Source organism: Peromyscus maniculatus, chromosome 23 (genome assembly GCF_049852395.1).
Source record: "Peromyscus maniculatus bairdii isolate BWxNUB_F1_BW_parent chromosome 23, HU_Pman_BW_mat_3.1, whole genome shotgun sequence".
Classification (NCBI taxonomy): domain Eukaryota; kingdom Metazoa; phylum Chordata; class Mammalia; order Rodentia; family Cricetidae; genus Peromyscus; species Peromyscus maniculatus.
In genome coordinates this window covers 6,455,325-6,517,606 of record NC_134874.1, presented here as the reverse complement: position 1 = coordinate 6,517,606, position 62,282 = coordinate 6,455,325, and the positions used below count along the sequence as shown (strand labels likewise).

The window sequence follows — 62,282 nt, the reverse complement described above, 5'->3', positions numbered from 1 at the left end:
TTCCTGCTGCTCCTACTCAAGAGTACCCTGTGAAAAAGTCGGGGTGAGATGGCCCCCACACTGTGACATCTCCCCAGCCACACAACAAATGATTTTCTTTATTATAAATGTGTTCCAACTATTTGGGCACCCAATGCACTTTTGTGTCTTTGACTCTCAACCCTAAGTCTGCCCAAATGGCAGTTCCACCGGTTTCTTTTGGTTACAAATTGTAAGGAGCAGGAACATGGGCTCCGATCAACTTTCTTTTTTATTTCTCTGCAAACAAGAACAACCCCTGTGAGGCCTTCATCTCTGACTGTGACCACCAGGCTGCTACCTGCTTCTACAACAGTCCATACACCAAGGATTACAAAAGCATTCACTATTAGAATTGTCACCTCAGTGACTGGCACACCTTCCCTGCCTGCCTACTTCTGTTCACTACACACTGTGCCCTCTATAATGCAACTATAGAAAGAACTCTGCTTTGGTGGTTGTATTATCTGTCAACCAAACATTTCTAGATCCTCAGAAACATCATTGCATCTAGGCCTGGAAACTGAAGATTAATGGAAAAGACATTGCCATTAGGGGAGCACCTTGAAGAGTGGGTGATGAACCTGGCCAATTCTTTTATCCCAGCACACTGTGGTGGAGAGGAAGAGGCAGAAGCAGAGTCAGGAAAATCTCTTGAGTTCAAAGCCAACGAGGTTTGAAAATTGAGGTCCAGGCCAACCAGGACTATTACACCAAGAAATCCTCTCTGGAAAAATAAAGAAAAAAGGAAGAGAAGGATCAGGAGGAGGAGAAGAGGTGGAGGAGAATGGGAGAGAAGAAGAAGGGTTGGGACAGATGAGGCAGGAAAGAGGACAGGAGGGGAGAGGAGGGGTAGGAAGGGAAGGGAACTCAGAGGGGAAAAGGAGAAAGAAAGAAGAGGTGTCACAGTGGCACTAAAGAAACTTCTTATCCCCCAAAATACTGGACTCAAAGGGATTCTGCTGAGTGCTCACCACAGGATGTTGGATATAGGAAACCAAACTGGACTGACATTAAATGTCCTGAAGGCAGGATTACAGCCTGGTGACTTTCCAGTCTTCACTGTGCCTAAACACACACCACAGGACAGTTGTCCCTCTAAAGTACACAGCAGCCTAACTTTTTAAATAAACAAAACAGAACACATTGTCTTCTCTAACTTTCTCTATCACAGGATCCCATAGGTAAAGTTAGGTTAATCTCTGGTTTTCTGGTCAACCAGATTCAGGAAAAAGATTTCTCATTGGTTAATGGCTATGTGGTTCTCATTCTCTCTTTTCCTTTAGTGAACAGCTGCCCATTCCTCTGTCTTTGCACCACTAACCTCATTTCTACTCCTCCCCAAAAGTCAGGCCTCACCCCTGGCAAGGTCAGTTCTGGTGAGCAACAGGTGCAGCTAGAGCCACCTGGGCAGGCGCAGTGACCTGTAGTGGCTGGTTGTGACTGTCCAGAGTCCTGCTGGAAGGATCAGAGATATTGAGTGCGGAGACAAGCAACTCAAATCATCACCTAGTGGTTGTTATCCAGGTAAGAGTTCAGAAGTGGGGAGAAGGAGGTGCTGGGGTGCTAAGTTAGAGGCTACATGACAGATGGCCATTCACAGAAGGGAGAAAGCAATGGGCCAGGAGACACTGTTCTCCAGCTACCATGTAGTTGCTGAGAATAGAACCCATTCTTCAGGCAGAGCAGAAAGTGCTCTTAGGTCTGAGCCATCTCTCCAGCCCCTGCAGTGGTTGATTGTCAGCTTCACACACTGGGTAGGGAGAGCCTCAGCTGAAGGATTGCCTGCACAATATTGGCCTGTGGGCACATGTTGAGCATTTACATTTTTTCTTTCTTTTTCATTTTTTAGGTGTTGGTTTCTTTTTTATAAATTAAGAAATTTTTTCATTCATTTTACACACCACAGATCGCCCTCTTCCCTCCTCCTACCCCTGATCATTTCCCGCAACCCACCCCACACAAAAAGGCAAGACCTCCCATGGGAAGGCACATCCAGTAGAGGAAAGTCCAATCCCTTCCATGCCGCCTCAAGGCTGAACTGGGTTTCCCATCATAGGTAGTGGGTTCCAAAAAGCCTGCTCAAGCACAAGGGGCCCCACCAAGAAGATCAAGCTACACAATTGTCTTAATCATGCAGAAGGCCTAGTCCAGTCCCATGCAGGCTCCACAGCTATTGATCCAACTTTCATGAGTTCCCACTAGTTTGGTTTGGTCATTTCTGCAGGATCTGCTTCATAATCCTAATGCATTTGCTCATAAAATCCCTCCTCTCTCTCTCCTACTGGACTCCTGGAGCTCTGCCTGATGTTCGGCTGTGGATCTCTGCATCTGCCTCCATCAGTCAATGGAGAAAAGTTCTGTGATGACAGTCACGGTATTCACCGATCTGATCACTGAAACAAGCCAGTTAAGTTCAGGCACCCTCTCCACTGTTTCTAGTAGTCCAAGCTGATATGAATCCTTGGGGATTCTGGGCAACTTCTCTAGTTTTTTGGGCTAGGGTTTCTTGGTGTATCTCTGGATGTCCTGGAACTCACTTTGTAGACCTGGCTGGCCTCAAACTCAGGTATTCACCTGCCTCTGCTTTTGATTTCTGACATTAGAGGTGTGCATCACCACCACCTGCTACATTCCTGGTTCTTAAATGGAGTTTGAAGGCTGGTAAGATGCAGCCTATGATGCAAGCCTGTAGACCTGAGTTTGATTCCTTAAAGGTAGAAGGAGAGACCTGACTCCTCAGAGTTGTCCTCTGCCCTCCACATGTGATCACAAGGGCTATCTCTCTGTCTCTATCTCTATCTCTGTCTCTGTCTCTGTCTGTCTGTCTGTCTGTCTCTCTTTGTCTGTCCTTCTGTCTCTCTCACTCTCTCTAACCTACCCAACTATCCACACACAAAAACATACATACATTAATTAGTTAATTAATTAAAGGTTAAATTTGTGACTGGATCTACCTCAAAGGCTGTCTCAGGTTCTTGGGGACACACTTTCCACTTCATTTATACAGTTAACAGGGAGAATTGTAGGGGACAGCTACTCCTTCTTGGAACCACACATCACTATGAGCATCCCTCAGACCCAATTCCAGGAGCAATGTCTATAACTTCTAGGACCTCAAAGCATTCATGTGGGAGGGACCTGGCACTTTGCCAGTCACTGACTTGAGCTGGTAGGGGTGTTGAGCTAGCCCTCTCTCTGTGCCTCTGGGACAGCACTGATTCAGCCTCTGTCACCATCTATAGCAGCTCTGCAGGTCGGGACTGTGTGTGAGGGTGCACATATTCTACTTCTGTGCTACACACACAGTAGTCACAGGCCCCGTGTGCTGACTGGACACTGTCAGAGCACAGCTACAGGACTCTAAAGAGAAGCCACTGAGTCCTCCTCTCACTCAGGATGAAACTCCTCCTGCTGTTTGCTCTGCTCACAGGTAGGACCCTTGTCCCCTCTGGGTGCCCCCATCTCTCTTGTCTTAAATGCACAGCACCACTGGTACACCTGAATTTCTGGTTTGGGATTCCTGTTGGGGACTAGTAGCCTGTGGGTTGGGTTTCTATGTCCCCCCCATGCCCATGACAGTTGGCACCTTTACTCTCTATGTCTGAACTCAGACGATCCCTTAGAAACGTCCACTACACTCACCGACCAGGCAGAGAAAGCCCCTTCTGCCTCTGCCATATTGCACTGGCACCAATTTCCTTGGCCCTCAGGTGCCCTGGATATTTGAATGTTCTTGTCTTTTAAAAATATTTATTTTTATTTTATGTGTATGAGTGTTTTGCCTGCATGTGTGTCTGTGAACTGTGGTCAGATGTGCCTTCAGAGGCCAGAAGATGGGTTTGAATGTCCAGAACTGGGGTCATAGAGAGTTGTGAGCTGTTATGTGGATGTGGAAGTTCTTCAAGTGCTCATGACTGCAGTTCTTATTTTTTTTATGACATTGTCATGTGGCTCAGGATGTCCTCAACCTCAACATTATAGCCCAGATTTGCCTCAACTACCCAATTGTTAAGATTACATACACGTCTGACTTGCTTCTGCAATTCATTTTTTCCTTTATTTTATGGGACAGGGTTTCTCTGTGTAGCCATGGCTGTCCTGGAACTCACTCCATAGATAAGTCTGGTGTTGAACTGAGATATCCACCTGCCTCTGTGTCCATAGTGTTGGGATTAAAGTCCTGCAACACTATGCCCTGGCAACCTTGAACTTCTGATCCTCTTGCATCTCCCTGCAGAGTGCTGGGATTATGTAGTGTGTGTTCCACTGTACCTGGCTTTTCCTTAGTTTAATATTGACCAAGTATCCCACTGCAGACTGAGTCCTGGCTTTTTTTTAACCTACTCCTCGGGCGATGAACAGTTTGTTGTGTCAAATGCTGACATTACAATGATGATCTGACCATTAGCCTATGAATGGTCATACAAGAGATTCCTTCTAATTCTTCCAGTGTAGAACAATCAGCATGTGTTGGCTGCTACTCTGGCTCAAGGTCTCAGCTAGAACTGTGATGAATCCCAATGTTGGCTAAGGCTAGGATTTCACCCAGGCTTGAGTAGGGGTGGGGCAGCTTTCAAACTCAAGAGATGGTTGGATTGTGGGGTTATGGAACTAAGAGGTCAGTTTGTCCCTGGCTTCTGACTGGAGAGTGTTCTCAGCTCCTCAACACAGGGACCACAGGGCAGCTCACAGTGTGGTGTCTGTCTGTCCTGACAGTGAGAAATGAGCAGGCAAGCAAGGCAAAAGGCAATGTCTATAGAACTTAGTCCTGAGGAGTCAGTGTTGTTCATTTATAATCCTACCATTTGAGAGGCTGAGGCCAGAGTGTTGCTAGAGTCCGAGGCTTGGGTTACAGAATTATTCCCTGTCTCAAATAGGTAGACAACTTCATGCACAGGCCTTGTTGCCCTCTGATCTCCCCATGTGTAACATGACATTTATGAGTGCTCTCTAGGGCTTGTTTTCAACTTGTGTTGGGGCAAGCAAACACACCCCCCCCTCTATTCACTGTTCTCCTGATGCAGGTGCTGTTAGGAGTCTAGGAGGAAGTGTCAGGAGTGATGGTCATGCTCTATTGTGGGCCATGACACAGTTACAGTTGTAGTAATTGATAGTTCAGATGTTACCCTACCAGAGGACTGATTCTCAGATGGGGTACCCTGTCAGGCAAGTTCTTAAGGCCGCCATCTCTGAAACTGTTGCTTTCATCTGTGATTTCACTTGTGCAAGAACAGCTCTGACATCTCCCCATTTACCATGCATTTTCATGTAATGTGCTCTTGTAATCTTCATGATTCCATCTCAGTCTTATGGGCACACATATATCCCTTTCTTTCACTTGCTGTAGCAGTCTGATCTGAACCCTGAAGAGGACCTTGAGGCTGGACCTCAAATGCTTCTCGATAAGGAAGCTAGCAGGCAGGTTTCAGACTCCTGGTAAAGCCAAGTGGGATTGATGGAGTGTGCTGTGCATTTTTCCAGCAGGTGCTACTGCATCCCGAATCAGCCCTCAGGCTGGGGGGCGCTTTGGCAATCTGTTCCAGTGCACCATCCCTTTGCTTTTTCCCTCCCCTGATCCCATCTCCTATGGCTGCTACTGTGGCTTTTTCATGTGGAGCCAATGGGAGAAAGACTTAGACAGGTGAGTGATCTATCTGGGGGGAGACTGGAGGGTCTGGGCTGGGGTGGGGACAGGACACAAGCAGAGCATCTCATGAGGCATGAATAGAAGACATGCATTCATACATCTTTTATTTTTTATTACTTATTGTTTGTTTGTTTTGTTTCCAGACAAGGGTTCTCTGTGCATCCCTAGTTGTCCTAGAACTGTCTGTGGAGACCAGGCTGGCCTTGAACTCAGCGATCTTCCAGCCTCTGCCTCCTGAGTGCTGATACTTAAGGTGTGAATCAACACCTCAAGCATGTATTTTCTACTCTTGTCATGTAAAGAAATCAGTCCAAGAGAACCATGTATCTAGTGGTCCTTAAAATAGAATGTGTGAGATGTAAATATTGGACAATACTGGACTAAGGCACAAATCTATAGCATGGCCAACCATCACAGCCGCTATCAAAACATCAGCTTTGGCTGTAAAATGTCAGTGAAACTTTGGAATATATAATTTCACTATGTTCATGGAGTTTTGTTTAAAAAAATCACTTTTTGGCTACAGGGTCTCACTTATGTATCCGTGGCTGATCTCAAACTCAGAAATCCATCTGCCTCTGTTTCCCAAGTACTGAGAATAAAGGAAGACACCTCCACACTCCACAGAAAACACTTTCAATAAAAATGTGCTTAATAAATATCATAGTTTTTTGAGCTCAGGGAACATTACTTATGGAACATCACGTTTAAGTCTTCCTGACATGTTTGAGAAAGACTGCAGGTGAGAACTGACCTCCTGTGGGTCCATAGTCCTCCCTCAGCTGTTCCTTCCTCTCTCCAGGTGCTTCCAGACTTGTGACCACTGCTATGCTTAGGTCAAGAATCTGTAAAGTTGCAAGTTCATCACAGGCATCCCCTATGGAAGCTCCTACTTATACTCATGCTCTGGGAATGAGATCACCTGCAGTGGTAGGTCTACACTCCAGGACCTCTGGACTCTGCTTTCTCCTGGGCATCTTTGGAAGGGGCACAGAAGTGACAAGGACAGTCACCATGTAGTGGTCATTTCCTTCACCCCATTTGACATCACAACAGCCTTATCAGGTAGATACTAAAATACAGATGAGGTCTGAAGCTTTAATCTTATTAATCACTTTCAACAAAAAAGGAGGAGTTACATATTGGGGTAAGAGATCAGAGAACAGGGAGCAATCACCAGTTGCTTTCTACCACTTCTGTTCTCTCTTCCATATGGATCCTCTCTAAGCCCCATTCTACCACTTCCTGTCTCCTCTCTGTCTACAGTCCTCCAAATATCTATTGTCAGCTAATGGCTAGCTCTGCCCTCTGACTCCAAGCAAGCTTTATTTGTCAGAAGAACACAATCAAAATATCACACAACAGAGGTCCCTGATGGGGAAGATAAGGAAGCCTGGGCCAGATGCCCGAGGTCAACAGCTTAGAAGTGATGACATTTGGTTCAGGATCAATCACCTATATCATTCCAATGCCTTAAAAAACATTTCTGGGTTTTAAATATTTGTGGGGGAGTTATGCCTGTGGGACAGCACACCTGTGGAGTTCTGAGGACAACTTGCAGGAGATTGTTCTCTCATTAGACCATGTGAGTCCTGGGGAGGGAACTCAGGTTCAGAGCTGGCAGCAAGTGCCTTTATTCCCTGAGTCCATTGCCTGCCCAAAGCCTCTCTGCCCTATAAACTGCAACGTTTACTGATACATTATTTACTAAACACTTTTAAGCTACATTATTGGCTATAAGCCTAATACTGAATTAAACACCTATGCAGGCCAAGACTTATCATTCCCATTTAACAGGTGAGGATTCAGAGGGCTGGGAATACAGCTCAGTTGTTAGAGTGCTTGCCTAGCATTTGCAGAGTCCTGGGTTCCAACTCCAGAACCCATGAATTGAGTGTGGTGGTGCACACCTGTAATCCAGCCCTGGGCAGGTGGAGGCAGGAGGATTGTCTTAAATCATATAATTTTAGAAGTGGTAGTTGGCATTTGTAGGTTTCTGGGTTTTAAATTAAACACATGTCTATTGATTTTTATGTATAGGAATAAGTTGGCATCCTGTGTCTTCTTCAGTCACTCTCTTCTATATCTTTAGAGCCTGGGTCTCTCTCACTGAACTGGTCACTCACCTTTAGATAAGTCTGACTGATCAACAAGTTTTGGGGATCTGTGCTCCCTACTTCCCAATAGAGTTACAGATGCCCCAAGCACACCTTGCATTATGCATGGTCCCTGGGCATCCTAGGTCAGGCCCTCATGATTATATGTCAACCACTTTACCAACTGTACCATGTCCCCAGCCCGCAACAAATAATATTCTTATTATCAGTGTGTTCCAGCGATTTGGACACCCAATGTCCTATTGTGTGCTCTGTCTCTCAACCCTGAGTCTGCACCTATGGGAGCTGCACCACTGTCTTTTTGGTTACAAATTGTAGAGAGCAGTGTCATGGCCACACTCAACTTCCTTTCCTCTTTCCCTCCAGACAAAAACAACCCGTTTGATGCCTTAATCTGCAACTGTGACCGCCAGGCTGCTATCTGCTTCTCCAAGCAGAACAAAGGCGTTCAGTGTTAGACTTGTCACCCCAGTTACTACTACACCATCCCTGCCTGCCTGGTTGTCTTCACTACACACTGTGCCCTCTAATAAAGAACCAATTGAAAGAGCTTGACTTTGGTGATTGTAGTCTCTGTCTACCAATGTAAATAGATTCTCAGAGAACATCACTCTGTCTAGTCCTGGAAGCTGAAGTATAATGGGAAAGATGTTTCCAGGTAGCAAGCATCTTGAAGGGTCATTGATGAGCCCAGTCATGCCTTTCATCCCAGCATTCTGGGATGATAGGGAGAGGCAGAGGCAGAGGAAGGTAGATCTCTTGAGGTCAAGGCAAACCTGGTCTAAAAGCAAGTTCTAGGACAACCAGGACTATCACACAAAGAAACATTGTCTTGAAGAAGAAGAAGAAGAAGGAGGAGGAGGAGGAGGAAGAGGAGGAGGAGGAGAAGAAGAAGAGGATGATGATGATGGAGGAGGAGGAGGAGAAGAAGAAGAAAAGAAGAAGAAGAAGAAGAAGAAGAAGAAGAAGAAGAAGAAGAAGAAGAAGAAGAAGAAGAAGAAGAAGAAGAAGAAGCAGCTAGTCTGAGATTCATAGTGCGGTAAAGGAGACTGCTGTGGAATATTATTTTAAGATGTGTTACATTTGATTATGCTATGGAACGTTTGTGTTAATGGTGCAAAGATGTGTTGCATTTGTTTAACTCTGTGAAGCTGTGTTACTGTGCCTGTCCAAAACACCTGATGGTCTAATAAAGAGCTAAACAGCTAAAACCAATGAAGGAGAAAGGATAGGTGGGGCTGGCAGGCAGAGAGAAGCAATAGGAAGTGATATCTCAGAAGATGAAGAAGAAACAAGAAAAGGAGGAGAGAAGGACAAAAGGGGCCAGTCACCCAGCTACACAGCAAGCCATGGAGGTAGAAGGAAAGAAAGGTTTACAGAACTAGAGAAAGCTAAAATCCCAGAGGCAAAAGACAGAAGGGATAATGTAGTTAAGAAAATATTGCTGTAAGTAAGTCAAGCTAAGGTCGGGCATTCATAAGAAAGAATAAGCTTCCCTGTGTTTATTGGGGAGTTAGGAGGTGGGCCCCCCAAAGAGCCAAAAGAATAAAAGAGTTAAACAACCCACTACAGGGTACAGAAAAGGAAAGAGAGGGGAGAGATGAGGCAGGGATAGTGACAGGAAAGAGGGAGGGATGGGAAGGAAAGAAAAGACAGAGAGGTAGGAGGGGAGAGAAGAGAGGGAGAAGCTGTGTCACATGGGCACTAAAGGAACATCTTGTCCCTAAAAATACTGGAATTGAAGGGGTGGGGGATGTGGTGAAGGGCAGGATGATGGTTTTGGTGGCACACACCTTTAATCCCAGCACTTGGGACCAGAGATAGGCAGATCTCTGTGAGTTCGAGGCCAGCCTAGTCTACAGAGCGAGATCCAGGACAGGCTCCAAAGGCACCGAGTCCTGCTGGAAGGGTAGGGGGAGCTTGAGCATGGAGACAACCAACTCTACTCACCCCTACATGGTTGTTATCCAGGGAAGAGGTGAGAAGTGGGGAAAAGGAGGTGCTGGGGTGCTAAGTTAGAGGGCACATGAGAGATAACTAGATGCAGAGAGCCAGAGGGCATTGGGCCAGCAGACACTGTTTGCCAGCCATGCTGTGGGTGCATTGAATGGAACCCACTTCCTCTGGAAGAACAGAAAATGCTCTTAAGTACTGAGGCAAATCTCCAGCCCCTGCAATGCTTGATTGTCAGTTCCACACACTGGGTAGGGAGAGCCTCAGCTGAAGGATTGCCTGCATCATATTGGCCTGTGGGCACATCTGTTGGGTATTTATTGTCTTTCTTTTCTACTTTTCTTGTTTTTGGTTTTTTTGAAGCAGGGTTTCTTTGTGTATCTCTGCCTGTCCTGTAATTTATTCTGTAGATCAGGCTAACCTCAAACTCGGATATTCACCTGCCTCTGCCCTTCTGAGTCCTGACATTAAAAGGGTGCACCACCACCACAATCTGGCTACATTCCTACTTTTTAAATGGAGTTTGTAGGCTAATAAGATGCAGCCTCTGATGTAAGCCTGTAGACCTGAGTTCCATTCCTGAAACCCATTTAAAAGTAGGAGAGACTTGACTCCACAGAGTTGTCCTCTGACCTCCACATGTGCACACATTGGCGCTCTCTCTCTCTCTCTCTCTCTCTCTCTCTCTCTCTCTCTCTCTCTCTCTCACACACACACACACACACACATATTGTTAAGTAAAGATTAAATTGTAACTGGATATACCTCAAAGGCTGTGTGAGGTTCTTGGGATAGACTTAGTGTTTACTTTAATGGAGAATTGCTTCAGCCAGCTACTCCTGCCTGGGGCCACATGTCACAATCAGCATCCCTCAGACCCAAGCCCAGGAGCAATGTCTATATCTTCTTATGACCTCAAACCATCCAGGGGGAGAGACTTGGTACTTTGCCAGTCACTGACTTGAGCTGGTTGGGGTGTTGAGGTAGCCCTTTTTCTGTGTTTCTGGGACAGCACTGATTCAGGCTCTGTCGCCATCTACAGTAGCTCTGCAGGTCGGGACTGTGTGTGAGGGTGCACATATTCTACTTCTGTGCTACACACACAGTAGTCACAGGCCCCGTGTGCTGACTGAACACTGTCAGAGCACAGCTACAGTACTATAAAGAGAGAAGTCACTTGAGTCCTTCCCTCACTCAGGATGAAACTCCTTCTGCTGGTCACTCTGCTCACAGGAAGGACCCTTGTCCCCTCTGAGTGCCGCCCCTATCCCAAGTCTTCAATGCACAGCTTCTCAATGGTCACACCTGAAGTTCTGGTTTGGAGTTCCCATTGGGGAATAATAGCCTCTGGGTTGGGGTTCTCTGCTCACTCCCTTGTTCAAAACAGCTGGCATATTTAGCCTCTAGGTCTGAACTCAGATGATTCCTTAGAAACGTCCACTAAAGTCACCAACCCAAGCAAAGAAAGTCCCTCCTGTCTCTACCATATTGCCCTGGCACCCATTTCCTTGGGCTTACCGTGCCCTGGCAATTTGATCTTTTCTTTTCCTTTTAAAAGACATTGACTTTTATTTTATGTGTATGAGCCCTTTGCCTGCATGTGTGTCTGTGAACTGAATGTGAGCAGTGCCTACAGAGGCCAGAGGAGGGGTCTGATCTTCCAGAACTGGGGTCATAGACAGTTGTGAGCTATCTCATGACTGCTGGCCCTGAGCCTGGGTCCCACACAAGCTCAACAAGTGCTCCTGACTGCAGAGCCATCTCTCATCCCTGATAATTATTTTTACAGGGTTATATAATTTTGGCTCAGGCTGTCCTCCAACTCAACATTCTCTCCAAGACTTACCTCAGCCTCTCAAGTGTTAGGATTACACACAAAACTATAAAGAGAGAAGTCACTTGAGTCCTCCACACACTCAGGATGAAATCCTGCTGCTGGTCGCTCTGCTCATAGGTAGGACCCTTGTCCCCTGTGGGTGACCACCATCTCCCTGGTTTTCAATGCACAGTTCCCCAATGGTCACACCTGAAGTTGTGGTTTAGGTTTGCAATTCTTTGTTGTTGTTGTTCCCATTTTACATGAGATGGTTTCTCTGAGTAGTGATGGCTGCCTTGGAACTCACTCTATAAACCAGAATGGCTTCGAATTCAGATATCCACCTGCCTCTGCCTCCAGAGTGCTGGGATTACACAGTGTGTGTTCCACTGTATCTGGCTTCTCCTTCATTTTAATGCTGACCAAGTATCCCACTGCAGACTGAATCCTGGTCATTTATCTGCTTCTCAGCTGATCAACAGTTTGTTGTGTCAAATGCTGACATTACACTGATAATCTGACCATTATCCTTGTCTATGAGCTGTGCATGGCCATACAACAGATTCCTTCTAATTCTTCCAGTGTAAAACAATGAGCACGTGTTGGCTGTTGCTGTGGGTCAAGTTCACAGATAGAACTGTGATGAATCCCACTGCTGGCTAAGGCTAGGGTTTCACCTAGGCTTGAGTAGGGGTGGGGCAGCTTTCAAACTAAGAGATGGTTGGATTGTTGATCAGTTTGTACCCTGGCTATGGATGGAGAGTGTTCTCAGCTCCTCAACACAGGGACCACAGGGCAGCTCACAGTGTTGTGTCTGTCTGTCCTTACAGTGTGAAAGGAGCAGGCAAGCAAGGCAAAAGGCAATGTCTATAGAACTTAGTCCTGGGGAGTCAGCCCAGCCCAGTACAGTGGTGTTCATTTATAATCCTACCACTTGGGAGGCTGAGGCCAGAGGGTTGTTACAGAGTCAGAGGCTAGCCTGGGTTACAGAGTAATTTACTGTCTCATATAGGTAGACACCTTTCTGCTGAGGCCTGGTGACTTGAGTTTGGTCTCCAAGACCTACATAGTGGAGGGAGAAAACCAACTCCCTAAAGCTGTGATCTGACCTCCTTATGTGTAGCATGACATTTATGAGTGCTCCCAAGTGTGTGCTTGCGAACCCCTGTGTGAGTAAACACACACCCACCCACCCACATACCCACCCACCCACCCACACCCACACCGATATTCACTGCTCTCCCCATACAGCATCTGATAGGAATCAAGTAGGAAGCTAGTAGGCAGGCATCAGTCCCTTGGTAAAGCCAAGTGGGATTGATGGCATGTGCTGTGCATTCTTGCAGCAGGCGCTACTACAATCAGCATCAGCCCTCGGGCTGTATGGCATTTCGGCAATGCATTCCAGTGCATCATCCCTTGGATCGGTACCTTCCCGGAGTACATCTACTATGGTGCTACTGTGCCTTTGTCGACTGGGAATACCAGGAGGCAGATTTAGACAGGTAAATGATCCATTCCATTTGGCTGGAGACTGGAACGTCTCCATTGCTATGGGGACAGGACACAAGCAGAGCATCTCATGAGGCATGAGTAGGAGAAATAAATATTCACAAAACATCATTGTTTATTCATTATGTATTTTGTTTGTTTCTTTGTTTCCAGACAAGCATTCTCTATGTAGCCCTAGTTGTCCTTGAACTCTCTGTGGAGACCATGCTGGCCTTGATCTCAGAGATCTTTAAGCCTCTGCCGCCGGAGTACTGAGATTTAAGGTGGGCATCACCACACCCACCATGTATTTTCCCCTCTTGTCATGCAAAGAAGTCAGTCCAAGAGGACCCTGTATCTAGGGGTCCCAGAAAGCAGAATGTGTGAGATTTAAATAGTGGACAATGCTGACCTCAGGCACCAGACAGAGGCATGGCCAACCATTATAGCGCCCATCAGAGTGTCAGCCTTGGCTTTAAAACATCCTTACAACTTCAGAATATTTACTTTCACTATATTCCTGCAGCTTTGTTTTTAAAAAATCACTTTTTGTCAGAAAGGGATTTACTAATGTATCCCTGACAGACCTCAGACTTGAAGATCCATTTGCTTCTGCCTGCCAAATACTGCCAAGGCCTGTACTGACCACACTCCACAGAACTTGCTTTCAGTAAATAAATGCTAACAGAAATCACAGGTTCTCGAGCCTCAGGACCATTTCTTGTGGAACATCGTGTTTAAGTCATCCTGACGGAGAGGTGAGTATCCGGGCCCAACCCGGACCCCATCCCTGGGCACCAGCCACTCTGGGAAGACCTGCCCAACTTGGCCCCAGGTTCTGGCCACCGGGCAAGTCCCCTTGTAGCCCCACCAGGAGGGATCCCCTTTTCCAAGCCCCCGGCACCCCGTGCAATCTCCACGCCCTGCCCCCACGCCCAGCTACCCGAGACCCCAGCCACTTTTCGAGACTTAGAGACCAGCCCCCAGCTCCCATCCTGCCCCCGACTTCCCTTCTGGACCAGAGGTGAGTATCCAGGCCCAACCCGGACCTGGGCACCAGCCACTCTGGGAAGACCTGCCCAACTTGGCCCCAGGTTCTGGCCACCCGGCAGGTCCCCTTCTAGCCCCACCAGGAGGGATCCCCTTTTCCAAGCCCCCCTGGCAGCCCCTGCAATCTCCACGCCCTGCCCCCATGCCCAGCTGCCCGAGACCCCAGCCACTTCCTGAGACTTAGAGACCGGCCCCCAGCTCCCATCCTGCCACCGACTTCCCTTCTGGACCAGAGGTGAGTATCCAGACCCAACCCAGACCCCACCCCTGGGCACCAGCAACTCTGGGAAGACCTGCCCAACGTGGCCCCAGGTTCTGGCCACCGGGCAGGTCCCCTTCTAGCCCCACCGGGAGGGGTCCCCTTTTCCAACACCCCCCCCCGCAACCCCTGCAATCTCCACGCCCTGCCCCCACCCCCATCTGCCCGAGATCCCAGCCACCTCCTGAGACTTAGAGACCGGCCCCCAGCTCCCATCCTGCTCCCGACTTCCCTTCTGGACCAGACACTTCTGGTCCAGATAAAAGCTTCCATCCTGCCCCAGAGTTCCCATTTGGACAAGAGAACTCCCATCTGGACAAGAGAAAGAGACTTCCTGAATCTGTCAGCTCTTTCTGAACCAAGTAGGAACCACAAGGAGATGGGCAGACGTCAAGGCAGAAGTACATACAACAAAATGAGCAATACAGCATCACCAGAACCTAGCCCGCCTCCAACATCTAGACCTGAACATCAAAAATTGGAAGAAGCAGAAGAAAGTAGCCTTATGAGTAACATCATGAAGAAGGTAGAGGCTTGTGTAGAGCTTAAGACAAGAAAATTGGAAGAACACTGTAAACAACTAGAGGAAAGGGCAAAAAATTAGAAGAAAACAATAAAGTCCTGCAAGAAAACAATAAAGTCCTGCAAGAAAACAATAAAGTCCTGGAAGAAAACAATAAAGTACAGAAAGAAAACAATAAAGTACTAGAAAAAAACAATAAAGTACTGGAAGAAAACAATAAAGTACTGAAAGAAAATTATGAAAAAGCAATGAAACAAGTAAAGGAAACAGTCCAAGACCTGAAAAGGGAAATTGAAAAAATAAAGAAGACACAAACAGAGGGAATGCTGGAAATAGAAAACCTGAGTAAAAGATCGGGAACTTCAGATGCAAGTATAACCAACAGAATGCAAGAGATAGAAGAGAGGATCTCTGGCATTGAAGATACAGTAGAAGTAATAGTTTCATCAGTCGAAGGAAACACTAAAGCAACAAAGTCATGAACCAAAATGTCCAAGAAATTTGGAACACCATGAAAAGACCAAGCCTACGAATTATAGGGATAGAAGAAGGTGAAGAATACCAACTCAAAGGCACAGAAAATATATTCAACAAAATTATAGAAGAAAACTTTCCCAACTTAAAGAAGGAAATGCCTATGAAGATACAAGAAGCCTATAGAACACCAAACAGAATAGACCCCCAAAAAAGGCCCCTCAACACATAATAATTAAACAACTAAATGTACAGAATAAAGAAAGAATATTAAGAGCAGCAAAGGTAAAAGGCCAAGTGACCTATAAAGGTAAACCCATCAGAATAACACCCGATTTATCAATGGAGACTTTGAAAGCCAGAAGGACCTGGACAGATGTAATGCAGACACTAGGAGACAATGGATGTCAGCACAGACTAATAAACCCAGCAAAATTTTAATCATCATAGACAGAAGGAACAAGACATTCGAAGACAAAGCCAGATTTAAACAATACCTATCCACAAACCCAGCCCTACAGAAAGCACTAGAAGGAAAATACACAAGTCAGATACACACTTGAAAACACAGGCAATAGATAAAGCCACAACAGTAAACCCCAAAGAAGAGAAGTACACACACACTACCACCAAAAATAACAGGGATGAACAATCACTGGTCATTAATATCCCTTAATATCAACGGACTTAATTCACCTATAAAAAGACATAGGCTTACAGAATGGATTTGAAAGCAGGACCCATCTTTCTGCTGCATAGAAGAAACACATCTTAAATTCAAAGACAGACACTACTTAAGAATAAAAGGCTGGGAAAAGGCTTTCCAATCAAATGGACTTAAGAAATAAGCAGGGTTAGCCATCCTGATATCCAACAAAATAGACTTCAAACTAAAATCAATCAAAAGAGATCAAGAAGGACATTACACCTCATCACAGGAATGATCCACCAAGATGAAGTTTCAATTCTGAACATTTATGCCCCAAACACAAGGGCACCCACATATGTAAAAGAAACATTACTAAAGCCTAAACCACATATAAAACTCCACACATTAATAGTGGGAGATCTCAACACCCCACTTTCACCACTGGACAGATCTTTCAAATCGAAACTTAACAGAGAAATAAAGGACTTAACTGATGTCATGACCCAATTGGACCTAATAGATATCTACAGAACATTCCATCCTAACAAGAAAGAATATACCTTCTTCTCAGCACCCCATGGAACTTTCTCTAAAATTGACCACATACTTGGCCACAAAGCAAATCTCAACAGATACAAAACAATTGGAATAACCTCCTGTGTTCTATCAGACCACCATGGTTTAAAGTTAGATTTCAACAACAACAAAAACTACAGAAAACCTACAATCTCATGGAAACTGAATAATGCTCAACTGAATCACCAATGGGTTAAGGAAGAAATAAGGAAAGAAATTAAAGACTTCCTAGAGATCAATGAAAATGAAGACACCACATACCCAAACTTATGGGACACTATGAAAGCAGTGCTAAGAGGGAAATTCATAGCACTAAATGCCCACATAAAGAAGTTGGGGAAATCTCACACTAGTGACTTAACAGCACACCTGAAAGCTCTAGAACAAGAAGAAGCAAAGTCTCCCAGGAAGAATAGATGCCAGGAAATTATCAAAGTGAGAGGTGAAATTAATAAATCAGAAATTAAGAGAATAATACAAAAAATTAATGAAAGAGTTGGTTCTTTGAGAAAATCAACAAGATAGATAAGCCCTTATCCAAACTAACCAAAAGACACAGAGAGAGAATCCAAATCAACAAAATCAGAAATGAAAAGGGGGACATAACAACAGACATTGAGGAAATCCAGAGAATTATAAGGTCATGTTTCAAAAACCTCTACTCCACAAAACTGGAAAACCTAAAAGAAATAGACATTTTTCTGGATAGGTACCACATACCTAAGTTAAATCAAGACCAGATGAACTATTTAAATAGTCCAATAACCCCTAAGGAAATAGAAACAGTCATTAAAATCTCCCAACCAAAAAAAGCCCAGGACCAGATGGTTTCAGCACAGAATTCTACCAGATCTTCAAAGAAGAGTTAATACCAATACTCTCTAAATTGTTCCACATAATAGAAACAGAAGGAACATTACCAAACTCCTTCTGTGAGGCTACAATTACCCTGATTCCTAAACCAAACAAAGATGGAACGAAGAAAGAGAACTACAGACCGATCTCCCTCATGAACATTGATGCAAAAATACTCAATAAAATACTGGCAAACAGACTCCAAGAACACATCAGAACAATTATCCACCATGATACAGTAGGCTTCATCCCAGTGATGAAAGGGTGTTTCAACATACGAAAGTCCATCAATGTAATACACCATATAAAACTCAAAAAAAAAACCACATGATCATCTCACCAGATGCAGAAAAGGCATTTGACAAAATCCAACACCCCTTCATGATAAAAGTCTTGGAGAGATCAGGAATACAGGGAACATACCTAAACATCATAAAGGCAATTTACAGCAAGCCAACAGCCAACATCAAATTAAATGGAGAGAAACTCAAAGCAATTCCACTAAAATCAGGAACGAGACAAGGCTGTCCACTCTCCCCATACTTATTCAATATAGTACTTGAAGTTCTAGCCAGAGCAATAAGACAACATAAGGAGATTAAGGGGATACAAATTGGAAAGGAAGAAGTCAAGCGTTCCCTATTTCCAGATGACATGATAGTATACTTGAGTGACCCCAAAGATTCCACCCAGGAATTGATAAATCTTATAAACACCTTCAGCAACATAGCAGGATACAAGATCAACTCAAAAAATCAGTAGCCTTCCTATATACAATGGACAAAGAAGCTGAGAACGCAATTATAGATACATCACCCTTTACAATAGCCACAAATGACATAAAATACCTTGGGGTAACACTAACCAAGCAAGTGAAGGACCTATATGACAAGAACTTTAAGTTCCTGAAAAAAGAAATTGAAGAAGATGTCAGAAAATGGAAGGATCTCCCATGCTCATGGATAGGCAGGACCAACATAGTAAAAATGGCAATCTTACCAAAAGCAATCTACAGATTCAATGCAATCCCCATCAAAATACCAACACAATTCTTCACAGACCTGGAAAGAACAATACTCAACTTCATATGGAAAAACAAAAAACCCAGGATAGCCAAAAGAATCCTCTACAATAAAACAACCTCTGGAGGCATCACAATCCCTGACTTCAAGCTCTATTATAGAGCTACAGTAATAAAAAACAGCTTGGTATTGGCATAAAAGCTGACATGTGGACCAATGGAATCGAATTGGAGTCCCTGACATTAACACACACACCTATGAACATATAATTTTTGACAAAGAAGCCAAAAGTGTACAATGGAAAAAAGAAAGCATCTTCAACCAATGGTGCTGGTATAACTGGATATCAACATGTAGAAGGCTGCAAATAGATCCATATCTGTCACTGTGCACAAAACTTAAGTCCAAGTGGATCAAGGACCTCAACATAAATCCAGCTACTCTGAACCTGCTAGAAGAGAAAGTAGGAAGTAGTCTTGAACGCATTGGCATAGGAGATCACTTCCTAAATATAACACCAGTAGCACAGGCACTGAGAGAAACAATCAATCAATGGGACCTCTTGAAACTGAGAAGCTTTTGTAGAGCAAAGGATGTGGTCAACAAGGCAAAGTGACAGCCTACAGAATGGGAAAAGATCTTCACCAACCCCACATGTGACAGAGGACTGATATCCACAATATATAAGGAATTCAAGAAATTAGACTTCAAAACAACCAACAGTCCAATTGAGAAATGGGCTTTAGAACTAAACAGAGAATTCTCAACAGAGGAAACTCAAATGGCTGAAAGATATTTAAGGAATTGCTCAACATCCCTAATCATCAGGGAAATGCAAATAAAAGCAACTCTGAGATACCACCTTATGCCTGTCAGAATGGCTAAGATCAAAAACATTGAAGACACTTTATGCTGGAGAGGATGTGGAACTAGGGGAACTCTCCTCCACTGCTGGTGGGAATGCAAGCTTGTACAACCACTTTGGAAATCAATATGGCACTTTCTTAGAAAATTGGGAATCAATCTCCCCCAAGATCCAGCTATACCACTCCTGGGCATATACCCAAGAAATGCTCAATCATACCACAAGAGCACTTGCTCAGCTATGTTCATATCAGCATTGTTTGTAATAGCCAAAACCTGGAAACAACCTAGATGCCCTTCAACTGAAGAATGGATAAATAAATTGTGGCACATATACACAATGGAATACTACTCAGCAGAGAAAAACAATGACATCATGAGGTTTGCAGGCAAATGGATGGAACTAGAAAAAATCATCCTGAGTGAAGTAACCCAGACTCAGAAAGACAAATATGGTATGTACTCACTCATAGGAAGATGCTAGATGTGGAACAAGGATGACTGGACTGCTACTCATATCACCAGTGAGACTACCTGGAAAACGGGACCCCAAGAAAGACACGGAGAAATGGATGAGATCTACATGAACAGCCTGGACATGAGTGGGAGCAATGAAGGGCGAGGGTTGAGGGAAAGAGAGTGGGAGATCCTAGCTGGATCTAGAAAAGAGAGGGAGAACAAGGAATAGGAGACCATGATAAATGAAGACCACATGAGAAAAGGAAGAAACAAAGTGCTAAAGAGGCCCACAGAAATCCACAGATACCCCCACAAAAGACTGCTGGAAATGGTCGAGAGACAGCCAGGACTGACCTACTCTGGTGATGGGATGGCCAAACACCCTAATAGCTGTGCCATAAACCCCATCCAAGGACTGAGGAATCTGGATGCAGACATCCACAGCTAGGCCCCGGGTGGAGCACTGGGAGTCTAATTAGTGAGAAAGAGGAGTGTTTATATGAGCGAGAATTGTTGAAAGCAAGGTTGGAAAAAGCAAAGGGACAAATAACCAAATGAATGGAAACACATGAACTATGAACTAAATCCTGAGGGGCCCCCAACTGGATCAGGCCCTCTGAATAGGTGAGACAGTTGATTGGCTTGATCTGTTTGGGAGGCATCTAGGCAGTGGTACCAGGTCCTGGGCTCGTTGCATGAGTTAGCTATTTGAAACCTTGGTCTTATGCAGGGACGCTTGACTCAATTTGGGAGGAGGGGACTGGACCTGCCTGGACTGAGTCTATCAGGTCGATCCCAGTCCTCAGGGGAGACCTTGATCTGGTGGAGGTGAGAATGGGAGGTGTGCTGGGGGGAAGAGGAGGGGGGCTGGAAGGGAGAGAACAAGTGAATCTGTGGCTATTATGTAGAACCAAATATTATTGTAAAATTAATAATAATAATAATAATAATAATAATAATAATAAAAGTCATCCTGATGGGTTTGAAAACGTCTGCAGGTGAGAACTGACCTCCTGTGGGTCCATACTCCTCCCTCAGCTGTTCCTTCCTCTCTCCTGTGCTGCAGGACTCACGACCACTGCCATAATCAGGTCAAGAAGCTGGAAAACTGCAACTATATCACAAACAAACCCTATAGCAGCTACTACTCATACTCATGCTCTGGGAGGAAGATCACCTACAGGACCTCTGGACTCTGCTTGTCTCTCATGGGTTTGGAAGGGACAGGGAACTAACAAGGACAGTCACCATTTACCTGTCATATCCTTGGTCTCATTTACCTTACAACAACCTTATCTGTTAGATACTAAAATATAGATGAGGTCACTGATGAGGAAGATGAGGAAGGCTGGGTCACTTGCCCAAGGTCACTCACCTTAGAAGTGATGTCATTTGGTTCTGGAAACAGATCTATACCATTCCAATACTTTTTAAAAAAATTTCAAGATTTTATGTATTATTGGGGAAGGCATGCCTCTGCCACAACACAGGTGTACAGGTCTGAGGACAACTTGCAGGAGTCTGTTCTCTCCATTGATCATGTGAGTACTGGGGATGGAACTTGGGTCAGACTTGGCAGCAAGTGCCTTTATTTCCTGAGCCATCTTGCCTGCCCAAAGCATAGACAAAGCCTCTCCTGTTAGCTGCTGTGTTATACTGATTCTATACTGACTAGACAATTGAGAGCTGCATCATTGGCTGTAAGTCAGATACTGGAGTAAATACCTGTGCAGGGCAAGATTTATCATTTACATTTTACAGGTGACATTCAGAGGGCTGAGAACATTTCAATTGCTAGAGTGCTTGCCTAGCATGCACAGAGTCCTGGGTTCCACCTCCAGAACCCATAAGTTGAGCATGGTGGTGCATACCTGTAATCCAGCCCTTGTGGGGTGGAGGCAGGAGGATTGTCTTAAATCATGTTGTTTTAGGAGTGGTAGTTTATATTTGTAGTTTTCCTGGTTTTAGGGTTAAATACATGTGTTTAATTTTTTTATGTACAGGAATGAGTTTGCATCCCATGTCTTCTTCAGTCATTCTCTACCATCTCTTTAGAGCGTTTGTCTCAGTAAATATGACACTCACCTTCGGCTAGTCTGACTGACCAACAAACTTTGGAGATCCATGCTCCCTACTTCCTAATAGAGTTACAGATGTCCCAAGCATACCTTGATTTTTCCATGGTCTCTGGGCATCCTAGGTCAGGCCCTCAGGATTGTATGCCAACCACCTTACCAACTGTGCCATCTCCACAGCCCACAACAACTAATGTTCTCATTATCAGTGTGTTCCAGAAATTTGGACAACCCAATGGACTTCTGTGTGCTCTGTTTCTCAGCCCTGAGTCTGCACTGATACTAGGTGCACCACTGTCTTTTGGTTACAAATCATATGGAGCAGGGTCATGGGCTCCACTCAGCTTCTTTTCTTGTATCTCTGTGGACAAAAACAACCCTTGTGAGGCCTTCATCTGCAACTGTGACCACCGGGCCGCCATCTGCTTCTCCCAGGCTCTACACAACAAGCAGTACAAAGGTATTAAGTGTTAGACTTGTCACCTCAGTTACTGTATACCATCGCTGCCTGCCTGGTTGTCTTCACTACACAACACGCCCTCTAATAAAGCACCTATGGAAAGAGCTCGGCTGTGGTGATTGTTGTCTCTGTCTATGGAACATAACTAGATCCTCAGAGAACATCATTCCATCCAGATCTGGAAACTGAAGATTAATGGTAAAGAGATTACCATTTGGGAGCACCTTGAAGAGTGGGTGATGAGCCCGGCCATTCCTTTTTATCTCAGCACAGTGTGATGCAGATGCAGAGGAAAGCAAATCTCTGAAGTTCTAGGCCAACCTGGTCTAAAAATCCAGTTCCAGGATAGCCAGGAGTATTACACAAAGAAACCCTAAATGGGAAAAAAAAACAAAAAGTAGAAGAAAAACTCAGTCTTAGATACAAAGGGGGAGTTAAGGGAGACAGACAGGGGAGGAGAGGGGAGAGATAAGGCAGGGAAAGGGAAAGGATGGAAGAGAAGAGAGAAAGAAGCGGTGTCGCATGGGCACTAAAGGAACATCTTGGCCCTGAAAATGTTGGACTCAAAGCACTTCTGCTGTGTGCTCATCATAAGAAGTTGGATATAGGCTGGGTAGTGGTCATGCACGCCTTCAGTCCCAGCACTTGGGATGCAGAGGCAGGTGGATCTTTGTGAGTTCGAGGCCAGCCTGCTCTACAGAGCCAGATCCTGCACAGGCACCAAAGCTACACAGAGGAACCCTGTCTCACAACCAAACTGCACTGACAGTAAATGTCCTGAAGTCGGGATTACATCACGGTGACCTTCCAGTCTTCACTAAACACACACCACAGGATACTTGTCCTTCTAAAGTACACAGTAGCCTAACTTTTTACAACAAACAAAAGAGAAGTCTTCATTTTCTCTACCTTTCAATATCACCTGAACCCGTAGGCAAAGCCAGGTTAATCTCTGGTTTCCTCTTCAACACAATTTAGTAATAAGATGTCTCATTGCCTGGTTTATGGCAAACGTGGTTCTTGGTCTCTTTTCCTCTAGTGAACAGCTGCCCAGTCCTCTGCTTTTCTATCCTCACCACTATCAGCACTGGTGTCCCAGAGTGCAGGCCACGCCCCTCCCTAGGTCAGGCCTGGTGAGGAACAGGTGCAGCTAGAGCCAACTGCCCATGCACAGTGAATGGTAGTACCTGGTAGTGGCTGTCCAGAGTCCTGCTGGAAAGGTAGGGGCATCTTGAGTATGGAGACAACCAACTCAACTCATCCCTACATGCTTTTATTGAGGGAGAGGGTGAGATGTCAGATAAAGAAGGGACTGGGGTGAAAAGTTAGAGGGTACATGAGGAATGATAGACACAGAGGACAGAGGGCATTGGGCCAGCAGATACTGTTTGCCAGCCACCAATGTTGCTGAGAATTGAACTTAGGTCCACAGCAAGAGCAGAAAGTGCTCTTAAGTGCTGACCATCTCTCCAGTCCCTGAGAAGGTTGATTGTCAGCTTCACACACTGGGTAGGGAGAGCCTCAGCTGAAGGATTGCCTCATCATATTGGCCTGTGGAGGCTTATTATTCTTAATTATAAATGCTCAGTCTTAGCTTTGTTTATTTCTACCCAGCTTTTCTTAACTTAAAACTATATCTTTTGCCTCCTTTTCTATTCTGGTATATCCTTCTTTGTTTCTTACTCAGTGGCTGGCTGTGTAACTTGGGTGGATGGCCCCTGATATCCTCCTCCTTCTCAGGCTACTCCTTTTCTCCTCCCAGATTTCTTTTTCTATGTATTCTCTCTGACTGCCAGCCCCACCTATCCTTTCTCCTGCCTTGCTATTGGCCATTCAGTTCTTTATTAAACCATCAGGTGTTTTAGACAGGCACAGTAACACAGCTAAACAGAGTTAAACAAATGCAATGTAAACAAAAGTAACACACCTTAAAATAATATTGTGTAATATTTCCTCCTTTTGTCTAAATAAAAATAAAGTTTTTTACTTTAATAGAAAACTACATACAACAAAAACAATTATCAAGTAGGAATTACTTTACAATATTCTGTCCATTTGTAGTTAGCATATTCAAAGAAAATAATGCATTATCTATCCTATGGTAGTGAATCCAAAGTTTTACACCTAACTTACTTTCTATCATAACTAAGAAAACCTGCAACTGTAACTATCTAGTCTTCATCTCCATCAAGGACCCTGAAGGATGTTATTATTTGAATAAACAAAAAGTGCATTGCAAACAACTTCCAAAACTCTAGTGATGACAGAGAAATCTGACTGCCTGTACAGTCACCTAAAGTTCCTTCTGCAACATTGGGCCATCCATACTTAGCCTACAGGCTTAAAGTATCTGGCAGACTCTTCAGTGAAGCAGGGATTTTGAAGGCCTGTCCTTCCTTGTACTGGCAAAGTTCAACAGTTCTTTTTCCTCTGTGTCCTGCATGTCCAGTCTACACAGCACATTATCAGCAGTGAGAGGCAAGAACAGTTTCTCTGCCTACTGGCTAACCTTGCCACAATGAAATCAAACTCCATAAGGAGTTTCTTCAATGCCCATCAGCTTCTCTGAAGAAAATTGGTGCAGCCAGGAGCAGATGTGTCTCGTTGTCATGAAAAACTGTAAGTTAAAAAACTTTTTAAATGCCATATTCTATATGTCTTTGAAGTACTTGAAGATCATCTATCTAAAATATATCTACTCAACCCAGAAAACATACCTAACATATCTATAAATTTGATTGTTATAAATGACTAACTACTGACCCAAGGCGTGGCTCTAACTGCTAACATACCTAATATTCCTCCATTTTTTATTATTATAAAAGCATGAGTTATAGATAGAAAGTGTTAGGGGGAGGAGGGGGCCAAACTATTGAGACTGCTTCATGCTCTTTTGGGGGCAAAATGGGGGAGGGGGACTTTGGGAGATGGGTCACACAAAGTGGGAGGTGTGAGTGAAGAAGCATTCAGTTAGCTGTCATCCTGGATACCCCTTGAGGGAAGTAAGAAGGCAGGTTGCTAGGAAAAAATAGATTATTATTGGCCTCATGAGCAGGGTAGCCAAGGGAAGAGAGTTAATTGCCAGAAAGAATAGGATGGAGAAGTGCTCTTGTTGTACAGAAGAGGCAAAGGTGGGTGAGCCAGATGAAAGAGCAGATATGCCCTTGAGTCTGGAGTGGTGGTACCAGCAGTGAAGTTCCTGGAGCCTGGGGGAACATGGCATGCCAAATCAGGAGTACAGGAGCCATCACATCTGCTGTTTCCCTGGAGGCAGAAAATGCCTCTATGCAACCATTATTCTCCTAGTTGGTATCCTCAGTTGGTGCAGTGGATGGTGGCATATCGGGCAGGCCTTTGAGAGTCTGGCCTTGGAGGGAATCTGGTAGGATGGGTGGTCTGTGTAGGAACCTGCAGTGGTTTTTAAAACAAGTAGAAGAGATTAACCTCTTGGTGTCATTACAAAACCTATGGCTTTGCATTAAAAGGTATGATCATTTTCTAGGGCCTGTTTTAGCCCAATGAAACACATCTTTAAATATATAACCAGAAGAAATTTGCTGAATGGAAGTGGTTGAGTGAGTGAAGAAGGAGGAGCAGGAAGGGAAGGATTCCCTTTCCTCTCTAATGCTAACCTGTCTCTAAAATCTAGGACTAGTAAAGTTCACAGAATTTTAAGGACTCTCAAGACTGTCTGTAGTTAGGGCTCTATCAGTTTATCAAAACTGCATTTATCAATGTTAAAACTCTGAACCTCTGAAGTTGCATCTGAAACCAGTTTATCCTGTACCATAAAGTCTATGACTGAATCACATCTGCCTGTACTTTTAACAGGAAGCTTACTAATGAGCTACCAAGGTGCTTGTAGCCTTAGAGTTGGGGGAGAGAGCTGTTAATTGGCAAACATCTTCAGCTCTGAGAAGGATAAATAAGTGAACAGAAGTGAGACATATTTCCTATCTTCACATAAACCAATGTTAAAGCATATTCTTTTCATCTAATTCACCAGGAGATACTGAGAGCAGTCCGTGCAAAGTGAGTTTATCCCTTGTTTGAATCTGGTAGCAAGGTGACCTGTGTCTAGACTCAGTGTTAGCTCTAAGAGAATGAGGCCTTTGAATTTCACATAGAGAACTAAAAAGGCAGCTAAAGCCTTGGTTGCAGCTGTTGCATTGACAAAGCCTGCTTGTCAAATGACATCAGAGATCTGAGAAGGATACATTCTCCCTGAATTAGTGATTGAAAGTGACAGAGACTTCCCTGTTGGCTACCTAGACAGCCTCCTGTAGGCGGAAGTTTTCCTTTTTCCCACAGTTGCTTGGTCCAAAGTAAACACACAGAGGCTTATATTAATGACACACTGTTTGGCCTGTACTCAGGCTTATCATTAACTAGTTCTTACAACTTAATTCAACCTATGATCTATGATCTATTGATCTATGTTTTGCTATGTAGCTTTGTGGCATTACCTGTGTTGTATCACATCTTGCTTCCCTGGGCAGTACTCAGCATCTCTCTGAATCTGCCTTCTTCTCTTTGTATCTCTGTGGATGTCCTGCCTGACTCTATTCTGCCTTGTGGTAAGCCATAGAATTTTCCTTATTAACCAATGGTAGCAACACAGATTCATAGCTTACAGAAAGACCATCCCAGAGCAGCCTCCCCAAGATCCTCCATGGTCATAGAGGGCAGAGGTCTCAGGGCAACATCAGTCTTTGGCTGCCAGCCCTAGGCCTGCCAGACCTCAGAAAATCTGACAGTTGTGGGGTAGGGACTTCTGGGGAGGACCAGCCTACCTTGTCTAGGCAAAAGTGAGGCAATGGGCTCCAGAGTCCTGTTGTCCATTGTTTGAAGACAGCCCTGGCAGCCGTTGAGGTGAAAGGCTGGTTTTGCTCAGCAACTGGTGCTGCCACTCTGGAGCAAGTTCCAAGTGGAGGTTCTGTGACAATCCATCTTCTTTGGAGGAAATAAAGGTGCTGTCAGTATCCAGCATGTCTCTCTATCATGAAGAGCTTTTTAATTAAACATTTTAAATGCCATATTCTGCAGTATTTGAGGACTGTCTGTCTATTAGCTATGAATGGCTATCAGCTTATGTTCCCTAACAGTCTCCAATATGTAGCAGCTTTCATAGGACTGGACTTATTGTCTCCTGAGAAGGCAAAGAAGAGTGTCAGGGGAATGATCCAGTGCCAAATGGGAACACAAGAAAAGGGGCTGTGAGTTGGGATATAGCCCAACTCTGAGAAAAGGACCCTCTTGGGGGACCAGAAACTCTAGTATAGAATATATATCTTTTTTAAAAATCAAATTCCTTATTTATTAAACACATGCCACATTATATTTAAATTCTCTAGAAGCTTGGTATTGAACATTTGGCAAAGAGATAGGTGTAAATCTCTGAGTTAGCTTTTGTTAATCTGAATACATCTTTTATAACTTTCACTTTCCATTATCATATAGAGTATATTATAAACCAGAGTGAGATCAAATGTAGCTTTACATTTCTATTATCATATAAAAAGTCCATACCAATCCAAAATATCTGAGGCTTGTTGGTATTTAATAATGACATTTTGTCATTATTGTGAATCTCAGTGCAAACATCTGACATGCAGGTGGTCCTAGGCTACCCTTGTAAAAAGTTCAAAAAAAGCAAGATCATTAAGGTCCTAGCTAAGACAGACATCAGGGAGGTTTTCTTGTTGCATCTACCTTTGTCATGGATCTACGTTTTCCACAAGGCCATGGAGTTTCTAATAATCCCTGAGTGGTTATCATAAAAACAACATTGCTCTCCTATGGCCTTGCTTAGGCCCCCTTCTTGAAGGAATGATAACCAGGGACACCAATTGAATAAGTTTTAGGTCAAGGCCCCTTCTTTCCTGGAGAACTGTTTCAGCTAGAGAAGAGAGTAATTTCTGTAAGTATGTAACAGATTTTTCTAGGGCAGCGACATCTCCATCTACTGCCACTCTTAAGGCCCTGTTGTTCTGATCTTTGAGTACAGCCAGATTATCATCCTGGATGACATATAAACAAGATAATTTTTAAGGCTGCACAATACCTCTTTGATTCTACATAAAGAAGGTCAAGTATCTTTTCTTATTGTGGAACCATTTCAGTTAGTAAATCTATCAATTGACAGCTCTGGGCCCAGTTTCCTAGTATATCAATGGGCATTAGAGGTAGGAATTTTGTCCCTTATGCCAGGGAATTTCTCTTTGACTTAGCCATTTTAGTCTGTTTCAGGGCCAGGGACGATGTACTCTTTTCTATAGTTGTTACCAGCTGAAATACGGCATAGGTGGTCAGTGCCCAACAACACTAAAAGGCTAGTCAAAGGTATGCAGGGAATTTAGGCAATGGACCACTTATCAGAAACATGTGATTATCTGATCAAACTGTAGAGACAGGGAACAATCACATTGACTGGGCTAGTCCACATGAGCCTTCAGCAACTCCAGAGCTTGTGATCATTTGGAGCAGATTGCAGTCAGCAACGGATGCTTTGACATGTCTGCCAGCCAAATGGAGAACATTTGAGACAAGTTCAAACTAGGAATAGAAGTTAAAATTTAAGAACTTAATTGGAACTTTTAGACCCATAGATTTAGAAATTGGGAAGGGGAGACAGAGATAAAGAGAGGGAAAAAGAGAAATCAGAGGAGCACACAGCTTTCTGAAAGTAGAGAGAGGGATAGAGGAAGGAAGGAAGAGAAAAAGGGGAGGGGTTTTCTCTTAAAGAGAATTAACTTTACATAAGATGATGTGGCCAGGACAATGGATGGGTCCCCAAGGTGCAGGTATGAATACTAACATTCCCTAAAAACAATACCACAAACAAAAATAGAAACATACATACAATATGTTGTAACAAAATAACCTTAAATTTTAATCAATAAACAAAAATCCATTAAAGAAGAGTACAAACATATATACAGTGTAAAAAATAACTTTATATTTGTATCAATATACCATATTCCTCTAGATGATAATAAACATCCATAACCCACGAAATAACCAAAAGCCTCCAAAACCACACTTGGGAATGTGGATGTTGTGTTCTCCAACATGCTTCCTGCTGTCTGTGGATGAAGTATCTTTAGGGTCCCAGAGAGAAAATTTTGAGGTAATAACCAAGTCCTAAAAAGACCAGCAGTAAGCTTTGTTGATAGATATCACCTGTCAAATTTCAGGAGGTCTTGCCTGTTCAAACCTGACCTTGAACGTGGAGACAACCAACTCCACTCATCCTCTACATGGTTTTTATCCAGGGAAGACATATGAAGTGGGGAAAAGGAGGTGCTGGGGTGCTAATTTAGGGGGTACCTGACAGATGGCCAAACCAAGAGGTGGGTGGGCATTTGGACAGCAGATTGTCTGACAGCCACCATGTGGTTGCTGAGAATTAAACTCTGGTCCTCAGCAAGGGTAGAAAGTGCTCTTAAGTGCTGAGCCATCTCTCCAGCATCTGCAATGGTTGATTTTCAGTTTCACACACTGGGTAGGGAGAGCCTCAGCTGAAGGATTGCCTGCATCATATTGGCCTGTGGGCACATCTGTTGGGCATTTGCTTTCTTTCTTTCTTTTTTAGTTTTATTTTTTAGTTTTTTTTGAGACAGGGTTTCTTTGTTTACCTCTGGCTGTCCTGGAATTCACTCTATAGACCGGGCTTGCCTCCAACTCAAATATTTGCCTGGCTCTGCTTCTGAATGCTGACATTAAAACCATAAAAGATGTGCACCTCCACTACCACTATCTGGCTACATTCCTAGTTTTTTAAATGGAGTTTGTGGGCTACTAAGATGCAGCCTATGATGAAAGCCTGTAGACCTGAGTTTGATTCCTGAAACCCACTTAAAGGTAGGAGGAGAGAATTGCCTACACAAGACTGTCCTTTGACCTTCACATGTGCACACAAGTGCACTCTCTTTTGATGACTCTCTTTCTCACTCTCACAACTTAACTTATTAGTTAATTAATTTAAATTTGAGTTTGTAATTATGTCTACCTCATAGGCTGTGTCAGGTTCTTGGGACAGACTTACACTTTGTTTATAAAGTTAACATGGAGGATTGTAGTGGTCAGCTACTCCTGCCTTGGGACCATATGTCACTGTCAGCATCCCTCAGACCCAACCTCAGGAGCAATGCCTATATCTTCTCATGACCTAAGAGCATCCACGGGAGATGGACTTGTCACTTTGTCTGTCACTGCACTTGAGCTGGTTGGGGTGTTGAGCTAGCCCTTTCTCTTTGCCTCTGGGACAGCACTGATTCAGGCTCTGTCATTATATACAGTAGCTTTGCTAATAGGGACTTCTGTGAGCGTGCACATATTCTACTTCTGTGCTACACACACAGTAGTCACAGGCTCCATGTGCTGACTGGACACTGTCAGAGCACAGCTACAGGACTATAAAGAAAAGTCACTTGAGTCCTCCTTTCGCTCAAGATGAAACTCCTTCTGGGGGTCTCTCTGCTCAGAAGTAGCACCCTTGTCCCCTAAGAGTAAAATACATCTCCCTTGTCTTTAATGTACAGCCCCCTAATGTGAAGTTCTAGTTTGGGGTTACCTTTGGATCCAATGGCCTCTGGGTTGGGGTTCTCCCATCCCCTCATGGTGACAACATCTGTCACCTTTACCCTCTAGGTCTGGACTCAGATGACTCCTTAGAAAAGTCCACTATATTCACCTATGCCAGCAAAGAATGTCCCTTGTATCTCTGTCATATTGCCCTGGGACATGTTTACTTGTGTTTCAGGTTCCTTGGCATTTTTTTCTTGTCCTTTAAGAAATATTTACTTTTATGTTATGTGAATGAGCCCTTTCTCTGCATGGGTGTCTGTGAACTGTGGGTGAGCAGTGCCTACAGAAGTGAGAAGAGGGGTCTGATCATCCAGAACTAGGGTTGTAGACAGTTGTGAGTAGCCATGTGGGTGCTGGCACCATGCCTGGGTCCAGTGCAAGCACAGAAAGTGCTCTGGCTGCAGAGCTACCTCTCCAGCCCTTAATATTATTTTTACATAATCTTGTTATGTGGCTCATGATGTCCTCCAACTCAAAATTCTAGCCCAGACTTGCCTCAACCTTCCAAGTGTTAGGATTACATACTTGCCTGGATTGTGTCTGCAATTCTTTTTTGATTGATTTTTCATCATAGGGTTTTGCTGTGTAGTAATAGCTGTCCTGGAACTCACTCTATAGACCATCCTGGCCTTGAACTCAGATATCTGCCTACATCTGCAAGCAGAGTTGGGGACTACACAGTGTGTGTTCCACTGTACCTGGCTTCTCTTGAATTTTAATGGTGACCAAGTATCCCACTGCACACTGAATCTTTGTTATTTACCTACTCTTTAGCTGATGAACAGTTTGTTGTGTCAAATGCTGACTTTACAATGGTAATCTGACCATTATCCTTGTCTATGAGCTGTGAATGGCCATACAACAGATTCCTTCTTTCTTCCAGTGTAAAACAATCAGCATGTGTTGTCTGCTTCTCTGGCTCAAGGTCTGAGCTAGAACTGTGATGAATCCCACTGCTGGCTAAGGCTAGGGTTTCACCCAGGCTTGAGTAGGGGTGGGGCAGCTTTCAAACTCAAGAACTGGTTGGATTGTTGGGCCATTGAACTAAGAGATCAGTTTGTCCCTGGCTGCTGAGTGGAGAGTGTTCTCAACTCCTCAACACAGGGACCACAGGGCAGCTCACAGAGTGGTGGCTGTCTGTCCTGACAGTGAGAAATGTGCAGGCAAGCAAGGCAAAAGGCAATGTCTATAGACCTTAACCCTGGGGAGTCAGACCAGCCAAGTACAGCTGTGTTCATTTATAGTGTTACCACTCAGAAGGTTGAGGACAAAGTGTTGCTTTGTTGGAGGCTATCTTGGGTTACTGGGCAACTTCCCATCTCAAAGAAGTAGACATCTTCCTGCTCAGGCTTCGTGACTTGAGTTTGGTCTCCAAGACCTACATAGTGGAGGAATAAAACCACCTCTCTAAAACTGTCCATTGACTTCCTCTTGTGTAGCATGACTTATGAATGCTCCCAAGTGCATGCTTGTGAACCTGTGTGCAGGCAAGTACACACACACACACACACACACACACACACACACACACACACACACCCCTCTATACACTGCTCTCCTGATGCATCAGATGGTAGGAGGCAGGAGGAAGCTAGCAGGCAGGCATCAGACCCCTGGTAAAACCAAATGGAATTGATGGAGTTGCTGTGCATTCTTGCAGCAGGTGCCACTGCACACAGCATCAGCCCCCGGGTTGTGTGTCAGTTCGACAATGTGATCAAGTGCACCATGCATGGAAATGATTTCTTGTCGGAGTACAACAACTATGGCTGCTTTTGTGGCTTTGGTTGGGGGTTCAGATGCCACGGTGAATGAGTTAGACAGTGAGTGATCCATGTGGGAGATTGGAGTTTTGGAGTTAGGTGGGGACAAGACACAAGCAGAGCATTTCATGAGGCATGAACAGGAGACATGCATGTTCACCAAACATCATATATTTTGTTTTGTTTCTTTCTTTATTTGTGTTTGTTTGTTTGTTTCCAGATAGGGGTTCTCTGTGTAGCCCTAGTTTTCCTGGAATTCCTTCTGGAGACCATGGTGGACTTGAACTCAGAGATCCATCTGCCTCTTCATACCAAATACTGGGATTAATGGTGGGCACCACAACACTCCAGAGAACTTACTTTCAATAAATATATGCTTAATAGATATCACAGATTCTCAAGCCTCAGGACGACTTCTTCTGGAACATTGTGGTTAAGTCATGCTGACACATTTGAGAAAGGCTGCAAGTGAGAACTGACCTCCTGTAGGTCCATAGTCCTCCCTCAGCTGTTCCTTCTTCTCTCCAGGTGCTGCAGGACTCACGACCACTGCTACACTCAGGCAAAGAAGCTGTAAAGCTGCAAATTCCTCATAGACAACCCCTACACCAGCTCCTACACATACTCATTCTTTGGGAATGAGGTCAACTGCAGAGGTAGGTTTACCACCCAGGACCTCTGGATTCTGACTGGCCCTGGGTGGATTTGGAAAGGACAGGGAAGTAACAAGGACATTTATCATTTATCAGTCATTTCTTGGTCTCATTTGACCTCACAACAGTCTTATCAGGTAGATACTAAAATATAGATGAGGTCACTGATGAGGCAGATGAGGAAGGCAGGGTCACTTGCCCAAGGTCACCCAGCTTAGAAGTGATAGCATTTGGTTGTGGAACACAGATCTACACCATTCCAAAGCCTCTTTTAAAAAACATTTTAAGATTTTATGTATTTCTGGGGAGGCATACCTCTGCTACAACACAGGTGTGTAGGTCTGAGGACAACGTGTCTGTTTTCCTCTTCGACCAATTGAGTCCTGGGGATGGACTTGGGTTCAGACCTGGCAGCAAGTGCCTTTCTTCCCTGAGCCATCTTGCCTGTCCAAAGCCTCTCCTATTAGCTGCTGTGTTATACTGATTCCATATTGACTAAACAATTGAGAGCTGAATCATTGACTATAAGCCAGATACTGGAGTAAACACCTATGCAGGGCAAGATTTATCATTCCCATTTTACAGGTGAGAATTCAGAAGGCTGGAAATACAGCCCATTCGCTAGAGTGCTTGCCTAGTATTCACAGAGCCCTGGGTTCTACCTCCAGAACCCCTGAATTGAGTGTGATAATGCATACCTGTAATACGACCACTTGGGTGGTAGAGGCAGGAGGACTGTCTTAAATCATATAATTTTTATCTTGAGACAGGGTTTCTCTAAATATTTTTGGTACCTGTCCTGGATCTTGCTCTGTAGACCAGGCTGGGCTTGAACTCACAGAGATCCACCTGGCTCTGCTTCCCGAGTTCTGGGATTAAAGGTGTGCACCACCACTACCTGGCCTTAAATCATATAGTTTTATATGTGATATTTTATATTTGTAGTTTTCTGGGTTTTAAATTAAATATATGTTTATTTCTTTATATGTATAGGAATGAGTTGTCATCTCCTGTCTTCTTTAGTTAACTCTCTCCCGTGTCTTTAGAGGCTGGGTGCTGTGGAACAATCCTTGTACACTAAATATGTATTGCTCTCATGATTAACAAAGAGCTGATTGGCCAATAGCTAAGCAGGATTTTCAGGCAGAGAGAATGCTGGGAAGAAGGAGTTGGAAGAGACTAGAGAGATGTAGAGAGAAGCAAGATGAATGTGCTGTGTTGAAAGAAGGTAACATTACATGGCAGAGGGTAGATTAGTAATATGGGTTAGTTTAAAATATAAGAGTAAGCCAGTAACAAGCCTGAGATATTGATGGAGCATGTATAATTAATAAGGACTCTTTGTGTAGCTATTTGGGGAGCCAGTGGTTATGATGAAAAACTCCACCTACAGCTGGGTTTCTCAATAAACAGGACGCTCACCTTTAGCTAGCCTGACTGACCAACAAAATTTGGGCATTTGTGCTCCCCACATCCCCAGTAGAGTTACAGATGCTCCAACCATGTCTTGATTTTTATTTTATTTATTTAATTAATTTTTTTTTTCGAGACAGGGTTTCTCTCTCTAGTTTTGGTGCCTATCCTGGATCTCATTCTGTACACCAGGCTGGTCTTGAACTCACAGAGATCCGACTGGCTCTGCCTTCCAAAGGCTGGGATTAAAGGCATGTGGCACCACCACCCGGTATCTTGCTTTTTAAAAATATACTTCATTTTATTTTATGTACATTGGCTTGAGTGTTTCAGATCCCCTGCAACTGGTGTTACAGACAGTTGTGGGCTGCCTTGTGGGTGCTGAGAATTGAACCAGGTACTCTGGAAGAGCAGCCAGAGCTCTAAACTGCTGAGCTATTTTCCAGGCCCACATCTTGCTTTTTACATGGACTCTGGGAATCCTAGGTCAGGCCCTCATGATTGTATGTCAACCGCTTTATCAACTGTGCCATCTCCCCAGCCCACAACAAGTAATGTTCTTATTATAAGTGTGTTCCAGCATTTGACCAATCCAATGTATTTCCTGTGCATTGTCTCTCAACCCTGAGTCTACACAGATGGGAGGACCACCAATTTATTTTGGATACAAATCATAGGAAGCAGGGTCATGGGTTCCACTCAACTTCTTTCTTGTTTCTCTGCAGACAAAAACAACCCCTGTGAGGACTTCATCTGCAACAGTGACCACCAGGCTGCCATCTGCTTCTCCAAGACTCCATACAACAAGTAGCACAAAGGAGTTCACTGTTAGACTTGTCACCTCAGTTACTGCCTACCCCATCCCCATCTCCCTGGTTGTCTTCATTATACGCTGTACCCTCTAATAAAGAACCTATTGAAAGAACTCAGCTTTGGCGATTGTATTCTCTGTATACCAGACATAACTAGATCCTCAGAGAACATCATTTTGTCTAGTCTTGGAGGCTGAAGATTAATAGAAAAGACATTGCCATTAGGGGAGCACCTTGAGGAGTGAGTTATGAGCCTGTCCATGCTGTTCATCCCAGCACTCTGATACAGAGAAGAATAGGCATAGGCAAGCAGATCTCTTGAATTCTAGGCCAACCCAGTCTAAAAAGCAAGTTCCTGGACAGGCAGGACTATTATACAAACAAACCATGTCTTGAAAAACAACTACAACAAAAGAAAATTCAGCCTGAGATATGTAGCGAGTTAGGGCCAGACAGAAGGGAAGAGAAGGGGTAGATCAGGCAGGGATGGGGACAGGAAAGAGGCATAGGGATTTGGGGGCGGGAAGAGAAGACAGGTGTGTAGGAGGGAAGAGAAGAGAGAAAGAAGCAGTGTCACATGGGCACTAAAGGAACATCTTGTCTCCAAAAATACTGGACTCAAAGCACTTCTGCTGTGTGTGCTCATCATAAGAAGTTGGATACAGGAAACCAATCTGGACTGAGAGTAAATGTCCTGAAGGCAGGGTTACATCCTGTGACCTTCCAGTCTTCACTTTGCCTAAACACACAACACAGGATAGTTATCCTGCTAAAGTACACAGCAGCCTAACTTTTTACAACAAGAAAAACAGAAGACTTCCTCTCTCTACCTTTTCATAGCATGGGACCTAGAAGGTAAAGCCAGGTTAAACTCTGATTACTTTGGCAAAGCAGATTTAGGAATAAGATGTATCATTGGCTGGTTTAAGGCTGTGTGGTTCTCAGTCTCTCTTTTCATTTAGTGAACAGCAGCCCAGTCCTCTGCCTTTCAACCCTCAACTCCATCCTCACTTGTGTCCTAAAGCTCAGGCCTCGCCCCTCCCAAGGTTCAATCTGGTGAGCAATAGAGCCTCTTGCCCAGGCTCAGTGGCTGGTAATAGCTAGTAGCGACTGTACAGAATACTGCTGGAAGTGTAGGGGATCGTGAGTATGGAGACAACAAACTCAACTTAACACCATGTGACTTATACCCAGGGAAGAGGTGAGAATTGGGGAAAAGGGTGTGCTGGGGTGCTAAGTTAGAGGGAACATGAGAGATGACTAGACACAGAGGCCAGAGGGCATTGGGCCAGCAGCCACCATATGTTTCTGAGAATTGAAGTCCGGGCCACAGCAAGAGCAGAAAGTGCTCTTCTGTGCTGAGCCATCTCTCCAGCCCCTGCAATGGTTGATTGTCAGCTTCACACACTGGGTAGGGAGAGCCTCAGCTGAAGGATTGCCTGCATCATATTGGCCTGTGGGCACATCTGTTAGGCATTTGCTTTCTTTCTTCCTTTTTTAGTTTTATTTTTTAGTTTTTTTTGAGACAGGGTTTCTTTGTTTACCTCTGGCTGTCCTGGAATTTACTCTGTAGACCAGGCTGGCCTCCAACTGAGATATTCGCCTGCCTCTGCCCTCTGAGTGCTGACATTAAAGGCATTAAAGTGTGCACCACCACCACCATCTGCTGCATTCCCAATTTTCAAATGGCGTTTGTGGGCTAGTAAGATGCAGCATATGATGCAAGCCTCTAGACCTGAGTTTGATTCCTGGAACCCATTTAAAGGAAGAAGGAGAGACCTGACTCCACAGAGTTGTCCTCTGACTTCCACATGTACATACAAGTGCTCTCTCTCTGTTTCTGTCTCTCACACTCACACAGACACATTAATTAATTATTTAATTAAAGTTCTAATTTGAAACTGGAATCTACCTCAAAGGCTGTCTCAGGTTCTTGAGACAAACTTAACAGATTTCTTATACAGTTAACATGGAGGATTGCTGGGTCTAGCTACTTGTCCTGGGGACCACACATCATTATCAGCATCTCTCAGATCCAACCACAGCAGCAATATCTATATCATCTAAGACATCAAAGCATATACGGGGGAGGGACTTGGTACTTTGCCAGTCACTGACTTGAGCTGGTTGGGGTGTTGAGCTAGCCCTTTCTCTTTGTCTCTGTGACAGCACTGATTCAGGCTCTGTCACCATCTACAGCAGCTCTGCAGGTCAGGACTGTGTATGAGGGTGCACATATTCTACTTCTGTGCTACACATACAGTAGCCCCAGGGCCCGTGTGCTGGCTGGACACTGTCAGAGCACAGTTACAGGACTCTAAAGAGAGAAGACACTTGAGTCCTCCCCTCACTGAGGATGAAACTCCTTCTGCTGGTCACTCTGCTCACAAGTAGGACCCTTGTCCCCTCTGGGTGCCCCCCATCTCTCTTTTCCTCAATGTAAACCTTGCTGGTCATGCCTCAAGTTCTGGTTTGAGGTTCCTGTTGGGGTCTAATAGCCTGTGGGTTGGAGTTCCATGCTCACCCCATGTTCACAACAGCTGGCACCTTTACCCTCTAAGTCAGACGATCCCTTAGAAAAGTCCACTACATTCACTGACCTATGCAAAGAAAGCCCCTTCTGCCTCTGCCATAAGCCCTGGAATGTATTTCCCTGGAACTTAGGTGCCCTTAAATTGGATTTTCTTGTAATTAAAATTTTTTTATCTTACTTTATGTGTTTGAGTGTTTTGCCTGCATGTGTGTCTGTAAACTGTTTGAGCAGTGTCTACAGAGGTAAGAGGAGGGATCTGATCCTCCAGAACTAGGGTCATACACAGTAGTGAGCTGCCATGTGGGTGCTGGAACCGAGCCTGGGTCCTATGCAAGTGCAGCAAGTGCTCCTGACTGCAGAGCCATCTCTCCAGCCCTGATGATAACTTTATTTCCCTGATGTTATGATGTGGCTCAGGATGTCCTCCAACTCAACATTATGTCCAGATTAAAAGCTTTCTGCCTCACCTTCCAAGTGTTAGGATTGCATACATGCCACACTTGCTTCTGCAACTTATTTTTTCTAAACATGGCTCTCATCTGTCCTGGAACTCACTCTATAGATTAGGTTAGCTTTGATCTCAGATTCCACCTGCCTCTATCTCCAGAGTGCTGGGATTAAAGTCCTATGACACTGTCCCCAGGTAACCTTGAACTTCTTATCCACCTGCCTCAGCCTCTCGAGAGCTGGGATTACAAAGTGTGTCTTTCACTGTACCTGGCTCCTCCTTTATTTTAATGGTGATCAAGTATCCCAATGTATTCTGAATCCTGGTCATTTACCTACTCCTCAGCTGATGAACACTTTGTTGTGTCAAATGCTGACTTTACAATGATGATCTGACCATTATCCTTGTCTATGAGCTGTGCATGGCCATACAACAGATTCCTTCTAATTCTTCCAGTATAAACAGTGAGCATGTGTTGGCTGCCTCTCTGGCTCAAGGTCTGAGCTAGAACTGTGATGAATCCCACTGCTGGCTAAGGCTAGGGTTTCACCTAGGCTTGAGTAGGGATGGGGCAGCTTTCAAACTCAAGAGATGGTTTGGTCGTTGGGTTATTGATCTAAGAGGTCAGTTTGTCCCTGGTTGCTGAGTGGAGAGTGTTCTCAGCTCCTCAACACAGGGACCACAGGGCAGGTCACAGTGTGGTGTCTGTCTGTCCTGACAGTGAGAAATGAGGAGGCAAGCAAGGCAAAAGGCAATGTCTATAGTACTTAGTCCTGAGGAGTCAGCCCCGCCTGGTACAGTGGAGTACATTTATAATCCTAACACTGGGGAGGCTGAGGCCAGAAAGTTGCCACAGAGTTGGTGGCTAGACTGGGTTACCAAGCAACTCTGTCTCAAACAAGTAGACACTTTCCTCTTAGGCCTGGTGACCTGAGTTTGGTCTCCAAGACCTACATAGTAGAGGGAGAAAACCCAACTCCCCAAATCTGTGCTCTGACCTCCTCATGTGTAGCATGACATTTATGAGTGCTCCCAAGTGCTTGCTTTCACCTGTGTTGGGGCAAGCACACACACACACACACACACACACACACACACACACACACACACACACACACAAAAAAAAAAAAAAACAAACAAACAAACAAAAAAAAACAAAAACACCTCTATTCACTGTTCTCCCCGGTAGGAGTCAAGGAGGAAGTTAGAAGGCATGCATCAGATCCTTGATAAAGTCAACTGGGACTGATTGAGTGTGCTGTGTATTCTTGCAGCAGGAACTACTGCACAGAGCATCAGCTCTCAGGCTGTTTGGCAGTTCAGCAATATGCTCCAGTGCACCCTTCCTTTGATTAATCCCTTTCCAGAGTACAACTACTATGGCTGCTATTGTGGATTCTTGAAATTCTTCAACCCAGTGGAAGACTTAGACAGGTGAGTGATCCACTTGGTGGGACACTGGAGTGTCTGTATTGGGGACCAGACACAAGCAGAGCATCTCATGAGGGATGAATAGGAGACATGCATATTCACCAATCATTGTATGTGTTGTGTTGTTTATTATTATTTATTTTTCTTTCTTTGTTTATTTTTCCCATAAAGAGGTTCTCTATGTAGCCCTAGTTGTCCTTGAACTCTCTCTAGAGACCATGTTGGCCTTGAACTCAGAGATCCGTCTGCCTCTGCCTCCTGAGTGCTGGGATTAAAGGTGGGCATCACCATCCTTAGCATGTATTTTCCCCTCTTGTCATGCAAAGAAATCAGTTCAAGAGGACGCTGTATCTAGTGGTCCCCCAAGCAGAATGTGTGAGGTGTTAATAGTGGGTAATGCTGCCCTCAGTCACTAGTCTAGGGCATGGCCAACCATCTCAGCTCCCATCAGAGTGTCAGCCTTGGCTTAACAAAGTCACCAAAAGTTCAGAAAGTGTAATTTCACTGAACTCCTACAACTTTCTTCAAAATCACCGTTTTTGATACAGGATCCCACTTATATATTCTGGCTGATCTCAAACTCAGAGATCCATCTGCCTCTGCCTCCCAAGTACTAGAATTAATTGTAGACACCATCACACTCCACAGAAGTTGCTTTCAATAAATATATGCTTAATAGAAATCATAGATTTCAAGTCATAGGACAATTTGTTCTGGAACATCATGTTAAATCATCCTCACCTGTTTCAGAAAGACTGGAGGGGAGAATTGACCACCTGCAGGTCCATTCTCCTTTCTTAGTTGTTCCTTCCTCTCTCCAGGTGCTGCCAGATTCATGACAACTGCCTTGCTTAGGTCGATAACCTGGAAAACTGTGCAGTCCTCATAAGGAACCCCTACACCAGCTCCTACTTATACATATGTTCTGGGAGTGAGATCACCTGGAGTGGTAGGTTTACCCTATGGGAACCTCTGAATTCTGCTTACTCCTGGGCGTCTTTGCAAGGGGCAGAAGTAACAAGGACAGTGACCACTTAGCAGTCATTTACTTGGTCCCATTTGACATTACAACAGCCTTATCAGGTAGATACTAAAATATGGATGAGGTCTGATGCGGTAATCTAATTAATATTTTTTAATAAAAAAACAGGATTCACATATTAGTGTAAGAACCAGAAGATCAGTGAACGGAACAGCTGCCAGTTGCTTCCTACCTCTTCCGCTCCTCCTTCCAAAATGATGAAATTCTCTCTCAGCCATGCCTTGACACTTCCTGTTTCTATTCTGTCTAGAGTCCTCCAAACTTCTCTGGTTAGCTAGTGGCTAGCTCCGCCCTCTGACTCCAAGCAAGTTTTATTTGTTAGAACACAATCAAAATATCACATGACATTTCCTTGTTTTTGTCTAAGCAAAAAGGAAGGGTTTTTTTAACTAACATATTAAAACCATATACAATAAGTACAGTAACTATATACAAATATATACAGGCAATAATTACATTAACAATGTCTAGTCCATTTGCATTTGCCAAATTGAGAAAAAAATACTCCATTATCTATCTTTTGTTGGTAAGTTCAAAGTGCTTTACCTAATTTATTTTGTACCCTAACTTGCATTACCAACCCAAAACTATCTTTTTATATCTCTCAAACTTACACACTTTACATCTCTTTTGTGAGGTGAATTTGTTAGTAAGGAAAACTATAACTATAACTGTCCAGTCTTCCACTCCTTCAGAGACCTGAGAAGAAAATATTACCTGAGTAAACAGGAAGTGCAGAGCAAACAACTAAGTGCTGGAAGTGCAGAGTAAAAAACTAAGAAATGACAGAAACAGTCCCCCGAGGTTCCTCTGTAACCTTGGGACGTCCTTCTTCATCCTACGGGTCTAGAACATCTGACAGACTTTTCTGTGAAACAGGACTTTTAAAGGGCTGTCCTACCTTGTCTTTGCAAAGGTTGGCAGTCACTTTCTTTTGTGTCCTGCTTGTTCAATTTGGACAGCATACTGTCAGCTGTTGAGGCAAAGGCAGCTTTGGGCCTAGTGGCTAAGCTTTGCCATGAAGAAAGTAAACAACATATGGAGTTTCTTTGATGTCCATAATCTTCTCTGAAGTAGATTGGTCCTGCTAGGAGCAGACATGTCTCATTGTCACTTAAAAAAATTATGTTATTGAAACATCTTAAATGCCATATTTAGTATCTCTGAAGTGTTTGAAGACCACCTGTCTATCTAAAATATATCTCTGTTTGACTTCAAAACATACTTAACATGACTGCAAGTTTGATTGTAATAGAGGGCTAATTATTAACCTGTATTTTTTTATTATCCTAAATAATTTGTAATAATGGTGTTCAAGGACTAGATATTTACATTACATTGTTAAATGAACTGTATAGGTACAATACCTTGAACAAGAATAGTAAGGTTTGTACAATATATTATAACAAAAATAACCTTAAATTTGCATCAATATTAAAAAATCCACATCAATGTCAAATATTTAGGGCTAGTAGTTTCTTTTTTGGTTTAAAAGTAGACTCAATAATTTACATTTTTATCCTATCATTTATATATCCCCCTTTTTCTTTTCAGAACATGATCTCTGAACCTGATCTCCTTTGTTAACCTTTTTCCTGACCATCACCATTAACAACTTGTAACCAAACCCCCTAAATAATGACAGATATCCATAACCCACTGGATGACCTAAAACTACCCATCCCACCTATGGGAATGTGGGTGTCATGTTCTTAAAATTGCTTCCTATTTTTTTTGGGGGGTAATGGCATCTTTAGGTGACCCTGTCTGGAAAGACAAAAATAAAACCCTGCCCCCAACCCTACCTTTGGGGAGTTTCCCTTTTGGCAAGTTATATCAGATCAAATGAAAAGCATTTTTAGTCTTATAAGTTAGTTTAGATTGAATGGTCATGCTGTTTGATGAACTATCACCTCTTCTAAACAAGAAGTCTCTCTTGGCTGGCCGGTGGTAGTGCACGCCTTTAATCCCAGCACTTGGGAGGCAGAGGCAGGCAGATCTCTGTGAGTTTGAGACCAGCCTGGGCTACAGAGTGAGTTCCAGGACAGCATCCAAAGCTACACAGAGAAACCCTGTCTCAGAAAAAAAAAATAAGTCTCTCTTGTTCAAATGTAATCTTTATCAATTTTGATGGTATCCTTATTTTTGTTCTCCTGAGAAAACAAAAGTAAAACCTCTTCCCCAATATAACACATATTCTGGTTTCATTTTGGGGTTAGTACCTCTTTAAAGTATATAGGATGGTTTAATTCAGCAGTTTTTTTCTATTATCCAATGTCTGTCCACAGCTGTCTATTCATTCTCATTAACATTTAGAAAACTTACGTTAATAAAACACTTTGCAATCTATTTATGCAGGTCTTTATTACTGCTTTCTTTTTATTAAGCATATCTTTTAGAGTTCAATTAGATTCTTCTATAACTGCTTGCCATGTAGGATTGTGTGGTATACCTGTAATACGTTTTATTTTGTAATATGCAAAAAACTGTTTATTTTTTCTAGAGACATATGCTGGAGCATTGTCAGTCTTAATTTGTACAGATATTCCCATGATTGTCATCATAACCTCTAACAAATGTGTGATTACACAATCAGCCTTTTCAAACTCATAGGATTTTCCTTTTGAAATCCTGAATATGTATGTATGGTATGGAGTACATCTTTTAATTTCCAAAACACTCCAAAATGAAATACACCTATCTGCCAAATTTCATTTACCCTTTTGGTTAGTTTGCAGATAGTAGAGTTTGGTAATAAAAAAAAAATAGCAGGACATTTCATTATAATGTCCATGACGTGTTGCCAAGTGATGGAAAAAAAAACTGTTTCAAGCCCTTGCTCTTGACATTGTGTTTCTTATGAAATTCTGAGGCCTCTAGCACATTTCCTACCAATAGTTGATCAGTTTCATCATTATCTTGTGCTAGGGGACCTGGTGGACCAGTGTGGGATATGATATATATTGTATATAAGGGATGATTTTTAATTCTGGTTATCTTGTAACTGAATAAACAACAAAATCAATTATGAATCATCTGGAATAAATTTAGCAATTTAATATGTAAAACAACTCTTTCTTTTTTATTGTAATTATTTATTCTTTTTTTATTGTTAGATTTTTTTCTTTTATTTATTCTATTTTACAATACTATTCAGTTCTACATAACTTTTGGCTAAGATCAAGTGTAAAAAAACAACTCTTTCTTAATATTGAGAGTCAATAACTATATTAAGATGTTCTGGAAATCTATTAATACCTGCTTTGTTTGGACCAATATGGAACATAAGGGCTACAGATATTGGTGTTCCCTGTACAATGTGAGGAAAGATCCAGTTAGCTGTCATTATAAACTGAATTCTCTTACTTTTGGAATGTTTATTGCTAGTCTCTCCCAAAAAACTACTGTAAGCTCTTTGCCAATGTTCATTTTCTGTCCATGAAGAGGAAATTTCCACAATAATAAAAGGTACTACAATTTCTGCTGGGTCTATTCCTGCCAATTGACAAAGCCTCAATTTTCCTTTTAGATTCAACTCAGAAACCTTTTCTACATAGGTCTTTAATGTTTTACTCTGTTTGTGTGGTAAAAAATACCCATTATAAGATATTATTTTCTCCCTGTATTTACCTTCCTATTGGAGAATGCAGGGAAGATTGAATAACCAGAGTACAATTAAGCTCTGGATCCAAACAATCCACATGTGCATCCTGTAATTTGTTTTCTGCCAAAGATAATTCTCTCTGCCTCAGCTTATTATTTTCTTGGATGCTGGGAGCTATCCCTGGTGGTGGATAGGTCCGCAGAGGGTGTAAGAAATGAGCCAAGCCATGGTGGTCAGGAGAATCTTGCAGCCTGACTGACTAATAGCCAGAGTGTTTCTTTATTTATACAGAATTTAGTTAGCAGGAATACATTCTTGATGTTCCAAAACATAGATCATATTATTTTTGTTTTGCGACATGTGTTTCACTTCCTTTTGCTCATCTTTTAGTCATCATTAATAAACTATGACTGAACAGAGTTATCATTTCCAATCATTTTCCCTCAAGTTTTGACATCATTAATAAACAGTTATCATTCTCACGCATAAAACCCATAACCCAATTTTTGAGAATCTAGGGGCATATGACAGCCTGTGCTCAGGCTGGTTGTTTTGGTTGCTTCAAGGACACTAGACCAAAACAAAATCTTCAACCAACCTGGGCATTTTGCCATGTCTCAGGCAGTGTATTACTAATTCTTAGTGGTCAGAGTGCTCAGGGAAAATCCTCAGGCTAAAGCTGCTGCTGTTTTTATTCAAATCCTGGCATAATGCAATGTTTATATTTTATATCTTTATAGAATTTGGCATTCTGTTGTTCCTTGACATTATAGTGGTTCTAACTTTTAAGAGAGGGAGGTCCTGACTTCTTATACTTTTATCATCTTTCCACTCCATTCTTTGCTCATCAGTATGTCTCCATGTGGGGCAGAGTTGTATGCCACATAATTGTCTGAGTGTACAGTGGGAAGAGGCTTGTAATCTGAGCTGTGACCAACTCCTCTAGCCCACCAGATCTTGTTGACCTTTATAATTTTACTTTGTTTTGAATATATTGTTCCAGTGTAAGTACAGAGACAGATGTTTCAAGAATGTCTCATAGCCACATGAAGAGACCTCTGGCTTCTTTATGTGTCACAACCTCCAAGGCAAAAGGAAGGCCTTTAAGTAGATAAGGATATCTCCCTCAAAGTGGTGGTGGTGGTGGTGGTGGTGGTGGTGGTGGTAGGAATAGTATGTTCAGGACTTTCCTGGGTAAGCTTAGAAGCAGCATTCCTAGGAGAAGGCATAAATGATTCATAAGGTATTTCCATCAATATAATATCCCCAAATTGTACAAATATTAAAAGTGCCCCAAGTATGTAACAGGTGGAGATGAAAACCAAAGGTGGCATGGCAGCCATCATGTGGCTCAGCTCTGCTGGATCGTTGTCAAGCAGCTGTGTTGCCTTTATGACTTCTGCCATTCTTTCAGATGTGGCTGTGCCACTTGGACTATTTAAGTCTTTGTCACCTTGTCAGGTTTGAAATAAATTAGTTAATTCTTGGGTTGTTAATCCGATTATTGCTGTAGCCAGGTAATGTCACCATGCTAAGACTAAGAGTCTGCAATTGATCTCTACTGATTAGTACCTTTTGGGGTTGAATTTTTTTGTAAACCTGTTTTATATCCTAGGTAATTAATAGTTGCCCTCTTTATATTTTTGGGAGCAATTTGTAATCCCCAACAAGGTAAAATTTTCTTTAGTTCTTCAAACATTTTCTCTAAGGTATCTATTTTGAATCACCTAGTAAGATATCATCCATATAATGGTGAATTCTAGATGGAGGAAACTGATTATGAAATATTTCCAATGACAGTCATCAAAAATATTGGTACAGGTTAGGTCATTTTAGCATCCCTTTTGGGAGAATTTTCCACTGATATCTTTTAATGGGATGGAAATTATTATAAGTAGGCAATATGAAGGCAAATTTTTCTCTATCCTGCTCTTGTAAAGGCATAGTGAAGAAACAGTCTTTTAAATCAATCACTATAATAGACCATCCTCGAGGTAACAGAGAAGGCAAAGGAATTCCAGGCTGTAGAGACCTTATCAGCTGAATTACTTAATTTTTGGCTCTCAAATCTATTAGAATCCTCCATTTTTCAGATTTCTTCTTAATGACAAATATAGGAGAATTTCAAGGATTAGTTGATTCTTCAATATGTTGACTATGTAACTACACCTGTACCCATTGTTCTAAGGCCTGTAATACTTATGATGTCAAAGGCCATTGGTTCACCCAGATAGGTCTGTCTGTTAACTATTTTAAAGGTAGGGCTGTTGGTAACTTTGAAAGATCAGGATTTTTTTTGTGCCCTGTTTATGAACAACCTGAATGGTCAGTGACTGATCTTCACAATACTTTTTAATATTTGTCCCAGAAACATTTGTTAGTTTATGATTTGTTCCTGAGATTGGAGGAATATTAATCTGGGCATTTCATTGCTGTAACAAATTACATCCCCATAAATCTTTTCCTATGTTAGCCAATTATGGCTCTAATTTTCCTCTCTGTCCTTCTGGCATATCTTGACTTTATTTTACCTGAGATAAAGTTCCAATCCCAAAAAGCTGAACATTTACCTCCTGAAGAGGCCAATTTGGATGCCAAGATTTTGGTGTCATTATTGTTATATCTGCCCCTGGTGTCTACAAGACCCTCAATTACAATGTCATTTATTCATATTTTTTAACTTTGGTCTTGATCATGTAAAGAAGTTTGCCAAAATATTTGCTTTATGGTTTTACCTGGAGTTTTTGTTCTATCTTCTAAAGTTATTATTTAATCCAGAGCAGTATGGTTTTTTTGTTTTTTTTTTTCAATAGTCATTATGAATTTAATTTGCTCTAGGAAGAGTTTCCACAAATTGATAGGGAATGCCTAAACCAAATTTGACATGAGGGCCCACAAGCATCCCCCGTCCAAGATTTTTCCAATGGCCTTGTTGATTTGCATTTATTGTTCCAGGTTCTGTCTTTGCTTTATCTTCTCCACAAAGCAGAGACTTTCTGTTTGGATTATTCCTAAAAAAATAATTGTTTCTAGGAATTCCCTATCTACAATCCTTTTTAGGTGAACTTGTTTAGCACAATTAAAGCATCTGACATTTTGATTATTCTTCAAGCCTCTAGAAATCATCTCTCCTATCAAGCATCAACATGATTATAAGATTCAATATTGATTGTATCTTTTATCCATTCCTGTGTGGGTGCTGGTCTTGCCTTTAAAGGCCTAATTACTCTTTTACATTGAGAATTAGCATTTTCACATGCAATGATTTAATTATTATTTATCTAGCTTATGGATTTGGTATCATTCTATTTGCAGATGAAGTCAAAACTCGTGAAAAATTAGTGAACTTTTCTTTTGGGCCCTGTATACCTTTAGTAGTAAATGACACAGTTTTCTTTCCAAGTTCTTCAACTCTGTCACAAGCATTCAAAGCTGCTTCATGCCATAGAGCCAAGATATGGTCATCATATATAGACTGTCTTTATACATCAGCATAATCACCCTCTCCAAGCAGCTAGTCTTGGGACATTTCTACACCCCAATCCCTACTTCATTATTCAATAGCCTCAACCTCATCTTCCCACCAGGTCCTTCACTGTAATTGAGGACCAGGTTCCAATACTTTTAGAACCAAATCTTTCCATTTTTGTGGGATAATACTGTTACTAGTTGACCATGAATTTAACATCTGACTCATAAAAGGAGAATGCTACCATATGAGACTATCTCTTCCTTAAATCTTTTCAAATCTAACATTTCCACAGGAATCCAGTCAGCTCTTACACAGCCTTGGGGATTCCTGTCATTTGATAGTTCTTCCTGTTTGGTGACTGGATAAATTAAGGTTGAGTTTTTTGATAACTTTGGGCTGTTTCTTTCTAATTTCATAATGTGATGGTAATATTGGTTTTCTCTTAAATTCCTCTGTCTTTGTCTGAATATTTCTATGATCTGTTTAAATGAGTTTTTCCTAAGTCTTCTAACTTATTACTCAAAATTGCATTTTTTTTCTTTAGTAAGTAGTTGTAAGGCTTGCATATTATCAGTCAATTTCTGATATTTGGCCTTGATATCAACTAACTTTTTTAGGGATAAACCAAGAATTACTAAGCTGATAATGCTTATATTTAACATTATGTAAATCACAGTTAAGTTAATTACCCCTCATTTAATTGTTCCATTTTATTTGTTTATTTATTATTCATTTTTTATTAAGAAATTTTCGACTCACTCCACATACCACCCACAGATCCTCCCTCCTCCCATCGCCAGCCCTCTCTCCCAAGCCACCCCACATCCCCACAACCCTCAAATCAAGGTCTCCCATTGGGAATCAGCAGAGCCCAGCACACTGAACCTAGGCAGGTCCAAGCCCCTTCCCACTGCACCAAGGCTGTGCAAGGCATCATACCACAGGCACCAGATTCCCAGAGGCCTGCCCATGCACCAGGAACAGATCCTGATCCCCCTGCCTGGGTGCTCCCCAAACCCTTTGAGCCAAACAACTGTCTTCCATATCCAGAGGGCCAAGTCCAGTCCCATGGGGGCTCCACAGCAACCAGTCCATAGTTCATGGGCTTCCATTTTTAAAACATCCATTGTGGAATCATACAGAGACCTAACTCCCTCCATCATAATAGTGTTTCCTAATTTATATCCTGGGAAAAAACTCTCTTTCTCTTTCTTAACTAATTCCCCCCTTTAAAAAGTCCCAGTTGTCTCCCCAAATCTGCTGATGTTGACACTGGAGTGTGAGGCTAAGATTGCCGTGTAGCACATCTGGGCAGAGAACACAGGTGGTGCACAGCCTGGCTGAGAACAGCTGTCCCTGATCACATGTCAACATCCCGAGGACAGGGTCCAGGGGAAGTCCACAACCCACAGGAAAAAGTGACCGAAGAGCCAGCATTCTGAAAGGCAGATACAAGGGAATGCACAAAAGCAGCACATGTGATTGGCAGGAAGTGAAAACAGAGATGCCTGAAGGCAGAGCTGGCCAGTGGTGAGGGACGAACTCCAGTGGTTTTTGGAGCCCAAGTGCCTGTCGAGTTTGGGGCTTGTGGAGATTCCTGTAGAAAAGCTGCAACAGGAAAATCCCAGATCCACTCAGAGGGCTTGGGGAAGAAAAGGAAAAGTCAGCTGGCCACATGGTGACTCCTGCAGGTGCAACTCCCATGAACAGCTCTTACAGATGCCCATGGCTGCAAAGCCTTGGGCAAGTGGCTGTTTCCTGAATTCAATTGTGAATGTTCAAATTCCCAAATTTGAACACCAGATGATTTTTTAATCTAATTAATCTTTATCAGTCAAAAACAAGGAGTCAAATATTGGTGCAAGAACCTGAAAGATGAGAGAACATGGAGAAGCTGCCAGTTGCCTCCTTCCTCTCCCATTCCTTCATCTCAAAGGGCTGAATTCCTTTCTCTGTCCCACCTTACCACTTCCTGACTCCTCTCTGTCTACAGTCCTCCAAATCTATGGTCTGTAGTGGCTATCTCCACCTTCTGATTCAAAACAAGCTTTATTTGTCAGAACACATTCATAATACCATACAAGAGGTCCCTGATGGGGAAGATGAGGAAGCCTGGGCCAGATGCCCAAGGTCAACAGCTTAGAAGTAATAACATTTGATTCTGGATCAATCATCTACATTATTCAAATCCCTTTTCAAAACATTTAAAGTTTTTATATGTTTGTGGGTTAGGCATGCCTGTGCAACTTCACACCGGTGGGTCTCTGAAGGAATCTTTACTCACGTTCGAGCATGTGAGTCCTGGGGATGGAACTTAGGTCCAGACTTGGCAGCAAGTGCCTTTATTCCCTGAGCCATCTTGCCTGTCTAAAGCCTCTCCTCTTAGCTGCTGTGTTATACTGATTCCATATTGACTAAACAATTGAGAGCTGCATCATTGACCATAAGCCAGATACTGGAGTAAACACCTGTGCAGGGCAAGATTTATCATTCCCATTTACAGGTGAGGATTCAGAGGGCTGGGAATATAGATGAGTTGTTAGAGTGCTTGCCTAGCATGCACAGAGCCCTGGGTTCCACCTCCAGATTCCATGAATTGAGTGTGATGGTGCACACCTGTAATCCAGCACTTAGGAGGTAGAAGCAGGTGGCTTGTCTTAAATCATATAATTTTAGAAGCGGTAGTTGATATTTGTGGTTTTCCTGGTTTAGGATTAAGTAGCTGTGTTTATTTATTTTTATGTACAGGAATGAGTTTACATCCTGTGTCCTCTTCAGTCACTCTCCACCATATCTTTAGAGGCTGGGTCTCTCTCTCACTAAACAGGACACTCAACTTTAGCCAGCCTGACTGACTAACAAGTTTTGGGCTTACATGCTCCCTACTTCCCAATAGAGTTACAGATGTCCCAAGCACATCTTGATTTTTACATGGGCTCTGGGTTCTTAGCTCAGATCCTCATGATTGTATGGCAACCACTTTACCAACTGTGCCATCTCCCCAGCCCACAAAAATTGATGTTTTTATTATAAGTGTGTTCCTGCAATTTGGACAGCCCAGTGTCCTTTTGTGTGCTCTGTCTCTCAACCCCGAGTCTGAACTGATGTTAGATGCACCACTGTCTTTTGGTTGCAAATCATGGGGAGCAGGGTCATGGACTCCACTCAACTTCTTTCTTGTTTCTCTCCAGAGGAAAACAACCCCTGTCAGGCCTTCATTTGCAACTGTGACCGCCAGGCTGCCATCTGCTTCTTCAATACTCCATACAACAAGCATTACAAACGAGATAACTGTTAGACTTGTCACCTCAGTTACTGCCTACACCATCCCTGCCTGCTTGTTTGTCTTCACTATACATGTGCCCTCTAATAAAGCACATATAGAAAGAGCTCAACTGTGGTGATTGTAGTCTCTGTCTATGAAACATAACTAGATCCTCAGAGAACATCATTCTGTCCAGCTCTGGAAACTGAAGATTAATGGAGAAGACATTGCCATTAGGGGAGCACCTTGAGGAATGAGTGATGAGTCTGGCCACACCGTTCATCCCAGCACTCTGATACAGAGAAGAATAGGCATAGACAAGCAGATCTCTTGAGTTCAAGGCCAACCTGGACTAAAAAGCAAGTTCCAGGACAGGCAGGACTCTTACACGAACAAATCCTGTCTTGAAAAACAACTACAACAAAAGAACACTTAGCCTGAAATATGTAGGGTGTTAGGGGCAGACAGAAGGGAAAGGGGAGGGGGAGACGAGACAGGAATGGGGTCAGGGAAGAAGTGTAGGGATGGGAGGTGAGGGAAAAGAAAAGACAGGTATTTAGGAGGGAAGAGAAGAGAGAAAGATACAGAGTCACATGGGCACTAAAGGAACATCTTGTCCCCCAAAATACTCGACTCAAAGCACTTCTCTGTGTGCTCATCATAAGAAGTTGGATACAGGAAACCAATCTGGACTGAGAGTAAATGTCCTGAAGGCAGGGTTACATCCTGGTGACCTTCCAGTCTTCACTGTGCCTAAACACAAACCACAGGATAGTTGTCCCTATAAAGTGCATGGCAGAATAACTTTGTACAACAAACAAAACAGAAGACTTCCTCTCTCCACCTTTCCATAGCATGGGACCTGGCAGGTAAAGCAAGGTTAAACTGTGGTTACTTTGGCAAAGCAGATTTAGGAATAAGATGTCTCACTGGATGGCTTAATGCTACATGGTTCTCTGTTTCTCTTTTCTTTAGTGAACAGCTGCCCAGTCCTCTGACCTTCCACCTCAACCCAGAGCTTCCTGCACAGGTACAGTGACTTGTAATAGCTGGTATTGACAGTCCAGAGTCTTGCTTGGAGGGTAGGGGAATCTAGAGCATGGAGACAACCAACTCAACTCAACCCTACATGGGTTTTATCCAGGAAAGAGTGAGAAGTGGGGAAGGGAGGTGATGGGGTGCTAAGTTAGAGGGAACATGAGAGATGACTAGACACAGAGGCCAGAGGGCATTGGGCCAGCAGACATTGTTCAACAGCTACCATGTGGTTCTGAGAATTCAAGTCTGGGCCACAGCAAGAGCAGAAAGTGGTCTTAAGTGTTGAGCCATCTCTCCAGCACCTACAATGGTTGATTGTCTGCTTCACACACTGGGTCGGGAGAGCCTCAGCTGAAGGATTGCCTGCATCATATTGGCCTGTGGGCACATCAGTTGGGCATTTGCTTTTTTTCTTTCTTTTTAGTTTTTGGTTTTTCATGAAAAGCTTTCTTTGTGTATCTCTGGCTGTCCTGGAATTCACTCTGTAGTCCAGGCTTGCCTCCAACTCAGATATTCACCTGCCTCTGCTTCTGAGTGCTGACATTAATGACGTGCACCAATACCATCATCTGCTACATTCCTAATTTTCAAATTGAGTTTGTGGGCTAGTAAGATGCAGCCCATGATGCAAGCCTGTAGACCTGAGTTTGATGCTTGGACCCATTTAAAGGTGGAAGGAGTTAACTGACTTCACAGAGTTGTCCTCTGACTTGCACATGTGCATTTTCTGTCTCTGTTTCTCACACAGACACATTAATTAATTAGTTAATTAAAGATCAAATATGAAACTGGAACCTACCTCAAAGGCTGTCTTAGGCTCTTGGGACAGACTTAGCACTTAGTTTATATAGTTAGCAAGGAGGGTTGTTGGGGCCAGCTTCTCCTCCTGGGGACCACATGTCACTATCAGCATCCCTCAGACCCAACTCCAGGAGCAGTGTCTATATCTTTTTATGATGTCAGAGCATCCATGGGGGAGGGACTTGTGCCTGTCACTGTACTTGAGCTGGTTGGGGTGTTGAGCTATCCCTTTCTCTGTGACTCTGTGACAGCACTGATTCAGGCTCTGTCACCATCTACAGTAGCTCTGCAGGTCGGGACTGTGTGTGAGGGTGCACATATTCTACTTCTGTGCTACACACACAGTAGTCACAGGCCCCGTGTGCTTACTGGACACTGTCAGAGCACAGCCACAGGACTATAAAGAGAAGTCACTGAGTCATCCCCTCACTCAGGATGAAACTTCTGCTGGTCTCCCTGCTCACAGGTAGGACCCTTATCCCCTCTGAGTGCCCCCCATGTCCCTTGTCTTCAGTGCACAGCCTTGCTGGTTACACCTGAAGTTTTGGTTGGGGTTCCCATTGGGGTACCTTAGTGTCTGGTTGCAGTCCCATACTCACCCCCATGTTTAGATAGCTGACACCTTTACCCTCTAGATCTGAACTCTGATTATTTCTTAATAAAGTCCACTACATTCACCCACCCAAGCAAAGAAAGCCCCTTCTGTCTCTGCCATACTGCTCTGGCACAGATTTCCCTGGCCCTAAGGTGCCCTGGATATTTGCTTTTCTTATCCTTTTCAAAAATATGTACATTATTTTAAGTGTATGAGTGTTTTGCTTACATGTGTGTCTGTGAACTGTGTGTGAACAGAGCCTACAGAGGACAGAGGAGAGGTCTGATTCTCCAGAACTGGGGTTTAGACAGTTGTGAGTTGACATGTGGCTGCTGGACCTGAGCCTGGGTCCCACACAAGCTCAACAAGTGCTCCTGACAGCAGAGCCCACACTCCCACTCTGATTATTTTTTACATGACCTTGTAATGTGACTCAGGATATCCTCAAACTCAACATTTTTACCCAGACTTGAAAAGCTTACTGCCTCTACTCTCCAAAGGTTAGGATTGCATACATGCCACACTTGCTTCTCACAATTCCTTTTTTTTTTTCATTTTCCTAAACATAGTTTCTCTAGTAGTGATGGCTGTCTTGGAAATCATTCTATAGACCAGGCTTTAAACTCAGATATCCACCACCCTGTGCCTCCAGAGTGCTGGGCTTAAAGTGCTGTGATACTATCCCTTGGCAACCTTGAACTTCTTATCCACCTGCCTCAGCCTACAGAGTGTTGGGATTACACAGCGTGTGTTCCACTCTACCTGTCTTCTGCATTTTAATGGTGACCAAGTATCCCACTGCATTCTGAATCCTGGTCATTTACCTACTCTTCAGCTGATGAATAGTTTGTTGTGTCAAATGCTGACATTACAATTATCCTTGTCTATGAGCTGTGTGTAGCCATATAACAGATTCTTTCTAATTCTTCCAGTGTAAAACAGTGAGCATGTGTTGGCTCCTTCTCTGGCTCAAGGTCTGAGCTAGAACTGTGATGAATCCCACTGCTGGCTAAGGCTAGGGTTTCACCTAGGCTTGAGTAGGGGTGGGGCAGCTTTCAAACTAAGAGATGGTTGGATTGTTGGGTTATGGAACTAAGAGGTCAGTTTGTCCCTGGCTGCTGACTGGAAAGTGTTCTCAGTTCCTCAACACAGGAACCACAGGGCAGCTCACAGTGTGGTGTTTGTCTGTCCTGACAGTGAGAAATGAGCAGACAAGCAAGGCAAAAGGCAATGTCTATAGAACTTAGTCCTGGGGAGTCAGCCCAGCCAGAACAGTAGAGTATATTTGTAATCCTATCACTTGAGGTGATCAGGCCAGAGGAATGCTGCAGAGTTCAAGGCTATCCTTGGTTACAGGGCAACTCTCTGTCTCAAATAGGTAGACAGCTTCCTGCTCAGTCCTGGTGACTTGAGTTTGGTCTCCAAGACCTACATAGTGCAAAGAGAAAATCCTCTGGCATCCTCATGTGTAGAATGACATTTGTGAATGCTCTGAAGTGCATGCTTTTGGACTTGTGTTCAGGCTAGAATGTACACAAGTGCGCGCACGCACACACACACACACCTCTAGTCACTGCTCTCCCCATGCAGCAGCTGGTAGGAGTCAAGGAGGTAGCTTGCAGACAGGTATAGGACCCCTGGTAAAGCAAAGTGGGATTGATTGGAATGTGCTGTGCATTCTCCGTCAGGCGCTACTGCACACAGCATCAGCCCTTGGGCTGTGTGGCAGTTCAGCAATGCGTTTGACTGCACCTATACTTGAATTGATGACTTGTCAGAGTACAACCGCTATGGCTGCTACTGTGCCTTTTTAAGCTGGAACAATGAGGTGGATGAGTTAGATAGGTGAGTGATCCACTTCGTGGGAGACTGGAGTGTCTGGGTTCTGGTGGGAACAGGACACAAGCAGGGCATCTTATGTGGCACAAATGCATACTCACCAAACATCATATATTTTTTCTTGTTATTATTTATTTTTATTTTGTTGCTTTTTTTTTCCATAACAAGGTTCTCTGTGTAGCCTTAGTTGCCTTTGAATGGTCTCTAGAGACCATGCTGACATTAACTCAGAGATCTTCCAGCCTCTGCCTCCTGAGTGCTGAGACTAAAGGTGTGCATCACCACCCCAGAATGTATATTCCCCTCCTGTCATGCAAAGATATCAGTCCAAGAGGACCCTGTATCTGGTGATCCCTGAAAGCAGAATGTGTCAGGTGTTAATAGTGGATAATGCTGGCCTCAGTTGCCAGACTAGGGAATGGTCCACGATCACAGCTCCCATCAGAGTGTCAGTCTTGGCTTAAGAAGTCATCAAAAGGTAAGAATGTATAATTTCACTGTTCTCCTGCAGCTTTGTTCAAAAATCACTTTTCTTGAGACAGGATCTCACTTATATATCTTGGCTGATCTCAAACTCAGAGATCCATCTGCCTCTGCCCCCCAAGTATTGGGATTAATGGTAGACACTATCACACTCCACAGAAGTTGCTTTCAATAAATATATGATTAATAGAAATCACAGATTCTCTCCCAGCCTGCTCCCGACTTCCCTTCTAGTCCAGAGGTGAGTACCCGGGTCCAACCCGGACCCCATCCCTGGGCACCAGCCACTCCGGGAATACCTGCCCAACTTGGCACCAGGTTCTGGCCACCGGGCAGCTCCCCTTCTAGCCCCACCGGGAGGGATCCCCTTTTCCAAGGCACCCGGCAGCCCCTGCAATCTCCGCGCCCTGCCCCCACGCCGATCTGCCCCAGACCCCAGCCACTTCCTGAGACTTAGAGACCGACCCCCTGCTCCCAGCCTGCCCCCGACTTCCCTTCTGGACCAGAGGTGAGTACCTGGGTCCAACCCGGACCCCATCCCTGGGCACCAACCACTCCGGGAAGACATGCCCAACTTGGCACCAGATTTTGGCCACTGAGCAGCTCCCCTTCTAGCCCCACCGGGAGTGATCCCCTTTTCCAAGCCCCTGGCAGCCCCTGCAATCTCCGTGCCCTGCCACCATGCCCATCTGCCCGAGACCCCAGCCACTTCCTGAGACTTAGAGACCAGCCCCCAGCTCCCAGCCTGTCCCTGACTGCCATTCTGGATGAGAGCCTGCCCCCGACTTCCCTTCTGGATCAGAGAGTTGGACAAGAGAACTCCCTTTTGGACAAGAGAGAGAGTCTTCCTGAATCTGTCAGCTCTTTCTGAAACAAGTACACTGATAAGACCAAGAAGGAACCACAAGGAGATGGGCAGATGTCAAGGCAGAAGTACATACAACAAAATGAAGAGCAATACAGCATCACCAGAAACTAGCCCGCCTCCAACATCTAGACCTGAACACCAAAAATTGGAAGAAGCAGAAGAAAGTAGCCTTATGAGTAACTTCATGAAGAAGGTAGAGGCTTGTGTAGAGGAAAAGACAAGAAAATTGGAAGAACACTGTAAACAACTAGAGGAAAGGGCAAACAAATTAGAAGAAAACAATAAAGTCCTGCAAGAAAACAATAAAGCACTGAAAGAAAATCATGAAAAAGCAATGAAATAAACAAAGGAAACAGTCCACGAACTGAAAAGGGAAATTGAAAAAAATAAAGAAGACACAAACAGAAGGAATGCCGGAAATAGAAAACCTGAGTAAAAGATCAGGAACTTCGGATGCAAGTATAACCAACAGAATGCAAGAGGTGGAAGAGAGGATCTCTGGCATTGAAGATACAGTAGAAGTAATAGTTTCATCAGTCGAAGGAAACACGAAAGCCAACAAAGTCATGAACCAAAATGTCCAAGAAATCTGGGACACCATGAAAAGACCAAACCTACGAATTATAGGGATAGAAGAAGGTGAAGAATACCAACTCAAAGGCACAGAAAATATATTCAACAAAATTATAGAAGAAAACTTTCCCAACTTAAAGAAGGAAATGCCTATGAAGATACAAGAAGCCTATAGAACACCAAACAGACTAGACCCCCCAAAAAAGTCCCCTCGACACATAATAATTAAACAACTAAATGTACAGAATAAAGAAAGAATATTAAGAGCAGCCAAGGAAAAATGCCAAATGACTTATAAAGGTAAGCCCATCAGAATAACACCCGATTTCTCAATGGAGACTTTGAAAGCCAGAAGGACCTGGTCAGATGTAATGCAGACACTAAGAGACCATGGATGTCAGCCCAGACTAATATACCCAGCAAAACTTTCAATCATCATAGACGGAAGAAACAAGACATTGGAAGACAAAGTCAGATTTAAACAATACATATCCACAAACCCAGCCCTACAGAAAGCACTAGAAGGAAAATTCCAACCGAAGGAAGTCAGATACACACTCGAAAACACAGGCAATAGATAAAGCCACAACAGTAAACCCCAAAGAAGGGAAGTACACACACACTACCACTAAAAGTAACAGGGATGAACAATCACTGGTCATTAATATCCCTTAATATCAACGGACTTAATTCACCTATAAAAAGACATAGACTTACAGAATGGATACAAAAGCAGAACCCAACTTTCTGCTGCATACAAAAAACACATCTCAAATTCAAAGACAGACACTACCTAAGAATAAAAGGCTGGGAAAAGCCTTTCAAATCAAATGGTCTTAAGAAACAAGCAGGGGTAGCCATCCTGATATCCAACAAAATAGACTTCAAACTAAAATCAATCAAAAGAGATCAAGAAGGGCATTACATCCTCATCACAGGAAAGATCCACCAAGATGAAGTTTCAATTCTGAACATTTATGCCCCAAATACAAGGGCACCCACAAATGTAAAAGAAACATTACTAAAGCTTAAACCACATATAAAACTCCACACATTAATAGTGGGAGATATCAACACCCCACTTTCTCCACTGGGCAGATCTCCCAAATCGAAACTTAACAGAGAAATAAAGGACTTAACTGATGTCATGACCCAATTGGACCTAATAGATATCTACAGAACATTCCATCCTAACAAGAAAGAATATACATTCTTCTCAGCACCCCATGGAACTTTCTCTAAAATCGACCACATACTTGGCCACAAAGCAAATCTCAACAGATATAAAACAATTAGAATAACCTCCTGTGTTCTATCAGACCACCATGGTTTAAAGTTAGATTTCAACAACAACAAAAACTACAGAAAACCTACAATCTCATGGAAACTGAATAATGCTCAACTGAATCACCAATGGGTTAAGGAAGAAATAAAGAAAGAAATTCAAGACTTCCTAGAGATCAATGAAAATGAAGACACCACATACCCAAACTTATGGGACACTATGAAAGCAGTGCTAAGAGGGAAATTCATAGCACTAAATGCCCACATATAGAAGTTGGAGAAATCTCACACTAGTGACTTAACGGCACATCTGAAATCTCTAGAACAAGAAGAAGCAAAGTCTCCCAGGAAGAATAGACGCCAGGAAATTATCAAAGTGAGAGGTGAAATTAATAAATTAGAAACTAAGAGAATAATTCAAAAAATTAATGAAACAAAGAGTTGGTTCTTTGAGAAAATCAACAAGATAGACAAGCCCTTATCCAAACTAACCAAAAGACAGAGAGAGAGAATCCAAATCAACAAAATCAGAAATGAAAAGGGGGACATAACAACAGACATGGAGGAAATCCAGAGAATTATAAGGTCATATTTCGAAAACCTCTACTCCACAAAACTGGAAAACCTAAAAGAAATGGACATTTTTCTGGATAAGTACCACATACCTAAGTTAAATCAAGAACAGATAAACTATTTAAATAGCCCAATAACCCCTAAGGAAATAGAAACAGTCATTAAAAGTCTCCCAACCAAAAAAAAAAAAAGCCCAGGACCAGATGGTTTCAGCGCAGAATTCTATCAGATCTTCAAAGAAGAGTTAATTCCAATACTCTCTAAATTGTTCCACATAATAGAAACAGAAGGAACATTACCAAACTCCTTCTATGAGGCTACAATTACCCTGATTCCTAAACCAAACAAGGATACAACAAAGAAAGAGAACTACAGACCAATCTCCCTCATGAACATTGATGCAAAAATACTCAATAAAATATTGGCAAACAGACTCCAAGAACACATCAGAACAATTATCCACCATGATCAAGTAGGCTTCATCCCAGGGATGCAAGGGTGGTTCAACATACGAAAGTCCATCAACGTAATACACCATATAAACAAACTCAAAGAAAAAAACCACATGATCATCTCAGTAGATGCAGAAAAGGCATTTGACAAAATCCAACACCCCTTCATGATAAAAGTCTTGGAGCGATCAGGAATACGGGGAACATACCTAAACATAATAAAGGCAATATATAGCAAACCAACAGCCAACATCAAATTAAATGGAAAGAAACTCAAAGCAATTCCACTAAAATCAGGAACGAGGCAAGGCTGTCCACTCTCCCGATACTTATTCAATATAGTACTTGAAGTTCTAGCCAGAGCAATAAGACAACATAAGGAGATTAAGGGGATACAAATTGGAAAGGAAGAAGTCAAGCTTTCCCTATTTGCAGATGACATGATAGTCTACATAAGTGACCCCAAAGATTCCACCCAGGAATTGATAAAGCTTATAAACACCTTCAGCAACATAGCAGGATACAAGATCAACTCAAAAAATCAGTAGCCCTCCTATATACAATGGACAAAGAAGCTGAGAAGACAATTATAGATACATCACCCTTTACAATAGCCAAAAATGGCATAAAATACCTTGGGGTAACACTAACCAAGCAAGTGAAGGACCTATATGACAAGAACTTTAAGTCCCTGAAAAAAGAAATTGAAGAAGATGTCGGAAAATGGAACGATCTCCCATGCTCATGGATAGGCAGGGTTAACATAGTAAAAATGGCAATCTTACCAAAAGCAATCTACAGATTCAATGCAATCCCCATCAAAATACCAACACAATTCTTCACAGACCTGGAAAGAATAATACTCAACTTCATATGGAAAAACAAAAAAACCAGGATAGCTAAAAGAAACCTGTACAATAAAACAACTTCTGGAGGCATCACAATCCCTGACTTCAAGCTCTACTATAGAGCTACAGTAATAAAAACAGCTTGGTATTGGCATAAAAACCGACATGTGGACCAATGGAATCGAATTGAAGACCTTGACATTAACCCATACACCTATGGACATATAATTTTTGACAAAGAAGCCAAAAGTGTACAATGGAAAAAAGAAAGCATCTTCAACAAATGGTGCTGGCATAACTGGATATCAACGTGTAGAAGGCTGCAAATAGATCCATATCTGTCTCCGTGCACAAAACTTAAGTCCAAGTGGATCAAAGACCTCAACATAAATCCAGCTACTCTGAACCTGCTAGAAGAGAAAGTAGGAAGTAGTCTTGAACGCATTGGCATAGGAGATCACTTCCTAAATATAACACCAGTAGCGCAGACACTGAGACAAACAATCAATCAATGGGACCTCTTGAAACTGAGAAGCTTTTGTAGAGCAAAGGATATGGTCAACTAGGCAAAGCGACAGCCTACAGAATGGGAAAAGATCTTCACCAACCCCACAGGTGACAGAGGACTGATATCCAGAATATATAAGGAACTGAAGAAATTAGACATCAAAACGATCAACAGTCCAATTGAGAAATGGGCTTTAGAACTAAACAGAGAATTCTCAACAGAGGAAACCGAAATGGCTGAAAGACATTTAAGGAATTGCTCAACATCCCTAATCATCAGGGAAATGCAAATCAAAACAACTCTGAGATACCACCTTACGCCTGTCAGAGTGGCTAAGATCAAAAACATTGAAGACACTTTATGCTGGAGAGGATGTGGAACTAGGGGAACTCTCCTCCACTGCTGGTGGGAATGCAAGCTTGTACAACCACTTCGGAAATCAATATGGCGCTTTCTTAAAAAATTGGGAATCAATCTCCCCCAAGATCCAGCTATACCACTTTTGGGCATATACCCAAGAAATGCTCAATCATACCACAAGAGCACTTGCTCAGCTATGTTCATATCAGCATTGTTTGTAATAGCCAAAACCTGGAAACAACCTAGATGCCCTTCAACTGAAGAATGGATAAATAAATTGTGGCACATATACACAATGGAATACTACTCAGCAGAGAAAAACAATGACATCATACGGTTTGCAGACAAATGGATCGATCTAGAAAAAATCATCCTGAGTGAGGTGACCCAGACTCAGAAAGACAAATATGGTATGTACTCACTCATAGGAAGATGCTAGATGTGGAACAAGGATGACTGGACTGCTACTCACATCACCAGTGAGGCTACCTGGAAAACGAGACCCCAAAAAAGACACGGAGAAATGGATGAGATCTACATGAACAGCCTGTTCATGAGTGGGAACAATGAAGGGCAACGGTCGAGGGAAAGAGAGTGGGAGATCATAGCTGGATCAAGAAAAGAGATGGAGAACAAGGAATAGGAGACCATGGTAAATGAAGACCATATGAGAAGGGGAGGAAGCAGAGAGCTAGGGAGGCCCACGGAGATCCAGAAAGATACC

The 62,282-nt window shown here is 43.1% G+C and overlaps 2 pseudogenes; both read left to right on the top strand.

Moving 5' to 3' along the window:
- The first annotated feature begins 32,526 nt into the window (after positions 1–32,526).
- Positions 32,527–35,561, top strand: LOC121825498 (phospholipase A2-like; annotated as a pseudogene).
- A 2,336-nt stretch (positions 35,562–37,897) lies between these two features.
- On the top strand, positions 37,898–51,413 carry LOC102924111 (phospholipase A2-like; annotated as a pseudogene).
- Positions 51,414–62,282: the final 10,869 nt, after the last annotated feature.